The sequence below is a fragment of the Mustelus asterias genome, unplaced genomic scaffold (genome assembly GCF_964213995.1).
Source record: "Mustelus asterias unplaced genomic scaffold, sMusAst1.hap1.1 HAP1_SCAFFOLD_2381, whole genome shotgun sequence".
In the NCBI taxonomy this organism is placed as follows: Eukaryota; Metazoa; Chordata; class Chondrichthyes; order Carcharhiniformes; family Triakidae; genus Mustelus; species Mustelus asterias.
In genome coordinates this window covers 1-57,470 of record NW_027592326.1, presented here as the reverse complement: position 1 = coordinate 57,470, position 57,470 = coordinate 1, and the positions used below count along the sequence as shown (strand labels likewise).

Genomic DNA, 57,470 nt, shown 5'->3' with positions numbered 1-57,470 from the left:
CGCTGTCTGGCCTCTCGCTCTCGCTGTCTGCCTCTCGCTCTCGCTGTCCTGCCTCTCGCTCTCGCTGTCTGCCTCTCGCTCTCGCTGTCTGGCCTCTCGCTCTCGCTGTCTGGCCTCTCGATGATGCTATCTGCTGTCTGGCCTCTCGCTCTCGCTGTCTGCCTCTCGCTCTCGCTGTCTGCCTCTCGCTCTCGCTGTCTGCCTCTCGCTCTCGCTGTCTGCCTCTCGCTCTCGCTCTCTGGCTCTCGCTCTCGCTGTCTGCTCTCTGCTGTCTCGCTGTCTGGCTCTCGCTCTCGCTGTCTGCCTCTCGCTCTCGCTCTCTGCCTCTCCGCTCTCGCTCTCTGCTCTCGCTCTCGCTGCTCTGGCTCTCGCTCTCGCTCTCTGCTCTCGCTCTCGCTCTCTGGCTCTCGCTCTCGCTCTCTGGCTCTCGCTCTCGCTCTCGCTCTCGCTCTCGCTCTCTGGCTCTCGCTCTCGCTCTCGCTCTCGCTCTCTGGCTCTCGCTCTCGCTCTCTGGCTCTCGCTCTCGCTCTCTCGCTCTCGCTCTCTGGCTCTCCGCTCTCTGGCTCTCGCTCTCGCTCTCTGGCTCTCGCTCTCTCTGGCTCTCGCTCTCGCTCTCTGGCTCTCGCTCTCGCTCTCTGGCTCTCGCTCTCGCTCTCTGGCTCTCGCTCTCGCTCTCTCGCTCTCGCTCTCTGGCTCTCGCTCTCGCTCTCTGGCTCTCGCTCTCGCTCTCTGGCTCTCGCTCTCGCTCTCTGGCTCTCGCTCTCGCTCTCTGGCTCTCGCTCTCGCTCTCGCTCTCTGGCTCTCGCTCTCTGGCTCTCGCTCTCGCTCTCTGGCTCTCGCTCTCGCTCTCGCTCTCTGGCTCTCTCGGCTCTCGCTCTCTGGCTCTCGCTCTCGCTCTCTGGCTCTCGCTCTCGCTCTCTGGCTTCGCTCTTCGCTCTCGCTCTCTGGCTCTCGCTCTCGCTCTCTGGCTCTCGCTCTCGCTCTCTGGCTCTCGCTCTCGCTCTCTGGCTCTCGCTCTCGCTCTCTGGCTCTCGCTCTCGCTCTCTGGCTCTCGCTCTCGCTCTCTGGCTCCTCTCGCTCTCGCTCTCTGGCTCTCGCTCTCGCTCTCTGGCTCTCGCTCTCGCTCTCTGGCTCTTCGCTCTCTGGCTCTCGCTCTCTGGCTCTCGCTCTCGCTCTCGCTCTCTGGCTCTCGCTCTCGCTCTCTGGCTCTCGCTCTCGCTCTCTGGCTCTCGCTCTCGCTCTCTGGCTCTCGCTCTCGCTCTCTGGCTCTCGCTCTCGCTCTCTGGCTCTCGCTCTCGCTCTCTGGCTCTCGCTCTCTGGCTCTCGCTCTCTGGCTCTCGCTCTCGGCTCTCGCTCTCTCTGGCTCTCGCTCTCTCGCTCTCTGGCTCTCGCTCTCTGGCTCTCGCTCTCGCTCTCTGGCTCTGCTCTTGCTCTCGCTCTCTGGCTCTCGCTCTCTGGCTCTCGCTCTCGCTCTCTGGCTCTCGCTCTCGCTCTCTGGCTCTCGCTCTCGCTCTCTGGCTCTCGCTCTCGCTCTCTGGCTCTCGCTCTCTGGCTCTCGCTCTCGCTCTCTGGCTCTCGCTCTCGCTCTCTGGCTCTCCTCTCTGGCTCTCGCTCTCTGGCTCTCGCTCTCGCTCTCTGGCTCTCGCTCTCTGGCTCTCGCTCTCGCTCTCGCTCTCTGGCTCTCGCTCTCTCTCTGGCTCTCGCTCTCTGGCTCTCGCTCTCGCTCTCTGGCTCTCGCTCTCGCTCTCTGGCTCTCGCTCTCGCTCTCTGGCTCTCGCTCTCTGGCTCTCGCTCTCGCTCTCTGGCTCTCGCTCTCGCTCTCTGGCTCTCTCTCTGGCTCTCGCTCTCGCTCTCTGGCTCTCGCTCTCGCTCTCGGCTCTCGCCTCTGGCTCTCGCTCTCGCTCTCTGGCTCTCTCTCTGGCTCTCGCTCTCGCTCTCTGGCTCTCGCTCTCTGGCTCTCGCTCTGGCTCTCGCTCTCGCTCTCTGGCTCTCGCTCTCGCTCTCTGGCTCTCGCTCTCTGGCTCTCGCTCTCGCTCTCTGGCTCTCGCTCTCGCTCTCTGGCTCTCGCTCTCTGGCTCTCGCTCTCGCTCTCTGGCTCTCGCTCTCGCTCTCTGGCTCTCGCTCTCGCTCTCTGGCTCTCGCTCTCGCTCTCTGGCTCTCTCTCTGGCTCTCGCTCTCGCTCTCTGGCTCTCGCTCTCGCTCTCTGGCTCTCGCTCTCTGGCTCTCGCTCTCGCTCTCTGGCTCTCGCTCTCGCTCTCGCTCTCTGGCTCTCGCTCTCTGGCTCTCGCTCTCGCTCTCTGGCTCTCGCTCTCGCTCTCTGGCTCTCGCTCTCGCTCTCTGTCTCTCGCTCTCGCTCTCTGTCTCTCGCTCTCGCTCTCTGTCTCTCGCTCTCGCTCTCTGTCTCTCGCTCTCGCTGTCTGGCCTCTCGCTCTCGCTGTCTGGCTCTCGCTCTCGCTCTCTGGCTCTCGCTCTCGCTCTCTGGCTCTCGCTCTCGCTCTCTGGCTCTCGCTCTGGCTCTCGCTCTCGCTCTCTGGCTCTCGCTCTCGCTCTCTGGCTCTCGCTCTCGCTCTCTGGCTCTCGCTCTCTGGCTCTCGCTCTCTGGCTCTCGCTCTCGCTCTCTGGCTCTCGCTCTCGCTCTCTGGCTCTCTCTCTGGCTCTCGCTCTCTGGCTCTCGCTCTCTGGCTCTCGCTCTCGCTCTCTGGCTCTCGCTCTCGCTCTCTGGCTCTCTCTCTGGCTCTCGCTCTCGCTCTCTGGCTCTCGCTCTCGCTCTCTGGCTCTCGCTCTCGCTCTCTGGCTCTCGCTCTCGCTCTCTGGCTCTCGCTCTCGCTCTCTGGCTCTTGCTCTCTGGCTCTCGCTCTCGCTCTCTGGCTCTCGCTCTCGCTCTCTGGCTCTCGCTCTGGCTCTCGCTCTCTGGCTCTCGCTCTCGCTCTCTGGCTCTCGCTCTCGCTCTCTGGCTCTCTCTCTGGCTCTCGCTCTCGCTCTCTGGCTCTCGCTCTCGCTCTCTGGCTCTCGCTCTCGCTCTCTGGCTCTCGCTCTCGCTCTCTGGCTCTCGCTCTCGCTCTCTGGCTCTCTCTCTGGCTCTCGCTCTCGCTCTCTGGCTCTCGCTCTCGCTCTCTGGCTCTCGCTCTCGCTCTCTGGCTCTCGCTCTCGCTCTCTGGCTCTCGCTCTCGCTCTCTGGCTCTCGCTCTCGCTCTCTGGCTCTCGCTCTCGCTCTCGCTCTCTGGCTCTCGCTCTCTGGCTCTCGCTCTCGCTCTCTGGCTCTCGCTCTCGCTCTCTGGCTCTCGCTCTCTGTCTCTCGCTCTCGCTCTCTGTCTCTCGCTCTCGCTCTCTGGCTCTCGCTCTCTGGCTCTCGCTCTCGCTCTCTGGCTCTCGCTCTCGCTCTCTGTCTCTCGCTCTCGCTCTCTGGCTCTCGCTCTCGCTCTCGCTCTCTGGCTCTCGCTCTCGCTCTCTGGCTCTCGCTCTCGCTCTCTGGCTCTCGCTCTCGCTCTCGCTCTCTGGCTCTCGCTCTCTGGCTCTCGCTCTCGCTCTCTGGCTCTCGCTCTCGCTCTCTGGCTCTCGCTCTCGCTCTCGCTCTCTGGCTCTCGCTCTCGCTCTCTGGCTCTCGCTCTCGCTCTCTGGCTCTCGCTCTCGCTCTCGCTCTCTGGCTCTCGCTCTGGCTCTCGCTCTCGCTCTCGCTCTCGCTCTCTGGCTCTCTCTCTGGCTCTCGCTCTCTGGCTCTCGCTCTCGCTCTCTGGCTCTCGCTCTCGCTCTCTGGCTCTCGCTCTCGCTCTCTGGCTCTCGCTCTCGCTCTCTGGCTCTCGCTCTCTGGCTCTCGCTCTCGCTCTCTGGCTCTCGCTCTCGCTCTCTGGCTCTCGCTCTCGCTCTCGCTCTCTGTCTCTCGCTCTCGCTCTCTGTCTCTCGCTCTCGCTCTCTGTCTCTCGCTCTCGCTCTCTGTCTCTCGCTCTCGCTCTCTGTCTCTCGCTCTCGCTCTCTGTCTCTCGCTCTCGCTCTCTGTCTCTCGCTCTCTGTCTCTCGCTCTCGCTCTCTGTCTCTCGCTCTCGCTCTCTGTCTCTCGCTCTCGCTCTCGCTCTCTGTCTCTCGCCTCTGGCTCTCGCTCTCTGGCTCTCGCTCTCGCTCTCTGGCTCTCGCTCTCTGGCTCTCGCTCTCGCTCTCTGGCTCTCGCTCTCGCTCTCTGGCTCTCGCTCTCGCTCTCTGGCTCTCGCTCTCGCTCTCTGGCTCTCGCTCTCGCTCTCTGGCTCTCGCTCTCGCTCTCTGGCTCTCGCTCTCGCTCTCTGGCTCTCGCTCTCGCTCTCGCTCTCTGGCTCTCGCTCTCGCTCTCTGGCTCTCGCTCTGGCTCTCGCTCTCGCTCTCTGGCTCTCGCTCTCGCTCTCTGGCTCTCGCTCTCGCTCTCTGGCTCTCGCTCTCGCTCTCTGGCTCTCTCTCTGGCTCTCGCTCTCTGGCTCTCGCTCTCGCTCTCGCTCTCTGGCTCTCGCTCTCGCTCTCTGGCTCTCGCTCTCTGGCTCTCGCTCTCGCTCTCTGGCTCTCGCTCTCGCTCTCTGGCTCTCGCTCTCGCTCTCGCTCTCTGGCTCTCGCTCTCTGGCTCTCGCTCTCGCTCTCTGGCTCTCGCTCTCTGGCTCTCGCTCTCTGGCTCTCGCTCTCGCTCTCTGGCTCTCGCTCTCGCTCTCGCTCTCTGGCTCTCGCTCTCGCTCTCTGGCTCTCGCTCTCTGGCTCTCGCTCTCGCTCTCTGGCTCTCGCTCTCGCTCTCTGGCTCTCGCTCTCGCTCTCTGGCTCTCGCTCTCGCTCTCTGGCTCTCGCTCTCGCTCTCTGGCTCTCGCTCTCTGGCTCTCGCTCTCTGGCTCTCGCTCTCGCTCTCTGGCTCTCGCTCTCGCTCTCTGGCTCTGGCTCTCGCTCTCGCTCTCGCTCTCGCTCTCTGTCTCTCGCTCTCGCTCTCTGTCTCTCGCTCTCGCTCTCTGTCTCTCGCTCTCGCTCTCTGTCTCTCGCTCTCGCTCTCTGTCTCTCGCTCTCGCTCTCTGTCTCTCGCTCTCGCTCTCTGTCTCTCGCTCTCTGTCTCTCGCTCTCTGTCTCTCGCTCTCGCTCTCTGTCTCTCGCTCTCGCTCTCGCTCTCGCTCTCTGTCTCTCGCTCTCGCTCTCTGTCTCTCGCTCTCGCTCTCGCTCTCTGTCTCTGTCTCTCGCTCTCGCTCTCGCTCTCTGTCTCTCGCTCTCGCTCTCTGTCTCTCGCTCTCGCTCTCGCTCTCGCTCTCTGTCTCTCGCTCTCGCTCTCTGTCTCTCGCTCTCGCTCTCTGTCTCTCGCTCTCGCTCTCTGTCTCTCGCTCTCGCTCTCTGTCTCTCGCTCTCGCTCTCTGTCTCTCGCTCTCTGTCTCTCGCTCTCTGTCTCTCGCTCTCTGTCTCTCGCTCTCTGTCTCTCGCTCTCTGTCTCTCGCTCTCTGTCTCTCGCTCTCTGTCTCTCGCTCTCTCGCTCTCGCTCTCTGTCTCTCGCTCTCTCGCTCTCGCTCTCGCTCTCTGTCTCTCGCTCTCGCTCTCTGTCTCTCGCTCTCGCTCTCTGTCTCTCGCTCTCTGTCTCTCGCTCTCTGTCTCTCGCTCTCTCGCTCTCGCTCTCTGTCTCTCGCTCTCGCTCTCTGTCTCTCGCTCTCGCTCTCTGTCTCTCGCTCTCTGTCTCTCGCTCTCTGTCTCTCGCTCTCTGTCTCTCGCTCTCTCGCTCTCGCTCTCTGTCTCTCGCTCTCTGTCTCTCGCTCTCTCGCTCTCGCTCTCTCGCTCTCTGTCTCTCGCTCTCTCGCTCTCGCTCTCTGTCTCTCGCTCTCTCGCTCTCGCTCTCTGTCTCTCGCTCTCTGTCTCTCGCTCTCTGTCTCTCGCTCTCTGTCTCTCGCTCTCTGTCTCTCGCTCTCTCGCTCTCGCTCTCTCGCTCTCGCTCTCTCGCTCTCGCTCTCTCGCTCTCTCGCTCTCTCGCTCTCGCTCTCGCTCTCTCGCTCTCGCTCTCTCGCTCTCGCTCTCTCGCTCTCTCGCTCTCGCTCTCTCGCTCTCGCTCTCTCGCTCTCGCTCTCGCTCTCGCTCTCTCGCTCTCTCGCTCTCTCGCTCTCTCGCTCTCTCGCTCTCTCGCTCTCTCGCTCTCGCTCTCTCGCTCTCTCGCTCTCTCTCGCTCTCGCTCTCTCTGTCTCTCGCTCTCGCTCTCTGTCTCTCGCTCTCTGTCTCTCGCTCTCGCTCTCTCGCTCTCGCTCTCTCGCTCTCGCTCTCTCGCTCTCGCTCTCTCGCTCTCGCTCTCTCGCTCTCGCTCTCTCGCTCTCTCGCTCTCTCGCTCTCTCGCTCTCTCGCTCTCGCTCTCGCTCTCTCGCTCTCGCTCTCTCGCTCTCGCTCTCTCGCTCTCGCTCTCTCGCTCTCTCGCTCTCGCTCTCTCGCTCTCTCTCGCTCTCGCTCTCTCGCTCTCGCTCTCTCGCTCTCGCTCTCTCGCTCTCTCGCTCTCTCGCTCTCTGTCTCTCGCTCTCGCTCTCTGTCTCTCGCTCTCGCTCTCTCGCTCTCTCGATCTCTCGCTCTCTCTCGCTCTCGCTCTCTCGCTCTCGCTCTCTCGCTCTCTCGCTCTCTCGCTCTCTCGCTCTCTCGCTCTCTCGCTCTCTCGCTCTCTCGCTCTCGCTCTCGCTCTCTCGCTCTCGCTCTCGCTCTCTCGCTCTCGCTCTCTCGCTCTCGCTCTCTCGCTCTCTCGCTCTCGCTCTCTCGCTCTCTCTCGCTCTCGCTCTCTCGCTCTCGCTCTCTCGCTCTCGCTCTCTCGCTCTCTCGCTCTCTCGCTCTCTGTCTCTCGCTCTCGCTCTCTGTCTCTCGCTCTCGCTCTCTCGCTCTCTCGATCTCTCGCTCTCTCTCGCTCTCGCTCTCTCGCTCTCGCTCTCTCGCTCTCTCGCTCTCTCGCTCTCTCGCTCTCTCGCTCTCGCTCTCTGTCTCTCGCTCTCGCTCTTGCTCTCTGTCTCTCGCTCTCGCTCTCTGTCTCTCTCTCTCTCGCTGTCTCTCTCTCTCTCTCTCTCGCTGTCTCTCTCTCTCTCGCTGTCTCTCTCTCTCTCTCTCTCTCGCTGTCTCTCTCTCTCTCTCTCGCTGTATCACGATCACCCACCATTACGTTCTCCCCCCCCCCCCCCCCCCCACCCCCGCACTATCCGCCTACCTCTCTCTGACGATACTTTCTTCCTCCACAGGACCGTGTCCTCATCAATCGGCTGGACATTCTGTGCCAGACGGTGCTGACCGGCAGCTGGCCGACTCCGGGGCGCGCTCCGTGCGAGTCCGCCGTGGTTGTGGGGGACGCCCCGTGCCCCCCCTCACTGATGGGCAGTCCTGGGGACTCCCCAGTCCCGACCCCCGGGAGCCTGACCATCGACGAGGACCTGGCCTCGTCCCAGTTCACCAAGGTGAAGAAGCATGTTCGCGAGAAGGAGTTCACAGTCAAAATTAACAATGTACGTAAAAGCAGCGCGCGTCCGCCCGCTGTCCCCCTCCCCCCCGGCCCCTCAATCCTGAGCCTCCCCCTCCCTGCCCCCAGCACGCACACACCGGGACTCCCCGTGAACCCTTCCTCCATCCTCAGCAACCCCCGTGTCACTGGGATGTGTCGTCTCTTCCCCCCCCCCCACCCCCTGCTCCAGGGGAACCTCTGTCAACTTGTCCCTTTCCCCAGCACCCGCCCGACCAGGGATCTCTGTTCCAGCCTCCCCTCCCACCCCAACTCGCCCCAATCCCGTCAGGAATTTGCCCTCCGCCTGGGGGAATCGCTGTCTCACAACCCTCCCCTCCACCCAGGCTGGTCACTTGCAACTCACCCCCAGCCCAGGGGGAGCCCCCACTCCCACCGTCTCCCCTCACACTTTGTTTAAAAAGGGCCGCGGGGAAGAGCCTGGGAACTACAGGCCGGTGAGCCTCACATCTGTGGTGGGTAAGTTGTTGGAAGGTATTTTGAGAGACAGGATCGAGAGGCATTTAGAGACGCAGGGACTGATTAGGGACAGTCAGCATGGCTTTGTGAGTGGAATATCATGTGTCTCAAATTTTATTGAGTTCTTTGAAGGGGGAACCAAGAAGGGAGATGAGGGCAGTGCAGTTGATGTTGTCTACATGGACTTTAGCCAGGCCTTGTGAGGTAATGCATTTTGGTAGGTCGAATACAGATCGGAAATATACAGTAAATGGCAGAACCCTTAAGAGTATTGATAGGCAGAGGGATCTGGGTGTACAGGTACACAGGTCACTGAAAGTGGCAACGCAGGTGGAGAAGGTAGTCAAGAAGGCATACGGCATGCTTGCCTTCATCGGCCGGGGTATTGAGTTTAGAAATTGGCAAGTCACGTTGCAGCTTTATAGAACCTTAGTTAGGCCGCACTTGGAATATAGTGTTCAATTCTGGTCACCGCACTCCCAGAAGGATGTGGAGGCTTTGGAGAGGGTTACAGAAAAGATTTACCAGGATGTTGCCTGGTATGGAGGGCATTAGCTATGAGGAGAGGTTGGAGAAACTTGGTTTGTTCTCACTGGAACGAAGGAGGTTGAGGGGCGACCTGATAGAAGTCTACAAGATTATGAGGGGCATGGATAGTGGATAGTCAGAAGCTTTTTCCCCAGGGTGGAAGAGTCAATTACTAGGGTGCATAGGTTTAAGGTGCGAGGGGCAAGGTTTAAAGGAGATGTACGAGGCAGATTTTTTACACAGAGAGTAGTGGGTACCTGGAACTCGCTGCTGAGGGAGGGAGTGGAAGCAGATACGGTAGTGAGTTTTAAGGGGCGTCTTGACAAATACGTGAATAGGATGGGAATAGAGGGATATTGTCCCCGGAAGGGTAGGGAGTTTTAGTTCAGTCAGGGCAGCATGGTCGGTGCAGGCTTGGAGGGCCGAAGAGCCTGTTCCTGTGCTGTAATATTCTTTGTTCTTTGTTGCCTTTGACAAGGTACCGCATGGTAGGTTGTTGCGTAAGATTAAATCTCACGGGATCCAGGGTGAGATATCTAAATTGATGCAAAATTGGCTTGATGAAAGAAGCCAGAGGGTGGTTGTAGAGGGTTGTTTTTCAAACTGGAGGCCTGTGACCAGCGGTGTGCCTCGGGGATCAGTGCTGGGCCCACTGTTATTTGTCATTTATCTTCATGATTTGGATGAGAATATAGGAGGCATGGTTAGTAAGTTTGCAGATGACGAGGGATAGAATTTACGACCATTTAGAAAGATGCAGCTTAATCCGGGATAATCAACACGGATTTGTGAAGGGTAAGTCTTGCCTCACGAATTTGATAGAATTTTTTGAGGAGGTAACTAAGTGTGTCGATGAAGGAAGAGCAGTTGATGTCATATACATGGATTTTAGAAGCCGTTTGATAAGGTTCCCCATGGTCGGCTCATGAAGAAGGTAAGGAGGTGTGGGATAGAGGGAAATTTGGCCGATTGGATAAGTAACTGGCTATCTCGTAGAAGACAGAGGGTGGTGGTGGATGGAAAATTTTCACACTGGAGACTAGTTACCAGCGGTGTACCACAGGGATCAGTGTTGGGTCCTCTGCTCTTTGTGATTTTTATAAATGACTTGGAGGAGGGGGCTGAAGGGTGGATCAGTAAATTTGCCGATGACACCAAGATTGGTGGAGTAGTGGATGAGGTGGAGGGCTGTTGTAGGCTGCAAAGAGACATAGATAGGATGCAGAGCTGGGCCGAAAAACGGCAGATGGTGTTTAACCCTGATAAGTGCGAGGTGATTCATTTTGGTAGGACAAATTTAAATGTGGATTACAGGGTCAAAGGTAGAGTTCTGATGAATGTGGAGGAACAGAGAGATCTTGGGGTTCATGTCCACGGATCTCTGAAGGTTGCCACTCAAGTGGATAGAGCCGTGAAGAAGGCCTCTTGTGTGTTAGCTTTTATTAACAGGGGGTTGGAGTTTAAGAGCCGTGGGGTTATGCTGCAACTGTACAGGACCTTAGTGAGACCACATTTGGAATATTGTGTGCAGTTCTGGTCACCTCACTATAAGAAGGATGTGGAAGCGCTGGAAAGAGTGCAGAGGAGATTTACCAGGATGCTGCCTGGTTTGGAGGGTAGGTCTGATGAGGAAAGGTTGAGGGAGCTAGGGCTTTTCTCTTTAGAGCGGAGGCGGTTGAGAGGCGACTTAATAGAGGTTTATAAGATGATGAGGGGGATAGATAGAGTGGACGTTCAGAGACTATTTCCTCGGGTGGATGAAGCTGTTACTAGGGGGCATAACCAGAAGGTTCATGGTGGGAGATATGGGAGGGATGTACGAGGTGGGTTCTTTACTCAGAGAGTGGTTGGGGTGTGGAATGGACTGCCAGCTGTGATAGTGGAGTCAGACACTTTAGGAACTTTCAAGCGGTTATTGGATAGGCACATGGAGCACACCAGGATGATAGGGAGTGGGATAGCTTGATCTTGGTTTCGGAAAAGGTTCGGCCCAACATCGTGGGCCGAAGGGCCTGTGCTGTACTGTTCTATGACACCAAGATTGGTGGCATAGTGGACAGTGAAGAAGGTTATCTCGGATTGCAACGGGATCTTGATCAATTGGGCCAGTGAGCTGACGAATGGCAGATGGAGTTTAATTTAGATAAATGCGAGGTGATGCATTTTGGTAGATTGAACCAGGGCAGGACTTACTCAGTTAATGGTCGGGCGTTGGGGAGAGTTACAGAACGAAGAGATCTCGGGGTACAGGTTCATAGCTCCTTGAAAGTGGAGTCACAGGTGGACAGAGTGGTGAAGAAGGCATTCGGCATGCTTGGTTCCATTGGTCAGAACATTGAATACAGGAGTTGGGACGTCTTGTTGAAGTTGTACAAGACATTGGTAAGGCCACACTTGGAATACTGTGTACGGTTCTGCTCACCCTATTATAGAAAGGATATTATTAAACTGGAAAGAGTGCAGAAAAGATTTACTGGGATGCTACCGGGACTTGATGGTTTGAGTTATAAGGAGAGGCTGGATAGACTGGGACTTTTTTCTCTGGAGTGTAGGAGGCTGAGGGGTGATCTTATAGAGGTCTATAAAATAATGAGGGGCACAGATCAGCTAGATAGTCAATATCTTTTCCCAAAGGTAGGGGAGTCTAAAACTAGAGGGCATAGATTTAGGGTGAGAGGGGAGAGATACAAAAGTGTCCAGAGGGGCAGTTTTTCACACAGGGGGTGGTGAGTGTCTGGAACGAGCTGCCAGAGGCAGTAGTCGAGGCGGGTACAATTTTGTCTTTTAAAAAGCGTTTAGACAGTTACATGGGTACGATGGGCATAGAGGGATATGGGGCAAACGCGGGCAATTGGGACTAGCTTAGGGGTTTAAAAAAAAAAGGGCGGCATGGACAAGTTGGGCCGAAGGGCCTGTTTCCATGCTGTGAACCTCTGACACACTGCGCGGGGAGCTGTCCTAATACCCCCAACCCCCGCGCCCTCCCCATGTCTGACACCCCCTCCCATGCCCGCCTCATTCACGGGTCCCCTGTGCAAGGGAGTTGGCGCCAACTTTCCGTACATTTCACCGAAAAAGTCCAAGGCCCTGCTCTCGCCCCCCCCCCCCCTTTGGCCCGCTCTGCTCCCCCCCCCCCCTCTCGCTACTGGTTTGTGACTTGGGGGGGAAGGCGATAGAAAGGGGGAGATCGAGGCGGCTTCCTGCTGCCAATAACCCGGCTGCTGCGGCGAGGGGGCTGAGTCAGGACAGCGGGGGAGGTGGTCTCACCCCCTCCCTTCCCCCGCGCCCCCCCCCCCCCCCCTGGGGAGGGGCCAGGAGGCTGCGGGAGTGGGATGAGGGTGTGTTTGTCCTGGGGGTGTGTAGTGTGGTGTCCAGTTTATTGATGCTCCGTCTCTTTCTGCCTCTCTCTCTCTCTCTCTGTCCCCGCTCCCCGCAGGAGGACGGTCTGAAGCTGACCTTTCACAAGCAGCGCAGGAAACGGCGGAGGAAGCTGGAGATGGAGGCGGAGCGGGCCAGACTGCAGCACGACATGGGCGCCGTGCAGGACCTGCAGTCGGCCTCGGACAGCGGGCAGGAGACTGGCGCTGACCCGCTGCGGCCCACCCCCCTCACCCCCTCCGCCCTGCTGGACCGCGCCACCCCCCTCAAGCTGCCAGGGGACCACTACAGGCCCTCGGGCGAGCCGGACCCGGACACGGTGCGGTGCCAGCTGGACGCCGTGCTGAGCGCCGGCACCAACCCCCTGTGGAGGCACTCGGTCAACGGGCAGCTGGCGGGCGGTCAGGCGCTGGGCAAGAAGAAGCGAGGTCGCCGGAAGAACGTGGAGGGGCCGGAGCTGGTGTTGTCCACCCAGAGTAAAGGACTGTGCGCCGTGAGTGACCCGGGGCTGGGGGGGGGGGGGGTCTGTTACAGGCGGGGGGGGAGGGTCTGTTACAGGAACGGGGGGAGGGTCTGTTACAGGCACGGGGGGGGGTCTGTTACAGGCACGGGGGGGGGGTCTGTTACAGGCACGGGGGGGGTCTGTTACAGGCACGGGGGGGGTCTGTTACAGGCACGGGGGGGGTCTGTTACAGGCACGGGGGGGGTCTGTTACAGGCACGGGGGAGGGTCTGTTACAGGAACGGGGGGAGGGTCTGTTACAGGCACGGGGGGGGGTCTGTTACAGGCACGGGGGGAGGGTCTGTTACAGGAACGGGGGGGGGCGGGTCTGTTACGGGCACGGGGGGGGCGGGTCTGTTACGGGAACAGGGGGGGGAGGGTCTGTTACGGGCACGGGGGGGGCGGGTCTGTTACGGGCACGGGGGGAGGGTCTGTTACGGGCACGGGGGGAGGGTCTGTTACGGGCACGGGGGGGGGGGTCTGTTACGGGCACGGGGGGAGGGTCTGTTACGGGAACGGGAGGGAGGGTCTGTTACAGGAACGGGGGGAGGGTCTGTTACAGGAACGGGGGGAGGGTCTGTTACGGGCACGGGGGGAGGGTCTGTTACGGGAACGGGGGGAGGGTCTGTTACAGGAACGGGGGGAGGGTCTGTTACAGGCACGGGGGGAGGGTCTGTTACGGGCACGGGGGGAGGGTCTGTTACGGGAACGGGGGGGAGGGTCTGTTACGGGCACGGGGGGAGGGTCTGTTACAGGAACGGGGGGAGGGTCTGTTACAGGCACGGGGGGGCGGGTCTGTTACAGGCACGGGGGGGAGGGTCTGTTACAGGCACGGGGGGGCGGGTCTGTTACAGGCACGGGGGGGGAGGGTCTGTTACAGGCACGGGGGGGCGGGTCTGTTACGGGCACGGGGGGAGGGTCTGTTACAGGAACGGGGGGAGGGTCTGTTACAGGAACGGGGGGAGGGTCTGTTACAGGAACGGGGGGAGGGTCTGTTACAGGCACGGGGGGGCGGGTCTGTTACAGGCACGGGGGGGAGGGTCTGTTACAGGCACGGGGGGGCGGGTCTGTTACAGGAACGGGGGGCGGGTCTGTTACGGGCACGGGGGGAGGGTCTGTTACAGGCACGGGGGGGGGTCTGTTACAGGCACGGGGGGAGGGTCTGTTACAGGCACGGGGGGAGGGTCTGTTACAGGCACGGGGCTGAATGCCAATCCTTCAACGCCCGCCTCCCTCACCCCCGGCCACTCCCTCTGCCGTCCCTCCCCTTCCTCGCCCTCCCCCCTCCGCTCCCCTTCCTCACCCTCCGCTCCCCTTCCTCGCCCTCCCCCCTCCGCTCCCCTTCCTCGCCCTCCCCTCCTCGCCCTCCCCCTTCCGCTCCCCTTCCTCGCCCTCCCCCCTCCGCTCCCCTTCCTCGCCCTCCCCCCTCCGCTCCCCTTCCTCGCCCTCCCCCCTCCGCTCCCCTTCCTCGCCCCCCCCCCTCCGCTCCCCTTCCTCGCCCTCCCCCCTCCGCTCCCCTTCCTCGCCCTCCCCCCTCCGCTCCCCTTCCTCACCTCCGCTCCCCTTCCTCGCCCTCCCCCCTCCGCTCCCCTCCCTCGCCCTCCCCCTCCGCTCCCCTCCCTCGCCCTCCCCCCTCCGCTCCCCTCCCTCGCCCTCCCCCTCCGCTCCCCTTCCTCGCCCTCCCCCCTCCGCTCCCCTTCCTCACCCTCCGCTCCCCTTCCTCGCCCTCCCCCTCCGCTCCCCTTCCTCGCCCTCCCCCCTCCGCTCCCCTTCCTCACCCTCCGCTCCCCTTCCTCGCCCTCCCCCCTCCGCTCCCCTTCCTCGCCCTCCCCCTCCTCGCCCTCCCCCTTCCGCTCCCCTTCCTCGCCCTCCCCCCTCCGCTCCCCTTCCTCGCCCTCCCCCCTCCGCTCCCCTTCCTCGCCCTCCCCCCTCCGCTCCCCTTCCTCGCCCTCCCCCTCCCCCTCCCCCTTTCCTCGCCCTCCCCCCTCCGCTCCCCTTCCTCGCCCTCCCCCTCCGCTCCCCTTCCTCACCCTCCGCTCCCCTTCCTCGCCCTCCCCCCTCCGCTCCCCTCCCTCGCCCTCCCCCTCCGCTCCCCTCCCTCGCCCTCCCCCCTCCGCTCCCCTCCCTCGCCCTCCCCCCTCCGCTCCCCTTCCTCGCCCTCCCCCCTCCGCTCCCCTTCCTCACCCTCCGCTCCCCTTCCTCGCCCTCCCCCCTCCGCTCCCCTTCCTCGCCCTCCCCCCTCCGCTCCCCTTCCTCACCCTCCGCTCCCCTTCCTCGCCCTCCCCCCTCCGCTCCCCTCCCTCGCCCTCCCCCCTCCGCTCCCCTCCCTCGCCCTCCCCCCTCCGCTCCCCTTCCTCGCCCTCCCCCCTCCGCTCCCCTTCCTCGCCCTCCCCCCTCCGCTCCCCTTCCTCGCCCTCCCCCCTCCGCTCCCCTTCCTCGCCCTCCCCCTCCGCCCTCCGCTCCCCTTCCTCGCCCTCCCCCCTCCGCTCCCTTCCTCGCCCTCCCCCCTCCGCTCCCTTCCTCGCCCTCCCCCTCCGCTCCCCTTCCTCGCCCTCCCCCCTCCGCTCCCCTTCCTCGCCCTCCCCCCTCCGCTCCCCTTCCTCGCCCTCCCCCCTCCGCTCCCCTTCCTCGCCCTCCCCCCTCCGCTCCCCTTCCTCGCCCTCCCCCCCTCCGCTCCCCTTCCTCGCCCTCCCCCCTCCGCTCCCCTTCCTCACCTCCCCCTCCGCTCCCCTTCCTCACCCTCCGCTCCCCTTCCTCACCCTCCGCTCCCCTTCCTCGCCCTCCCCCCTCCGCTCCCCCTCCTCGCCCTCCCCCTCCGCTCCCCTTCCTCGCCCTCCCCCCTCCGCTCCCTTCCTCGCCCTCCCCCCTCCGCTCCCCTTCCTCGCCCTCCCCCCTCCGCTCCCCTTCCTCGCCCTCCCCCCTCCGCTCCCCTTCCTCGCCCTCCCCCCTCCGTTCCCCTTCCTCGCCCTCCCCCCTCCGCTCCCCTTCCTCGCTCTCCCCCCTCCGCTCCCCTTCCTCGCCCTCCCCCCTCCGCTCCCCTTCCTCGCCCTCCCCCCTCCGCTCCCCTTCCTCGCCCTCCGCTCCCCTCCCTCGCCCTCCCCCCTCCGCTCCCCTCCCTCGCCCTCCCCCCTCCGCTCCCCTCCCTCGCCCTCCCCCCTCCGCTCCCCCTCCTCGCCCTCCCCTCTCCGCTCCCCAGCCGCGCTCCCCTGCCCCGGGCCCAGCCGGGTGTGATACAGTCTCTGGCCGTCTCTTTCCAGGCCAGCGTGGAGACGGAGAAAGGCTTTGAGGAAGCGCAGCCGAGACGGCCGGAGCCAGACATGGAGACCCGGATCCCTGTCGTGAGCAAGGTGGACGGCACGGTGCTGGCCGGAGAGGAGGCGCCGCGGCGGAGAGAACTGGACACGTGGCTGAAGGAGCACCCGGACTTCAGCGTGGACCCCAGCTGTTTGGCGGTGAGCTGGACACCAGAACGCGTGGCCCAGGCCTGACCCAGGGGAGTGTGGGGGGGTAGGATCTGGAAAAGCCCAGGCTTCATCCCTGGCCCAGGCCTGCGTCAGGCCCGGGGGAGTGTGGGGGGTAGGATCTGGAAAAGCCCAGGCTTCATCCCTGGTCCAGGCCTGCGTCAGGCCCAGGAGAGTGTGGGGGGGTAGGATCTGGAAAAGCCCAGGCTTCATCCCTGGCCCAGGCCTGCGTCAGGCCCGGGGGAGTGTGGGGGGTAGGATCTGGAAAAGCCCAGGCTTCATCCCTGGCCCAGGCCTGCGTCAGGCCCAGGGGAGTGTGGGGGGGTAGGATCTGGAAAAGCCCAGGCTTCATCCCTGGCCCAGGCCTGCGTCAGCGTCAGGCCCAGGGGAGTGTGGGGGGTAGGATCTGGAAAAGGCCAGGCTTTATCCCTGGCCCAGGCCTGCGTCAGGCCCAGGGGAGTGTGGGGGGGTAGGATCTGGAAAAGCCCAGGCTCCAGGCCTGCGTCAGGCCCAGGAGAGTGTGGGGGGTAGGATCTGGAAAAGCCCAGGCTTTATCCCTGGCCCAGGCCTGGGCTTAACCTGAACTCGTGGCTGCAGCCAGCGTGCAGGCGGGGCAGCGGGTTTGAGCCGAGGGGGAGGATCAGTAAGTTTGTGGATGACACATGGAAGGGTACGGGGTTTTGGTTCAGTCGGGGCAGCTTGGAGGGCCGAAGGGCCTGTCCCTGTGCTGGAATGTTCTTTGTTCTTTGACACACAGATTGGCTGGGTGGTTAACAGTGAGACGGAGTGTCCTGGGTTACAGGAAGATGTCGACACAACGGTCAAACGGGCAGATAAGTGGCAGATGAAATTTAATCCTGAAAAGTGTGAGGTGATACACTTTGAAAGGAGTAATTTGACAAGTCATAGAGGTTTACAGCAGGGAAACATAGAAACACTACAGCACAAACAGGCCCCTCGGCCCCACAAGTTGTGCCGAACACATCCCTACCTTCTAGACCTACCTATAACCCTCCATCCTATTAAGCTCCATGTACTCATCCAGGAGTCTCTTAAAAGACCCTATTGAGTTTGCCCCACTGACGGCAGCCGATTCCACTCGCCCACCACCTTCCGTGTGAAACACTTCCCCCTAACATTTCCCCTGTACCCCCCAGCACCTTAAACCTGTGTCCTCTCATAGCAGACATTTCCACCCTGGGAAAAAGCCTCAGAGTCCACCCGATCTATGCCTCCCAACATCTTATATACCTCTATTAGGTCTCCTCTCATCCTTCGTCTCTCCAAGGAGAAAAGACCGAGCTCCCTCAGCCTATCCTCATAAGGCATGCCACTCAATCCAGGCAACATCCTTGTAAATCTCCTCTGCACCCTTTCAATCTTTTCCACATCCTTCCTATAGTGAGGCGACCAGAACTGAGCACAGTACTCCAAGTGGGGTCTGACGAGGACCCTTCGGCCCAACTTGTCCATGCCGCCCTTTTTTTTTAAACCCCGTAGTTAGTCCCAATTGCCCGCATTTGGCCCATATCCCTTTATACCCATCGTACCCATGGGTTTAAGAAATAAGGAGAGGCTGGATAGACTGGGACATTTTACTCTGGAGCGTAGGAGGCTGAGGGGTGACCTTATAGAGGTCTATAAAATAATGAGGGGCACAGATCAGCTGGATAGTCAATATCTTTTCCCAAAGGTGGGGGAGTCTAAAACTAGAGAGCATAGGTTTAAGGTGAGAGGGGAGAGATACAAAAGGGTCCAGAGGGGCAATTTTTTCACACAGAGGGTGGTGAGTGTCTGGAACAAGCTGCCAGAGGTAGTAGTAGAGGCGGGTACAATTTTGTCTTTTAAAAAGTGTTTAGACAGTTACATGGGTACGATGGGTATAGAGGGATATGGGGCAAATGTGGGCAATTGGGACTAGCTTCAGGGTTTAATAAAAATGGCGGCATGGACAAGTTGGGCCGAAGGGCCTGTTTCCATGCTATAAACCTCTATGACTAAACATATAAGATTATGAAGGGAATAGATAAGATAGAAACAGGGAAGTTCATAGAATCATAGAAACCCTACAGTGCAGAAAGAGGCCACTCGGCCCATCGAGTCTGCACCGACCACAATCCCACCCAGGCCCTACCCCCATATCCCTACAAATTTACCCGCTAATCCCTCTAACCTACGCATCTCAGGACTCTCAGGGGCAATTTAGCACGGTCAATCCACCTAACCCGCAGATCTTTGGACTGTGGGAGGAAACCGGAGCACCCGGAGGAAACCCACGCAGACACGGGGAGAATGTGCAGACTCCACACAGACAGTGACCCAAGCCGGGAATCGAACCCGGGTCCCTGGAGCTGTGAAGCAGCAGTGCTAACCACTGTGCTACCGTGCCGCCCAAGTTGTTTCCACTGGCGGGTGAAACTAGAACTCGGGGGCATAGCCTCAAAATAAGGGGGAGCAGATTTAGGACTGAGTTGAGGAGGAACTTCTTCACACAAAGGGTTGTGAATCTGGAATTCCCTGCCCAGTTGAGGCTCCCTCATTGAATGTTTTTAAGGCAACGATGGATAGATTTTTGATCAGTGAAGGAATTAAGGGTTATGGTGAGCGGGCGGGTAAGTGGAGCTGAGTCCACGAAAAGATCAGCCATGATCTTATTGAATGGCGGAGCAGGCTCGAGGGGCCAGAGCCTTAACCCTAACCCTACTCCTCCCCAGATGGCCTACTCCTGCTCCGAGTTCTTATGTTATTATGGGTGAGACGGGTAGAGAGGGATATGGGCCAAACGCGGGCAATTGGGATTAGCTGAGGGGTTTAAAAAAAAGGGCAGCATGGACAAGTTGGGCCGAAGGGCCTGTTTCCATGCTGTAAACCTCTGTGACTGTATGAGCAGAATGAGGCCACTCGGCCCATTGAATGGCGGAGCAGACTTGATCATGGCTGATCCTTTTCCCATCCCCATTCTCCTGCCTTTTCCCCATAACCCCTGATCCCCTTATTAATCAAGAACCTATCTATCTCTGTCTTAAAGACACTCAATGACCCGGCCTCCACAGCCTTCTGCGGCAAAGAGTTCCACACATTCACCACTCTCTGGCTGAAGAAATTCCTCCTCATCTCTGTTTTAAAGGATCGTCCCTTCAGCCTGAGGTTGTGCCCTCTGGTTCTAGTTTTTCCTACCGGTGGAAACATCCTCTCCGCATCCACTCTATCCAGGCCTCGCAGTATCCTGTAAGTTTCAATAAGATCCCCCCCCTCATCCTTCTAAACTCCCAACGAGTACAGACCCAGAGTCCTCAACCCGTTCCTCATACGACAAGCTCTTCATTCCAGGGATCATTCTTGAAGGTCTGGGCCTTTCACGCCTCGGTTCAGACTCGATGGCCAGAGGGGGCTTTCCTGCACTGTAGTATTCTGAGATTGTCTGAGGGAGGGAGGGAGGGAGGGCGGAGGCTGCTGTGCCCAGTCTGGGACTGGATTTTCGGCTAGTGTCCGGGGGGAGCGTGCAGCCGATGGTGGACAGGGGTGGCAGAGCTGACGGGTGATTTAAAAGCAGCGTTTGCTTTTCAGTTCATCGAGGACCGGCCAAAACAGAAGAGACACCGGTGCAGGAACCCCCACAAGCTGGACATCAACACGCTGACTGGAGATGAGAGGGTGCCAGTCATCAACAGGCGCAATGGGAAGAAGGTGAGACTTTCGCAAATGAACGAACAAAGAACAGTACAGCACAGGAAACAGGCCCTTCGGCCCTCCAAGCCTGTGTTGCTCATGTGCCCAACTAGACTATCCGTTTGTATCCCTCCATTCCCAGTCTGTTCATGTGGCTATCTAGATAAGTCTTAAACGATCCCAGCGTGTCCGCCTCAATCACCTTGCTTGGCAGCGCATTCCAGGCCCCCACCACCCTCTGTGTAAAATACGTCCCCCTGACATCTGTGTTGAACCTTGCCCCCCTCACCTTGAACCCGTGACCCCTTGTGTTTGTCACCTCCGACCTGGGAAAAAGCTTCCCACTGTTCACTATGCCCTTCATAATTTTATACACCTCTATTAGGTCACCCCTCATCCTCCGTCTTTCCAGTGAGAACAACCCCAGTTTACCCAATCTCTCCTCATAGCTAAGACCCTCCATACCAGGCAACATCCTGGTAAACCTCCTCTGCACTCTCTCTAAAGCCTCCACGTCCTTCTGGTAGTGTGGCGACCAGAACTGGACGCAGTATTCCAAATGCGGCCTAACCAACGTTCTATACAGCCGCAACATCACAGTGTCAGCGTCCTGGGGAGGGGGGGCATCGTTTCCATTGACCAGGAACTCAACTGCACTTAGCACACAAACACGGAGGCAGCAAGAGCAGGTCCGAGACTAGGAACACTGCGGACAGCAACTCACCTCCTGACTCCCCCCAGAGCCTGTCCACCATCTACAAGGACAGAGTGGGAGAGGGTACAGAAAAGATTTACCAGGATGTTGCCTGGTATGGAGGGCATTAGCTATGAGGAGAGGTTGGAGAAACTTGGTTTGTTCTCACTGGAGCGACGGAGGTTGAGGGGAGACCTGATAGAAGTCTACAAGATTATGAGGGGCATGGACAGAGTGGATAGTCAGAAGCTTTTTCCCCAGGGTGGAAGAGTCAATTACTCGGGGGCACAGGTTTAAGGTGCGAGGGGCAAGGTTGAAAGGAGATGTACGAGGCAGATTTTTTACACAGAGGGTGGTGGGTGCCTGGAACTCGCTGCCGGGGGAGGGAGTGGAAGCGGATACGATAGTGAGTTTTAAGGGGCGTCTGGACAAATCCATGAATAGGATGGGAATAGAGGGATACGGTCCCCGGAAGGGGAGGGGGGTTTAGTTCAGTCGGGGGCAGCATGGTCGGTGCAGGCTTGGAGGGGCCGAAGGGCCTGTTCCTGTGCTGTAATTTTCTTTGTTCCTTTCCTTGACACAAGTCAGTGATGGAATACTCCCCACTTGCCTGGATGGGTGACACAGTGGCTAGCGCTGCTGCCTCACGGTGCCCCGGATCCGGGTTCCATTCCCGGCTTGGGTCACTGTGTCTGTGTGGGTTCTCCCCCGTGTCTGCGTGGGGTTTCCCCCCGTGTCTGCGTGGGGTTTCCCCCCGTGTCTGCGTGGGGTTTCCCCCCGTGTCTGCGTGGGGTTTCCCCCCGTGTCTGCGTGGGGTTTCCCCCCGTGTCTGCGTGGGGTTTCCCCCCGTGTCTGCGTGGGGTTTCCCCCCGTGTCTGCGTGGGGTTTCCCCCCGTGTCTGCGTGGGGTTTCCCCCCGTGTCTGCGTGGGGTTTCCCCCCGTGTCTGCGTGGGGTTTCCCCCCGTGTCTGCGTGGGGTTTCCCCCGTGTCTGCGTGGGGTTTCCCCCCGTGTCTGCGTGGGGTTTCCCCCCCGTGTCTGTGTGGGGTTTCCCCCGTGTCTGTGTGGGGTTTCCCCCGTGTCTGTGTGGGGTTTCCCCCCGTGTCTGTGTGGGGTTTCCCCCGTGTCTGCGTGGGGTTCCCCCCGTGTCTGTGTGGGGTTTCCCCCGTGTCTGCGTGGGGTTTCCCCCGTGTCTGCGTGGGTTTTCCCCCGTGTCTGCGTGGGTTTTCCCCCGTGTCTGCGTGGGTTTTCCCCCGTGTCTGCGTGGGTTTTCCCCCGTGTCTGCGTGGGTTTTCCCCCGTGTCTGCGTGGGTTTTCCCCCGTGTCTGCGTGGGTTTTCCCCCGTGTCTGCGTGGGTTTTCCCCCGTGTCTGCGTGGGGTTTCCCCCGTGTCTGCGTGGGGTTTCCCCCGTGTCTGCGTGGGGTTTCCCCCGTGTCTGCGTGGGGTTTCCCCCGTGTCTGCGTGGGGTTTCCCCCGTGTCTGCGTGGGGTTTCCCCCGTGTCTGCGTGGGGTTTCCCCCGTGTCTGCGTGGGGTTTCCCCCGTGTCTGCGTGGGGTTTCCCCCGTGTCTGCGTGGGGTTTCCCCCGTGTCTGCGTGGGGTTTCCCCCGTGTCTGCGTGGGGTTTCCTCCGTGTCTGCGTGGGTTCTCCCCCCCGTGTCTGCGTGGGGTTTCCCCCGTGTCTGCGTGGGGATTCCCCCGTGTCTGCGTGGGGATTCCCTCCGTGTCTGCGTGGGGTTTCCCCCGTGTCTGCGTGGGGTTTCCCCCGTGTCTGCGTGGGGTTTCCCCCGTGTCTGCGTGGGGTTTCCCCCGTGTCTGCGTGGGGTTTCCCCCCGTGTCTGCGTGGGGTTTCCCCCCGTGTCTGCGTGGGGTTTCCCCCCGTGTCTGCGTGGGGTTTCCCCCCGTGTCTGCGTGGGGTTTCCCCCCGTGTCTGCGTGGGGTTTCCCCCCGTGTCTGCGTGGGGTTTCCCCCCGTGTCTGCGTGGGGTTTCCCCCGTGTCTGCGTGGGGTTTCCTCCCAGTCATGTGCAGGTTAGGTGGTTTGGCCGTGCTAATTTCTTCCCCCCCGTCCCGGGATGTGCAGGTTAGGGGGATTAGCAGGATAAATATGTGGGGTAACAGGAATAGGGCTTGGGTGGGATTGTGGACAGTGCAGACCCAATGGGCTGAATGGCCTCCTTCTGCACTGTCAGGATTCTATGACTTTGTATGAGCTCCAACAAGAGTCAAGAAGCTCGACACCATCCAGGACAAAGCAGCCCCCGCTGGATTGGCACCACATCCACAAACATCCACTCCCTCCACCACCGAGGCTCAGTAGCAGCAGTGTGTACTATCTACAAGATTCACTGCAGCAACTCACCAAAGATCCTTAGCACCTTCCAAACCCGAGACCACTTCCATCTAGAAGGACAAGGGCAGCAGATACCTGGGGAACACCACCACCTGCAAGTTCCCCTCCAAGCCACTCACCATCCTGACTTGGAACTATATCGGTCGTTCCTTCGCAGTCGCTGGATCAAAATCCCGGACTGGGTGTCAGAGAGGGGGACTGGGTGTCAGAGAGGGGGACTGGGTGTCAGAGAGGGGGACTGGGTGTCAGAGAGGGGGACTGGGTGTCAGAGAGGGGGACTGGGTGTCAGAGAGGGGGACTGGGTGTCAGAGAGGGGGACTGGGTGTCAGAGAGGGGGACTGGGTGTCAGAGAGGGGGACTGGGTGTCAGAGAGGGGGACTGGGTGTCAGAGAGGGGGACTGGGTGTCAGAGAGGGGGACTGGGTGTCAGAGAGGGGGACTGGGTGTCAGAGAGGGGGACTGGGTGTCAGAGAGGGGGACTGGGTGTCAGAGAGGGGGACTGGGTGTCAGAGAGGGGGACTGGGTGTCAGAGAGGGGGACTGGGTGTCAGAGAGGGGGACTGGGTGTCAGAGAGGGGGACTGGGTGTCAGAGAGGGGGACTGGGTGTCAGAGAGGGGGACTGGGTGTCAGAGAGGGGGACTGGGTGTCAGAGAGGGGGACTGGGTGTCAGAGAGGGGGACTGGGTGTCAGAGAGGGGGACTGGGTGTCAGAGAGGGGGACTGGGTGTCAGAGAGGGGGACTGGGTGTCAGAGAGGGGGACTGGGTGTCAGAGAGGGGGACTGGGTGTCAGAGAGGGGGACTGGGTGTCAGAGAGGGGGACTGGGTGTCAGAGAGGGGGACTGGGTGTCAGAGAGGGGGACTGGGTGTCAGAGAGGGGGACTGGGTGTCAGAGAGGGGGACTGGGTGTCAGAGAGGGGGACTGGGTGTCAGAGAGGGGGACTGGGCGCTGTGATTTGCCGTGTCTGAGAGGCAGACTGGGTGATATGAAGGAACTCTGAATTAATATGTCTGATTACAGCTCGGTGGTGGCTTTGCTCCTCCTATCAAAAATCTCCAGAAATGGCTGCGGGAAAACGCGGAGTACGGAATTGCGCAGGAATGGGCTGAGGTCATTAAGCAGTCGGTAAGTACTGACTGGATCTTTCAGCGTCTAATCTAACCCCGTGCTGTCCCTGTCCCGCAGTGTTTGATGGGGACAGTGTAGAGGGAGCTTTACTCTGTATCTAACCCCGTGCTGTACCTGTCCTGGGAGTGTTTGATGGGGGACAGTGTAGAGGGAGCTTTACTCTGTATCTAACCCCGTGCTGTACCTGTCCTGGGAGTGTTTGATGGGGACAGTGTAGAGGGAGCTTTACTCTGTATCTAACCCCGTGCTGTACCTGTCCCGCAGTGTTTGATGGGGGGACAGTGCAGAGGGAGCTTTACTCTGTATCTAACCCCGTGCTGTACCTGTCCTGGGAGTGTTTGATGGGGACAGTGTAGAGGGAGCTTTACTCTGTATCTAACCCCGTGCTGTACCTGTCCCGCAGTGTTTGATGGGGACAGTGTAGAGGGAGCTTTACTCTGTATCTAACCCCGTGCTGTCCCTGTCCTGGGAGTGTTTGATGGGGACAGTGTAGAGGGAGCTTTACTCTGTATCTAACCCCGTGCTGTCCCTGTCCTGGGAGTGTTTGATGGGGACAGTGTAGAGGGAGCTTTACTCTGTATCTAACCCCGTGCTGTACCTGTCCTGGGAGTGTTTGATGGGGGACAGTGTAGAGGGAGCTTTACTCTGTATCTAACCCCGTGCTGTACCTGTCCCGGGAGTGTTTGATGGGGACAGTGTAGAGGGAGCTTTACTCTGTATCTAACCCCGTGCTGTACCTGTCCTGGGAGTGCTTGATGGGGGACAGTGTGGAGGGAGCTTTACTCTGTATCTAACCCCGTGCTGTACCTGTCCTGGGAGTGTTTGATGGGGGACAGTGTAGAGGGAGCTTTACTCTGTATCTAACCCCGTGCTTTACCTGTCCTGGGAGTGTTTGATGGGGACAGTGTAGAGGGAGCTTTACTCTGTATCTAACCCCGTGCTGTACCTGTCCTGGGAGTGTTTGATGGGGACAGTGTAGAGGGAGCTTTACTCTGTATCTAACCCCGTGCTGTACCTGTCCCGCAGTGTTTGATGGGGGGACAGTGCAGAGGGAGCTTTACTCTGTATCTAACCCCGTGCTGTACCTGTCCTGGGAGTGTTTGATGGGGACAGTGTAGAGGGAGCTTTACTCTGTATCTAACCCCGTGCTGTACCTGTCCTGGGAGTGTTTGATGGGGACAGTGTAGAGGGAGCTTTACTCTGTATCTAACCCCGTGCTGTCCCTGTCCTGGGAGTGTTTGATGGGGACAGTGTAGAGGGAGCTTTACTCTGTATCTAACCCCGTGCTGTACCTGTCCTGGGAGTGTTTGATGGGGGACAGTGTAGAGGGAGCTTTACTCTGTATCTAACCCCGTGCTGTACCTGTCCCGGGAGTGTTTGATGGGGACAGTGCAGAGGGAGCTTTACTCTGTATCTAACCCCGTGCTGTACCTGTCCTGGGAGTGCTTGATGGGGGACAGTGTGGAGGGAGCTTTACTCTGTATCTAACCCCGTGCTGTACCTGTCCTGGGAGTGTTTGATGGGGGACAGTGTAGAGGGAGCTTTACTCTGTATCTAACCCCGTGCTGTACCTGTCCTGGGAGTGTTTGATGGGGACAGTGTAGAGGGAGCTTTACTCTGTATCTAACCCCGTGCTGTACCTGTCCTGGGAGTGTTTGATGGGGACAGTGTCGAGGGAGCTTTACTCTGTATCTAACCCCGTGCTGTACCTGTCCCGCAGTGTTTGATGGGGGGACAGTGTAGAGGGAGCTTTACTCTGTATCTAACCCCATGTTGTACCTGTCCCGCAGTGTTTGATGGGGACAGTGTAGAGGGAGCTTTACTCTGTATCTAACCCCGTGCTGTACCTGTTCTGGGAATGTTTGATGGGGACAGTGTAGAGGGAGCTTTACTCTGTATCTAACCCCGTGCTGTACCTGTTCTGGGAGTGTTTGATGGGGGACAGTGTAGAGGGAGCTTTACTCTGTATCTAACCCCGTGCTGTACCTGTCCTGGGAGTGTTTGATGGCGACAGTGTAGAGGGAGCTTTACTCTGTATCTTACCCCATGCTGTACCTGTCCCGCAGTGTTTGATGGGGGGACAGTGTAGAGGGAGCTTTACTCTGTATCTAACCCCATGTTGTCCCTGTCCCGCAGTGTTTGATGGGGACAGTGTTGAGGGAGCTTTACTCTGTATCTAACCCCGTGCTGTACCTGTTCTGGGAATGTTTGATGGGGACAGTGTAGAGGGAGCTTTACTCTGTATCTAACCCTGTGCTGTACCTGTCCTGGGAGTGTTTGATGGGGGACAGTGTAGAGGGAGCTTTACTCTGTATCTAACCCCGTGCTGTACCTGTCCTGGGAGTGTTTGATGGGGGACAGTGTAGAGGAGCTTTACTCTGTATCTAACCCCGTGCTGTACCTGTCCTGGGAGTGTTTGATGGGGGACAGTGTAGAGGGAGCTTTACTCTGTATCTAACCCCGTGCTGTACCTGTCCTGGGAGTGTTTGATGGGGGACAGTGTAGAGGGAGCTTTACTCTGTATCTAACCCCGTGCTGTACCTGTCCTGGGAGTGTTTGATGGGGACAGTGTAGAGGGAGCTTTACTCTGTATCTAACCCCGTGCTGTACCTGTCCTGGGAGTGTTTGATGGGGGACAGTGTAGAGGGAGCATCTAACCATGAAGATTGGAGAGTGGCAAATGTTGTGCCTTTGTTTAAAAAGGGCTGCAGGGAAAAGCCTGGGAACTACAGGCCAGTGAGCCTCACATCTGTGGTGGGTAAATTGTTGGAACGTATTTTGAGAGACAGGATCTACAGGTATTTAGAGATGCAGGGACTGATTAGGGACAGTCAGCATGGCTTTGTGAGTGGAAAATCATGTCTCACAAATTTGATTGAGTTTTTTGAAGGGGGAACCAAGAAGGTAGGTGAGGGCAGTGCAGTTGATGTTGTCGACATGGACTTTAGCAAGGCCTTTCACAAGGTACCGCATGGTAGGTTGTTGCATAAGGTTAAATCTCACGGGATCCAGGGTGAGGTATCGAAATGGATACAAAATTGGCTTCTTGACAGAAGCCAGAGGGTGGTTGTAGAGGGTTGTTTTTCAAACTGGAGGCCTGTGACCAGCGGTGTGCCTCAGGGATCAGTGCTGGGTCCACTGTTATTTGTCATTTATATTCATGATTTGGATGAGAATATAGGGGGCATGATTAGTAAGTTTGCAGATGACACCAAGATTGGTGGCGTAGTGGGCAGTGAAGAAGGTTATCTCCGATTGCAACGGGATCTTGATCAATTGGGCCAGTGGGCTGACGAATGGCAGCTGGAGTTTAATTTAGACAAATGCGAGGTGATGCATTTTGGTCGATTGAACCAGGGCAGGACTTACTCAGTTAATGGTAGGGTGTTGGGGAGAGTTACAGAACAAAGAGATCTAGGGGTACAGGTTCATAGCTCCTTGAAAGTGGGGTCACAGGTGGACAGAGTGGTGAAGAAGGCATTCGACATGCTTGGTTTCATTGGTCAGAACATTGAATACAGGAGTTGGGACGTCTTGTTGAAGTTGTACAAGACATTGGTAAGGCCACACTTGGAATACTGTGTACAGTTCTGGTCACCCTATTATAGAAAGGATATCATTGAACTAGAAAGAGTGCAGAAAAGATTTACTAGGATGCTACCGGGACTTGATGGTTTGAGTTATAAGGAGAGGCTGGATAGACTGGGACTTTTTTCTCTGGAGCGTAGGAGGCTGAGGGGTGATCTTATAGAGGTCTATACAATAATGAGGGGCACAGATCAGCTAGATAGTCAATATCTTTTCCCAAAGGTAGGGGAGTCTAAAACTAGAGGACATAGGTTTCAGGTGAGAGGGGAGAGATACAAAAGGGTCCAGAGGGGCAATTTTGTTCACACAGAGGGTGGTGAGTGTCTGGAACGAGCTGCCAGAGGCAGTAGTAGAGGCGGGTACAATTTTGTCTTTTAAAAAGTGTTTAGACAGTTACATGGGTACGATGGGTATAGAGGGATATGGGCCAAACGCAGGCAATTGGGATTAGCTTCGAGGTTTTTTTAAAAAAAGGGCGGCATGGACAAGTTGGGCCAAAGGGCCTGTTTCCATGCTGTAAAACCTCTGAGACTCTATCACCCTGTCCTGGGAGTGTTTGATGGGGGGACAGTGCAGAGGGAGCTTTACTCTGTATCTAACCCCGTGCTGTACCTGTCCTGGGAGTGTTTGATGGGGGACAGTGTAGAGGGAGCTTTACTCTGTATCTAACCCCGTGCTGTACCTGTCCTGGGAGTGTTTGATGTGGGGACAGTGTAGAGGGAGCTTTACTCTGTATCTAACCCCGTGCTGTCCCTGTCCTGGGAGTGTTTGATGGGGACAGTGTAGAGGGAGCTTTACTCTGTATCTAACCCCGTGCTGTACCTGTCCTGGGAGTGTTTGATGGGGGACAGTGTAGAGGGAGCTTTACTCTGTATCTAACCCCGTGCTGTACCTGTCCTGGGAGTGTTTGATGGGGGGCAGTGTAGAGGGAGCTTTACTCTGTATCTAACCCCGTGCTGTACCTGTCCTGGGAGTGTTTGATGGGGACAGTGTAGAGGGAGCTTTACTCTGTATCTAACCCCGTGCTGTACCTGTCCTGGGATTGTTTGATGGGGACAGTGTAGAGGGAGCTTTACTCTGTATATCTAACCCCATGCTGTACCTGTCCTGGGAGTGTTTGATGGGGACAGTGTAGAGGGAGCTTTACTCTGTATCTAACCCCGTGCTGTACCTGTCCTGGGAGTGTTTGATGTGGGGACAGTGTAGAGGGAGCTTTACTCTGTATCTAACCCCGTGCTGTCCCTGTCCTGGGAGTGTTTGATGGGGGCAGTGTAGAGGGAGCTTTACTCTGTATCTAACCCCGTGCTGTACCTGTCCTGGGAGTGTTTGATGGGGGGCAGTGTAGAGGGAGCTTTACTCTGTATCTAACCCCGTGCTGTACCTGTCCTGGGAGTGTTTGATGGGGACAGTGTAGAGGGAGCTTTACTCTGTATCTAACCCCGTGCTGTCCCTGTCCTGGGAGTGTTTGATGGGGGCAGTGTAGAGGGAGCTTTACTCTGTATCTCACCCCGTGCTGTACCTGTCCTGGGAGTGTTTGATGGGGGACAGTGTAGAGGGAGCTTTACTCTGTATCTAACCCCGTGCTGTACCTGTCCTGGGAGTGTTTGATGGGGGGCAGTGTAGAGGGAGCTTTACTCTGTATCTAACCCCGTGCTGTACCTGTCCTGGGAGTGTTTGATGGGGACAGTGTAGAGGGAGCTTTACTCTGTATCTAACCCCGTGCTGTACCTGTCCTGGGATTGTTTGATGGGGACAGTGTAGAGTGAGCTTTACTCTGTATCTAACCCCATGCTGTACCTGTCCTGGGAGTGTTTGATGGGGACAGTGTAGAGGGAGCTTTACTCTGTATCTAACCCCGTGCTGTACCTGTCCTGGGAGTGTTTGATGGGGACAGTGTAGAGGGAGCTTTACTCTGTATCTAACCCCGTGCTGTACCTGTCCTGGGAGTGTTTGATGGGGGACAGTGTAGAGGGAGCTTTACTCTGTATCTAACCCCGTGCTGTACCTGTCCTGGGATTGTTTGATGGGGACAGTGTAGAGTGAGCTTTACTCTGTATCTAACCCCATGCTGTACCTGTCCTGGGAGTGTTTGATGGGGACAGTGTAGAGGGAGCTTTACTCTGTATCTAACCCCGTGCTGTACCTGTCCTGGGAGTGTTTGATGGGGACAGTGTAGAGGGAGCTTTACTCTGTATCTTACCCCGTGCTGTACCTGTCCTGGGAGTGTTTGATGGGGACAGTGTAGCGGGAGCTTTACTCTGTATCTAACCCCGTGCTGTACCTGTCCTGGGAGTGTTTGATGGGGGACAGTGTAGAGGGAGCTTTACTCTGTATCCAACCCCGTGCTGTACCTGTCCTGGGAGTGTTTGATGGGGACAGTGTAGAGGGAGCTTTACTCTGTATCTAACCCCGTGCTGTACCTGTCCTGGGAGTGTTTGATGGGGACAGTGTAGAGGGAGCTTTACTCTGTATCTAACCCCGTGCTGTCCCTGTCCTGGGAGTGTTTGATGGGGACAGTGTAGAGGGAGCTTTACTCTGTATCTAACCCCGTGCTGTCCCTGTCCTGGGAGTGTTTGATGGGGACAGTGTAGAGGGACCTTCACTCTGTATCTAACCCGTGTCCTGATGGGGGGGGCAGTGCAGTGAGTTGTTGGGACGGTGATTTTGAGATGGTGATCTCTCTGTCTGGTGTTTGTGGTTCCTTCCCGCTGCAGGGCTACCTTCCGGAGGAGATGTTTGATCGGATTCTCACCGGCCCGGTGGTTCCAGAGGAAGGCAGGAAGAGGGGACGGAGACCCAAGCACTTGGCGGCGGCCATGCAGGTGAACTCGCTCTTGGCCAGCGGAGTTTTGGATGTGAACAGCCTGCAGTCCTTCCAGAAGAACCTTCAATCGCTGCAGCTGGCCAGCCTGATGGCTTACCCGCCCGGAGTGGATGCCAAGGACAGGGCAGGGGGCGCCCCTGTGACGGCGGGAGCCTGCGGAGAGAGCGGCCGCCCCCCCATCCCCGAGGCCGTGCAGGACCGGCCGGCGGGCCGACCCCCCGAGTCCGCCCCCAGCACCGCCTTGACCCTCAACTCCCTGGTGCTGTCCAACATGTACGGGGGCATGTTCCTGCCCCAGGGCTTCGGCCTGGGGGTCCCGCCGCTGCCCCTGCCCGCCCTCGGACACCCGTCAGCGGGCAAGGCCCACGAGGCCAGGCCGGGGCCCTTCGACATGGCGGGGCGGGCACCGGAGATGGAGGACAGTCTTTCTCAGGGCTACGATAGCACGGACGAGAAGGGGGACTACTCGCACTCGCTCATCGACGACCCCATGATGCCAACCAACTCTGACCTCAGCGGTGAAGACTGACCTTTCCCCTCTGCTTCCCACCACCACCACCCGCCACCAACTTGTGCCTCCTTGAGACGAGGCAGCGAATTCCTTGACTGAGGAGGGGGGGTGAGGGGGGGGCGAATCCGGGGTCGTGTGGGTGGGAGGGAGAGGGTGGCATCGCGACACACGGGTGGCAACAAGTGGGGAGGGGGGGGTGTCTGGTGGGTGCTGGGGCTTTACCACTTTCTAATGGGCCCTCCCGCTCCCCGCCCCCTCTCTCCCTTCTCCACCTGGAACCACCCTCCCCCTTACCTTCCTCCAGCCCCAAAGCGAGTGGGGATCTCCCCACGGGAATCCCAAGGCGTTGGCAGCACTGCCAGAGGGGAGGGGGGTAAAATAGCAGGGAAAGGGGGCAGGCGTTTGGGCCACGCAGGGGGGGGAGAGCGGCAGACACCGGTTTCCCCGGGGCTGTTGGACTCCGTACTCGGGGGGGGGGGGGTGGGGCAGGGGGGGCGGGGGGGGAGGTGACCCTAGCTTCACCTGGGTTTTGCAGAGTTGTCGGGGGGAGGATTTTAACGAAGCAATGCGGCCTTAAATGCCATTTCGTCTGACTGGGTTGGGGGTGGGGGGCGTGCCCACGAGCTGGAGGGGGCTCTAATGTCCTGCGCGATGCCACAGTCTGGGGGCGGAGCTGGCTGGGAGAGAGGGAGGGAGGTCGCCATGCCACCCCCTGCCAGTGACCGCTGCCTCCACACGCACGGTACATTCTGCTGTTGGTGCACAGACAGGACTGAACCTCCCCCCCCCCAGACAAATGTCTGCTGCATCATGTCAGCCTCAGCACTGGTCTGCCTTGCCTTGCACCGTACACTGGCTTGTGTGTGTGTGTGTGTGTGTGTGTGTGTCTCTCTGAAATGGCCTGTCACTGCCTGGTGTCTCTCAGTCCCCCCACTCCCCCTCTCTCTCAGGGAGATATCTGTACCCTGACTGGTGTCTCTCTGTCCCCCCTCTCTCTCTCTCTCTCAGGGAGATATCTGTACACTGACTGGTGTCTTCTCTGTCCCCCCTCTCTCTCTCTCTCTCTCAGGGAGATATCTGTACACTGACTGGTGTCTCTCTGTCCCCCCTCTCTCTCTCTCTTCTCAGGGAGATATCTGTACACTGACTGGTGTCTCTCAGTCCCCCCCTCTCTCTTTCTCAGGGAGATATCTGTCCACTGACTGGTGTCTCTCAGTCCCCTCTCTCTCTCTCTCTCTCAGGGAGATATCTGTACACTGACTGGTGTCTCTCAGTCCCTCTCTCTCTCTCTCAGGGAGATATCTGTACACTGACTGGTGTCTCTCAGTCCCCTCTCTCTCTCAGGGAGATATCTATACACTGACTGGTGTCTCTCAGTCCCCTCTCTCTCTCAGGGAGATATCTATACACTGACTGGTGTCTCTCAGTCCCCTCTCTCTCTCAGGGAGATATCTATACACTGACTGGTGCCTCTCAGTCCCCTCTCTCTCTCAGGGAGATATCTGTACACTGACTGGTGTCTCTCAGTCCTCTCTCTCTCTCTCAGGGAGATATCTGTACCCTGACTGGTGTCTCTCAGTCCCCCCTCTCTCTCTCAGGGAGATATCTGTACACTGACTGGTGTCTCTCACTCCCCTCTCTCTCAGGGAGATATCTGTACCCTGACTGGTGTCTCTCAGCCCCCCCTCTCTCTCTCTCAGGGAGATATCTGTACACTGACTGGTGTCTCTCAGTACCCCCTCTCTCTCTCAGGGAGATATCTGTACCCTGACTGGTGTCTCTCAGTCCCCTCTCTCTCTCTCTCTCAGGGAGATATCTGTACACTGACTGGTGTCTCTCAGTACCCCCTCTCTCTCTCAGGGAGATATCTGTACACTGACTGGTGTCTCTCAGTCCCCTCTCTCTCTCAGGGGAGATATCTGTACCCTGACTGTGTCTCTCAGTCCCCACGTCCGCCGCCTCTGTTGCGCTTTCGGGGGAGATACCTGTGCATCGCTGTTCCCAGTGCCCTCGGAGATATCACAACTCCGACTGATGAATTTGGGTCCTTCGGAGCAGGGTAGTTCCCTCTTCCCCCCCCCCCCCCCCCCCCCCCCCCCTCCTTCTTTCTCTACTTTTAGACCCAGGGAATGTCAGCTCTTCCGAGAGGCAGATCCCGGTGCCCGTGTGTGAGTGAACATGCAGCACACCCCTCTCCAAACTCTGCCACCCTCCCTCCCCTGGGGGGTGGGGGTGTGTGACCTTGCTGCCAGGCTTGAGGGTTGGAGAAGGACAGAGTGTGGGGTGGGGGTGGGGGGGGGGGGGGGGGGGGGGGTGAATCCATTAGTCCCGCAGCAACTGGTTTGGCCGTGGTGATCGAGCTACAGTTGGGTCCCTGTTCTGTTTGTTCCCCCAAATTACTGGGGTGTGCTGAGCCGCTATGTGTGTGAGAAGCGCCCCACCTCCTCCAGGGAACCCCCGACAGCCCCTCCCTTCCCTACCTGTCCCCGCAGTGCCTGGCAGTCCGTGCCAACTTCTCCTTCTTTGTCTGTCGCGGAGGTGGTCCGTGAGAGAGAGAGCGAGTGTGTGTGGGGGAGGAGGGGGGTCTCTCTTCTGGAAAGACCCCATGCCATTTGATACCATAACCTTAACCCACCTGACGTGATGTGGGAGGGAGGGGGGGAGGGGGTGGGGGATTGGAGAGAGCAGGAGCTGGATATGAATAACTAAGGTGCAAGAGGCAGCCAAGTTTTCCCCCCCCCCCTCCTCCCCTCTCTTCCCTCCCCCTCCTCCCCCCCCTCCAAATCCAAAGCGGAGCAGAGAGAGAGAGACGGTGGGGTTGGGGCTGGGGTTTCAGTGGTCCTGGTGTAATCCTCGACAGAGTAAGAAGTCTCACAACACCAGGTGAAAGTCCAACAGGTTTATTTGGTAGCAAAAAGCCACGAGCTTTCGGAACAGGCTGTTCCTTCATCAGGTGAGTGAGGGGCAGCGCTCCGAAAGCTAGTGTGGCTTTTGCTACCAAATAGACCTGTTGGACTTTCACTGGTGTTGTGAGACTTCTTACTGTGTTTACCCCAGTCCAACACCGGTGCATCTCCTCATCAATCCTCGACACCGGGGAGGGGGCGGGGCGGTGGGGTGCGGTGCGAGCGGGGGCTTGGTGTGATGTTTAGATTTGGTGGAAATTCAGACATGGGGGTGGGAAGAGTGAGCGTTGCAAAATTGGCGAAGTTGGCAGGGGGGTGTTTGGGGGAGCAATGAAACTTGAGCGAGAGAGAAAGAACCCTTTAATAATAAACAAAAAGCCAAAAAATAAAGGGGGTTGGCGGGTGGGGGGAAGGGGGGGGGACGGGGGGGAGGGGGTGTGGATGGGGTTTGAGGAGAACTTTTTTTTAAGGATAATGTCATTTGTGTCGGGGCTTCAAATGCCGCACGCACGCACGCACGCACCTCACACCCACACACACACCCCACACATACACACACACACACACACACACACAGTAAGGAGACGAAGGTTTAAATTATTTCATGGAATTCAGACAGGAAAAGGTGTATATTTAACTGCTGGTTGATGTGAGCACAATTAGGCGGATTCCAGTGTACCTAACAGAATCATATCATCCGACTGGAAAAGTGTAAATAAAACCAAGAGGAAAAAAAATCCAGTTTTTTTTTTCTTCCTTTGGTAAACTGCTGTGTGTGTCACACTCGTCTTTCTTGACCTCGGGGGCGGTGGGGGGGGGGGGGGGGGGGGCGGGCTGTGCCCAAAGACCATAAAGGCACATGGGCAGAATTAGGCCACTCGGTCCATCGGAGCAAGGGCCTGTTCCTGCGCTGTAATTTTCTTTGTTCTTTGAGTCTGCTCCACCATTCAGTCAAAGAAGATTCCAGCACAGGAACAGGTCCTTCAGCCCTCCAAGCCTGCACCGACCATGCTGCCCCCGACTGAACTAAAACCCCCTCCCCTTCCGGGGACCGTATCCCTCTATTCCCATCCTATTCATGTACTTGTCAAGACGCCCCTTAAAACTCACTACCGTATCCGCTTCCACTCCCTCCCCCGGCAGCGAGTTCCAGGCACCCACCACCCTCTGTGTAAAAAATCTGCCTCGTACATCTCCTTTAAACCTTGCCCCCTCGCACCTTAAACCTGTGCCCCCCAGTAATTGACTCTTCCACCCTGGGGAAAAAGCTTCTGTCTATCCCCTCTATGCCCCTCATAATCTTGTAGACTTCTATTAGGTCGCTCCTCAACCTCCTTCGTTCCAGTGAGAACAAACCAAGTTTCCCCCACCTCTCCTCATAGCTAATGCCCTCCATACTAGGCAACATCCTGGTAAATCTTTTCTGTACCCTCTCCAAAGCCTCCACATCCTTCTGGTAGGGTGGCGACCAGAATTGAACACTACATTCCAAGTGCGGCCTAACTAAGGTTCTATAAAGCTGCAACATGACTTGCCAATTATTAAACTCAATGCCCCGGCCGATGAAGGCAAGCATGCCGTATGCCTTCTTGACTACCTTCTCCACCTGCATTGCCACTTTCAGTGACCTGTGTACCTGTACACCCAGATCCCTCTGCCTATCAATACTCTTAAGGGTTCTGCCATTTACTGTATATTTCTGATCTGTATTAGACCTTCCAAAATGCATTACCTCACATTTGTCTGGATAAGATAGATTAGTCAAGAGGATCGAGTGTTATCCGGATTTGATGGGAATGTGGGACTCGACATGTACAGCCATGATCTTGTTGAATGGTTTGCAGAGACAGATGCAACGAAGGCAGAATCCATGGATCTCAAGAACCCACCTCGTCGGTGATCGCCAAGAGAAGTAATCTCGTCGGAACTGTCTCACAGGGGATTGCACTGTAAGAAGTCTCACAACACCAGGTTCAAGTCCAACAAGTTTATTTGGTAGCACGAGCTTTTGTAGTCTCAAAAGTTGTGTTCACAAACAGGGCATAGATAGACACAGACTCAATTTACAAGATAATGGTTGGAATGTGAGTCTTTACAGGTTTGCGGATGACACAAAATTGGCAGGACTTGCAGATAGTGAGGAGCATTGTCAGAGGCTACAGAAGGATATAGATAGGCTGGAAATTTGGGCAAAGAAATGGCAGATGGAGTTCAATCCTGATCATTGCGAAGTGATGCATTTTGGTAGAAATAATGTAGGGAGGAGCTATACGATAAATGGCAGAACCATAAAGGGTGTAGATACGCAGAGGGACCTGGGTGTGCAAGTCCACAGATCCTTGAAGGTGACGTCACAGGTGGAGAAGGTGGTGAAGAAGGCATATGGCATGCTTGCCTTTATAGGACGGGGCATAGAGTATAAAAGTTGGGGTCTGATGTTGCAGATGTGTAGAACGTTGGTTCGGCCGCATTTGGAATACTGCGCCCAGTTCTGGTCGCCACACTACCAGAAGGACGTGGAGGCTTTGGAGAGAGGACAGAGGAGGTTTACCAGGATGTTGCCTGGTATGGAGGGGCTTAGTTATGAGGAGAGATTGGGTAAACTGGGGTTGTTCTCCCTGGAAAGACGGAGGATGAGGAGTGACCTAATAGAGGTGTATAAAATTATGAAAGGCATAGATAGGGTGAACGGTGGGAAGCTTTTCCCCAGGTCGGTGGTGACGTTCACGAGGGGTCATAGGTTCAAGGTGAAGGGGGGGAGGTTTAACACGGATATCAGAAGGACGTATTTTACACAGAGGGTGGTGGGGGCCTGGAATGTGCTGCCGGGCAAGGTGATGGAGGCGGACACACTGGGAACGTTTAAGACTTATCTAGATAGCCACATGAATGGAGGGATACAAAAGAATGGTCTAGTTTGGACCAGGGAGCGGCACGGGCTTGGAGGGCCGAAGGGCCTGTTCCTGTGCTGTATTGTTCTTTGTACAGGTACTCAAGTCTTAAAGGTACAGACAGTGTGAGTGGAGAGAGGGTTAAGCACAGGTTAAAGAGATTTGTATTGTCTCCAGTCAGGACAGTGAGTGAGATTTTGCAAGGCCAGGCAAGCTGTGGGGGTTACAGATAGTGTGACATGAACCCAACATCCCGGTTTAGGCTGTCCTCATGTGTGCGGAACTTGGCTATCAGTTTCTGCTCAGCGACTCTGCGCTGTCGTGTGACGTGAAGGCTGCCTTGGAGAACGCTTACACGAAGATCGCAGGCTGAATGCCCGTGACCGCTGAAGTGCTTCCCAACAGGAAGAGAACTGTCTTGCTGGTGATTGTCGAGCGGTGTTCATTCAGCCGTTGTAGCGTCTGCATGGTTTCCCCAATGTACCATGCCTCGGGACATCCTTTCTTGCAGCGTATCAGGTAGACAACGTTGGCCGAGTTGCAAGAGTAGGTACCGTGTACCTGGTGGGATGGTGTTCTCACGTGAGATGATGGCATCTGTGTCGATGATACTGTCTTGCAGAGGTTGCTGTGGCAGGGTTGTGTGGTGTCTTGGTCACTGTTCTCCTGAAGGCTGGGTAGTTTGCTGCGAACAATGGTCTGTTTGAGGTTGCGCGGTTGTTTGAAGGCAAGAAGTGGGGGTGTGGGGATGGCCTTGGCGAGATGTTCGTCTTCACCAATGACATGTTGAAGGCTCCGGAGGAGATGCCGTAGCTTCTCCGCTCCGGGGAAGTACTGGACGACGAAGGGTACTCTGTCCACTGTGTCCCGTGTTTGTCTTCTGAGGAGGTTGGTGCGGTTTTTCGCTGTGGCGCGTCGGAACTGTCGATCGATGAGTCGAGCGCCATATCCTGTTCTTATGAGGGCATCTTTCAGCGTCTGGAGGTGTCTGTTGCGATCCTCCTCATCCGAGCAGATCCTGTGTATTCGGAGGGCTTGTCCGTAGGGGATGGCTTCTTTAACGTGTTTAGTGTGGAAGCTGGAGAAGTCGAGCATCGTGAGGTTATCCGTGGGCTTGCGGTACAGTGAGGTGCTGAGGTGACCGTCCTTAATGGAGATGCGTGTGTCCAAGAATGCAACCGATTCCGGAGAGTAGTCCATGGTGAGTCTGATGGAACTTGTTGATGTCGTCATAGAGTTGTTTCAGTGATTGTTCACCATGAGTCCAAAGGAAGAAAATGTCATCGATGTATCTAGTGTATAGCATCGGTTGAAGGTCCCGTGCGGTGAAGAAGTCTTGTTCGAACCTGTGCATGAAGATGTTGGCATATTGAGGTGCGGATTTGGTCCCCATGGCTGTTCCGTGTGTCTGGATGAAGAACTGGCTGTTGAAGGTGAAGACATTGTGGTCCAGGATGAAGCGGGTGAGTTGTAAAATTGCATCTGGAAACTGGCAGTTGTCGGCGTTGAGTACTGAGGCCGTTGCAGCAATGCCATCGTCGTGGGGGATGCTGGTGTAGAGTGCCGAGACATCCATTGTGACGAGGAGTGCACCCTTATAATATAATACACACTCGGAGATTAAAATAAACCCTCAGTTCTCTGCGTGTGTCTGATAAACACAATCAGTTTGCAGTCTGTCTGAGGATGTGGTGGCCACACCCAGGTGTTCGCATTTGAGTTGGGGACAATGATTACAAGCAGACTACTGTGATATTCTCACAGAGAGAGGGGAGGAGAATGGGATTGAGGAGTAGAAGGGGCAGCTTCAGTCTTCATTACTGTGTGTGTGTCCCTCCCCTATTGCAAATTGGCAGCAGTGGGGGGGATTATTGCAAAGTCAGGGGGAAAGATTGAAGCTCAGAATATATCTCCTTGCAATCCTGCACTGGTCGGTGGGATAAGCAAGTTCGAAGACACGAAAGCTACAGACAGACACACATACAAACTGGTTTGACACTGGTTCCCCAATCTCTGCAGTTTCCCATGTGGCCCAAGGTTTGAATTGAAATTTTAAAACCACGTGGAGAGACAGTAGGATTTTGAGTTGAGTTTCTTCCCCCCCCCCCCCCCCCGCCCTCACCCTGTAAAATATAAAATAGAAATTCCTGGATTTAAAACATTCCCTTGGACAGAGCAGAGGGAATGTGTGAGTGGTGTCTGAGTGCCAGACTGGATTTGGGAATGCCTGCCGAACAGGGTCAGTGAAACCATCCCGGATAAATATCTCATCCCTAAAGAGTCACAGAGAGAGAGAGAGAGAGCTGGGAAATAAATGTGTTACTGAACCCACTCCGGATACTCCCTCTATCTCCCTCTCTGTCTCTCTCTCTTTCTCTGTTAATGTAGGCCTTACTTGCGACAGTAATAAATAAACTTTAAACTCTCCCTCTACACTTTCCCTGTATCTCTGTCTCAGTAACTTCATTGTAGTGTTAATGTAAGCCTTACTTGTTACACTAATAAATGAAGTTTAAAACGTTAAACTTTAAATACCCCCTCTGTCTCTCCCTGTCTCTGTCTCTGTCAGTGCCCCAGGTTTGAATTGAAATTTTAAAAAGCCACATGGAAAAGCTGCAGAATTTTGAATCCAGTATCTCTCTCTTTCCACCCCCCTCTCTTTTTGTCTCTGCCTCTCTCTCTCTATCTCTCTAACTTCATTACAGTGTTAATATAAGCCTTACTTCTGACAAACTTTAAAAACACTCTAATTCTCTCTCTCTATCTCTCTCTCAATTCAGTGCCCGATTGAGAGAGGGTCAGTATTGGAGAATGGGCAGGCAGTTTGATACAAAGTTGGAATACATTACAGGGAGTGTTTGTAAACATCTTGGGGTTGTGGAAAGGTCAGTGTGTAACAAGCTGGGGAAAAGGGGTTTCCAGTTCACATGTTGCTGCTTTTGGGCAATGGCAATTCCCTTTGCATTTACAGAAAGCTCTGAAGAAGCCTCAGACCTTTCTGCCTGTCCCTGTTTCAACAGTTTAATATGTTTACACACTGAGATCTCTTGCTCTTGTTGGGAATATCAGGTGCGGTTTATAAATTCCCAAACACTGACCCCAAACTAAACTGTCCCTTAAAACAGGACTGTCTCTCTGTCTCTCTCTCTTTGCCTCTCTATCAAAAATCACCAAATTAAAGGACACTCAATATCTCTATCATACACAATTATCAAATACCCCTCTCACCTAACCTGCACATCTTTGGACACTAAGCGACAAGTTAGCATAGCCAATCCACCTAACCTACACATCTTTGGACACTAAGGGACAATTTAGCATGGCCAATCCACCTAACCTACACATCTTTGGACACTAAGGGACAATTTAGCATGGCCAATCCACCTAACCTACACATCTTTGGACACTAAGGGACAATTTAGCATGGCCAATCCACCTAACCAGCACATCTTTGGACACTAAGGGACAATTTAGCATAGCCAATCCACCTAACCTACACATCTTTGGACACTAAGGGACAATTTAGCATGGCCAATCCACCTAACCTACACATCTTTGGACACTAAGGGACAATTTAGCATAGCCAATCCACCTAACCTACACATCTTTGGACACTAAGGGACAATTTAGCATAGCCAATCCACCTAACCTACACATCTTTGGACACTAAGGGACAATTTAGCATAGCCAATCCACCTAACCTACACATCTTTGGACACTAAGGGACAATTTAGCATGGCCAATCCACCTAACCAGCACATCTTTGGACACTAAGGGACAATTTAGCATGGCCAATCCACCTAACCTACACATCTTTGGACACTAAGGGACAATTTAGCATGGCCAATCCACCTAACCAGCACATCTTTGGACACTAAGGGACAATTTAGCATGGCCAATCCACCTAACCAGCACATCTTTGGACACTAAGGGACAATTTAGCATGGCCAATCCACCTAACCTACACATCTTTGGACACTAAGGGACAATTTAGCATGGCCAATCCACCTAACCAGCACATCTTTGGACACTAAGGGACAATTTAGCATGGCCAATCCACCTAACCTACACATCTTTGGACACTAAGGGACAATTTAGCATGGCCAATCCACCTAACCTACACATCTTTGGACACTAAGGGACAATTTAGCATGGCCAATCCACCTAACCCACACATCTTTGGACACTAAGGGACAATTTAGCATGGCCAATCCACCTAACCAGCACATCTTTGGACACTAAGGGACAATTTAGCATGGCCAATCCACCTAACCTACACATCTTTGGACACTAAGGGACAATTTAGCATGGCCAATCCACCTAACCTACACATCTTTGGACACTAAGGGGCAATTTAGCATGGCCAGTCCACCCTAACCTACACATCTTTGGACACTAAGGGACAATTTAGCATGGCCAATCCACCTAACCTACACATCTTTGGACACTAAGGGACAATTTAGCATGGCCAATCCACCTAACCTACACATCTTTGGACACTAAGGGACAATTTAGCATGGCCAATCCACCTAACCTACACATCTTTGGACACTAAGGGACAATTTAGCATGGCCAATCCACCCTAACCTACACATCTTTGGACACTAAGGGACAATTTAGCATGGCCAATCCACCTAACCTACACATCTTTGGACACTAAGGGACAATTTAGCATGGCCAATCCACCTAACCTGCGCAGCTTTGGACACTAAGGGACAATTTAGCATAGCCAATCCACCTAACCTGCACATCTTTGGACACTAAGGGACAATTTAGCATGGCCAATCCACCCTAACCTACACATCTTTGGACACTAAGGGACAATTTAGCATGGCCAATCCACCTAACCTGCACATCTTTGGACACTAAGGGACAATTTAGCATGGCCAATCCACCTAACCTACACATCTTTGGACACTAAGGGGCAATTTAGCATGGCCAATCCACCCTAACCTACACATCTTTGAACACTAAGGGACAATTTAGCATGGCCAATCCACCCTAACCTACACATCTTTGGACACTTGGGACAATTTAGCATGGCCAATCCACCCTAACCTACACATCTTTGGACACTAAGGGACAATTTAGCATGGCCAATCCACCTAACCTGCACATCTTTGGACACTAAGGGACAATTTAGCATGGCCAATCCACCTAACCTACACATCTTTGGACACTAAGGGGCAATTTAGCATGGCCAATCCACCCTAACCTACACATCTTTGGACACTAAGGGACAATTTAGCATGGCCAATCCACCCTAACCTACACATCTTTGAACACTAAGGGACAATTTAGCATGGCCAATCCACCCTAACCTACACATCTTTGGACACTTGGGACAATTTAGCATGGCCAATCCACCCTAACCTACACATCTTTGGACACTAAGGGACAATTTAGCATGGCCAATCCACCTAACCTACACATCTTTGGACACTTGGGACAATTTAGCATAGCCAATCCACCCTAACCTACACATCTTTGGACACTTGGGACAATTTAGCATGGCCAATCCACCCTAACCTACACATCTTTGAACACTAAGGGACAATTTAGCATGGCCAATCCACCCTAACCTACACATCTTTGGACACTTGGGACAATTTAGCATGGCCAATCCACCTAACCTACACATCTTTGGACACTTGGGACAATTTAGCATGGCCAATCCACCTAAGCTGCACAGGTCGGCCACCCTGTCCGTCCACTCCCACATCGGCCGGCCAGCCAGCCAGCAGTGTGTGAGAGAAATCTGAAAGTGTGGCCGCCAGGAGGAGCGCCTTGGTCGGCGTGGAGAGTCGGTTTCGAGTGCTTGGGTTCATGGTGGGTGGAGCAAGGGGGAGAATTTGCCTGGACTGGCCGGGTTGGAGGTGCCTTCCCCGGGCATGAGATTTCAGATTGGGGTCGGTGATGGGGTTAGGGCTCGGGGGTTAAATTTGCGGTGCCTGGCCGGGTTGGAGGTGCCTTCGCTGGGCTTGATCATTCAGATTCGGGTCGGTGATAATGTTAGGCTCGGGGGGTTAAATCTGCAGCCGGTGGCCGGTAACCAGGTGTCTTCCCCGGGCGTGGGGTTTCAGATTGGGGTCGGTGATAATGTTCGGCTCGGGGGTTAAATTTGCAGCCGGTGGCCGGGTTGGAGGTGCCTTCCCCGGGCGTGGGGTTTCAGATTGGGGTCGGTGAGGGTGTTGGGAGCCGAGTTGCCCAGCGGTGCCCGGGAGCTCCAGCTCCAAACGTCCCATTCACTGCCGGAGCGCAGTGCAGCCGATGGGCGCTAGATGGCGGACGAGCGCTGCGGCTGGTGGCCGATGCGTGGAGTGGACGGACAATGCGGCCGAGCAGTGGAGTGGCAGGAACGCTGCAGCAGCACCAATGCAGCAACCCTGTGCCAGTCACTGGTCGGAATACCAATGCAGCGTCAGGAACGCGACAACAATGCAGCGGTCCTGTGCCAGTGACTACGTGCATCCGCACCAATGCAGCGGCCCTGTGCCAATAATGGCATGCAGCAGCACCAGTGCAGCGATCCTCTGTCCGTCACTGGGAACCGCAGCACCAATGCGCCAGCACTGCAGCAGCAACAATGCAGCAGCCCTGTGCCACTAACCTGGAGCGGTGGTAACAATGCAGCAGTCCTGTCTGTCACTGGGAAAAGCACCAATGCAGACGGAATGCAGCAGCACCAATGCAGAAACCACTTGCGATGCGGCAGGAATGCAACAGCCATGTTTCAGTCCCTGGAAGCTGCAGCCATAATGCAGCAGCACGAACGCAGCAACGCAGTAACAATGCAGCATCCGCAACACATCAGTAACAATGCAGCAAAACTTTGCAATGCAGCAGGGTAATCAGCAACCCCAATGCAGCAGCTCTATGCCAGTCAGTGGGAGCAGCACCACCAATGCAGCATAACCACTATAGTGTGACTCAGCAGAAACACGGCATCAATGCAGCAGCTGTAATGCAGCAGTGCCAATGCCACTGGGGAATGTAGCGAGACCAATGCAGCCGCCCTTGTCAGTCACTGGGAGCACCACAACTAATGTAGTTGCAATGCAGCAGCAATACAGTAGCAACAATGCAGCAGCCCTCTCAGTCACTTGCAGCAACACCAATGCAGCACTGACGCAGCAGTAACAATGCAGCAGCCCTGTGCCTGTCACTGGGTGTAGCAGCACCAATTCCGCAACTGTCTGTGATCCCGCACCAATGCAGCGGCAGGAATGCAGCAACACCAATGCATTTGGAATGATGCAGTAATGCAGGAGTACCAATGCAGCAAACCCCAGCGACAATGCAGCAGCACCAATGCAGCAGCCCTGTGCCAGTCACTGGGAGCAGCATAACCAGTGCAGTTGGAATGTAGCACCAACAATGCAGCAACAATGCGGCAGCCCTGTACCAGTCACTGGTTCCAGCAGCACCAATGCAGCTGCAGTGCCGCATTCCTGTTTCAGTCACGAGGTGTAGCAGTACCAATGCAGAACACCTTTGTGATTCAGCACCAATGCAGCAGGGGGAACGCAGCAGCACCAATGTATCAAAACGCAGCGGCAATGCAGCAGTCCGGCAGCAGTGCCAATGCAGCAAAATATTGCGATGCAGCCGCACCAATGCAGCAGGGGAAGCAGCAGCACCAATGCGGCTGCCCTGTGCAAGTCTTTGGGAGCAGCACAACCAATGCAATTTGAATGCAGCAGCACCAATGTAGCGTTAACGAAGCAGCAATTCAGCAGCCCTGTAGCAGTCACTGGTTTCAGCAGCACCAATGGGGCTGCAACACAGTGGCACCAATGCAGCTAAACTCGTCAAGTGCAGCAGCACCAATGCAGCCAGGGAAAGCAGCAGCACTAATGAATAAGCCCTTTTCTCGGTTCATTGGGAGCAGCACCAATGATGCAGTTGGAATGCAGCAGCAACAATAACGCAGCACCAATGCAGCACCAATGAAGCACCCCTTTGTGATCCCGTACCAATGCAACAGGAGGAATGCGGCAACACCAATGCAGCAGCACCAATGCGGCACCCTCAGCAGCAAAACAGCACCAAAGCAGCCACTGCAATGCAGCGACACCAATGCAGCAAAAACTAGCAACGCAGCAGTGTGCAGCAGTAGCACTGATTCAGCAGCAGTGCAGCAGAAATGCCGCATTCCCGTGCCAGTCACTGAGTGCAGCAGCACCAATGCAGTACCCCTTTGTGATCCAGCACCAAAGCAGCAGGAGGAATGCAGCAGCAGCAATGTAGCATGGACATGCAGAAGCACCAATGCAGTAGGGAAATCAGCAGCACCAATGCAGCCCCCTGTGCCAGTCATTTGGAGCAGCAACACCAATGCAGTTGGAATGCAGCAGCGCCACTGCAGCAAAATTAGCGATGCAGCAGCACCAATGCAGCAAGGGAAGCAGCAGCACCAATGTAGCAGCCGTTTTCCAGAAAGCAGCACAGCCAATGCAGCAATACGGAGCTGCTAAATGGCTGCTGCATTGGTGCACGTGCATTGGTGGTGGTGCTCTAAGTGACTGGCACAGGGCTGCTGCATTGGTGCTGCTGCTGTCCCCCCGCGGCATTGCTGCTGCTGAATTGCTACGTTTGCTGCATTGGTGCTGCGGGTGGCTGCATTGGTGGTGGTGCTGCATTGTTGCTACATTGATGCTGTGTTTTGTGGCATTGGTGCTGCTGCATTCCTCCTGCATTGGTGCTGTCTCCCAAAGGGCTGCTGCATTGGTGCTGCTCCGCCCAGTGATTGGCACCGGAATGCGGCATTGCTGCTGGAATGCGGCATTGCTGCTATTCTGTTGCTGCATTGGTACTGTTGAAACCAGAGACTGTTACAGGGCTACTGCATTGCTGCTGTGTTGACGCTGCATTGGTGCTGCTGCATTGCTGTTGCATTCCAACTGCATTGGGGGTGCTGCACCCGGTGACTGTGACATGGCACTTGTGCTGCTGCATTGCTGCTGCAACCACTGACTGGTACAAGGCTGCTGCCTTGGTACTGCCTTGGTGTTGCCGCACTGGTGCTGATGCATTCCACCTGCATTGGTTGCGCTATTCCCAGTGACTGGCACATGGTTGCTGCATTGGAGCTGCGGCTTCCCCTTCTGCATTGGTGTTTCTGCATTGCAAGATTTTGCTGCGGCATCGCGGCGGCTGCATTGCTGCTGTTTGCTGCATTTGTGCTGCTGCATTGCTGTTGCATTCCAACTGCATTCGTAGTGCTCCCCCCACTGACTAGCACAGAGCTGCTTATTGGTGATGATGCTCTTCACTGCTGCATTGGTGCTACTGCATTAGGAGATTTTAATTCCATTGGCGCTGCTATACTGCGGTTGCATTGGTGCTGCATTTTCCGGCATTGGTCTTGCGGCATCCCTCCTGCTGCATTGGTGCTGGATCACAAAGGCATGCTGCTGCAGCCAGAGACTGGTGAAGGGTTACTGCCTTGGTGCTGCTGCATTGCTGCTGGACATCAAATGCATTGTAGGTGCTGCTCCAAGTGAATGGCACAGGCCACTGCTTTGGTGCTGCTGCTTCCCCTGCTGCATTGGTGCTGCAGCATTTGGCGAGTTTGGCAGCATTGGTACCGCTGCACTGCGGCTGCATTGCTGCTGCATTTTGCTGCATCTGTGCTGCTGCATTCCTCCAACTGCATTGGTGCTGGATCGCAAAGGGTGCTGCATTGGTGCTGCAGCACCCAGTGACTGGCGCACGGATGCTGCATTGATACCGCATTGTTGCTGCATTGATGCTGCTGCAGCCCGTGACTGGTACATGGATGTTGCATTGGTGCCGCTGCATTGGTGCTGCTGCATTGGTGCTGCATCCCAACTGCATTGGTGGTGGTTCTCCCGGTGACTGGCACGTGGCTACTGCATTGGTGCTGCTGCTTTCAGTGACTGTCACGTGGCTGCTGGATTGCGGCTGCTGCATTGGTGCTGCTGCTTTCCACTGCTGTATTGGTGCTGCTGCATTGGGCAATGTTAGCTGCATTCGTGCTGCTGTGCTGTGGCTGCATTGGTGCTGCTGCATTCCTCCTGCTGCTTTGGTGCTGCTGCTTTCCACTGCTGTATTGGTGCTGCTGCATTGGGCAATGTTAGCTGCATTCGTGCTGCTGTGCTGTGGCTGCATTGGTGCTGCTGCATTCCTCCTGCTGCTTTGGTGCTGGATCAGAAAGGTGTGCTGCATTGGTACTGCTGCACCCAGTGACTCAAACAGGAATGCCGCATTACTACTGGAATGCTGCATTGCTGCTGTACTGCTGCTCCATTGGTGCTCCTGCAACAAGTGACTGGTACAGGCCTGCTGCATTGCTGCTGCATTGCTGTTGCATTGGAGCGGCTGCATTGGAGGTGCTGCTCACAGTGACCGGCGTAGGGCTGCTCCATTGATGCTGCTGCTCTCCACTGCTGCATTTGTGCTGCTGCATTGGTGGTGGTTTGCTGCATTGGTGCTGCTGCGCTGCGGTTGCATTGGTGCTACATTGGTACTGTGTGTTGCTTCATTTGTGCTGCTGCACTCTTCCTGCATTGGTGCTTGATCACACGGGTGCTGCATTGGTGCTGCTGCATTCCAACTGCATTAGTGCTGCTCCCAGTAACGGAGGGTGGTGGGTTACTGCATTGGTCCTGCTGTTTCCCCTGCTGCATTGGTGCTGCTGCATTGCCGCTACATTCCAAATGCATTGGTGGTGGTGCTCCAAGTGACTGGCACAGGGCTGCTGCATTGGTGCTGCTGCTTCCCCTGCTGCATGGCACGACAGCATTTTGCTAGTTTAGGTGCACTGGTGCCACCGTGGCTGCATTGGTGCTGCATTTTGCCGCATTGGTGCTGCTATGTTTCTCCTGCTGCATTGGTGCTGGATCACAAAGGGGTGCTGCCGCACTCAGCAACTGGCACATGAGTGCTGCACAGCTGCTGCATTGATGTTGCTGCAGCCAGTGAAAGGTACAGGGCTTTGCATTGCTGCTGCGTTGCCTCTGCATTGATGCTGTTCTATTGGTTCTCCTGCATTGCTGCTGCCTTCCAACTGCATTGATGGTGCTGCTCCCGGTGTCTGGCACGTGGCATTTGCGCTGCTGCATTGCTGCTGCATTGGTGCTGCTGCTTTCAATAACTGGCACAGGGCTGCTGCGTTGCTGCCGCAGCATTGTTGCCACTTGATTGGTGCTCCTGCTGCATTCCAACTGCATTGGTGGTGGTGCGCCCAATGACCAGCACAGGGCTGCTGCATTTGGTGCTGTTGCATTTGGAGAGTGTAGCTGCATTGCTGCCGCTGAGCTGCGGCTGCATGGTTGCTGCTGCAATCAGTGACTGGTACATGGCTGCTGCATTGGTGGTGCTGCATTGCTGCCACAATCCAACTGCATATGTTGTGCTGTTCCCAGTGACTTGCACAGGGCTGCTGCATTAGTGCTGCTGCATCGCAAGGTTTTGCTGCATTGCTGCTGCTGATTGCTGCATTTGTGTATCATTCCAATTGAATTGGTGGTGCTGCTCCCAGTGACCGGCACAGGGCTGCTGCTTTGGTGCTGATGTTTTCCACTTATGCATTGGTGGTGCTGCATTTGGGGATTTCAACTGCATAGGTGGTGGTGCTCCTAGTGACCGGCACAAGGCTGCTGCATTGGTGCTGCTGCTTGCCAGGGATGCATTGGTGCGGCTGCATGTTTTAGCTGCATTGGTGCTGCTATTTGATGCATTGGTGCTGCTGCATTCCTCCTGCTGCATTGGTGCTCGGTCACAAAGAGGTGCTGCGTTGGTTTTTCTGCACACACTGACTGGCGCAGGAGTGATGCATTGATGCTGCACTGGTGCCGCTGCTCCCAGTGACCGGCCCAGTGCTACTGTATTGGTGCTGCTCCTTTCCTGTGATGCATTTGGTTCGGCTGCATTTAGAGAGTTTAGCTGCATTGGTGCTGCTGTGCTGCGGCTGCATTGCTGCTGCGTTTTGCTGCATTGGTGCTGCTGCATGTGTCATGCTGCATTAGTGCGTGTTCACAAAGGGCTGCCGCATTGGTGCTGCTGCATTCCATTGGCATTGGTGGTGCTGCCAGTGACCGGTACATGGCTGCCGCATTGGTGCTGCTGATTCCCCCTACTGCATTGCAAGTGTTACTGCATTGCTGCTGCTGCATTGCTGCTGCAACCTTACTGCATTTCTGCTGCTTCTCCTAGTGACCGGTGCAATCCTGCTGCATTGGTGCTGCTGCTTTCCCCTACTGCATTGATACCACTGCATTAGGCGTTTAGCAGCATTGGCGCTGCTCGGGAGCCGCTACATTAGCACTGCATTGCTGCTGCGTTTTGTGGCATTGGTGCTGCGGCATTCCTCCTGCTGCATTTGTGCTGGATCACATAGGGGTGCTGCATTGGTAGTGCTGCACACAGTAAATGGCACAGGAATGCTGCATTGCTGATGCACTGCTGCTGCACTGATGCTGCTGCAGCCAGTGACTGCTGCCGGGCTGCTGCTTTGGTGCTGCGTTGGTGCTGCTGCATTAGTGCTGCATTCCAAATGCATCCGTGTTGCTGCTCCAAGTGACTGGCACAGGGCTGCTGCTTCCCCTGCTACATTGGTGCGGCTGCACTCCATGTCTTTTTGCTGCGTTGCTGCTGCATTGGCGCTGCAATATTGGTGCTGCTGCATTGGTGCTGCTGCATTCTGACTACATTGGTGGTCCTCCCAGTGACGGGAACATGGCTGCTGCATTGGTGCTGCTGCATCTGGGGAGTTTAGCTGCATTGGTGCTGATGCACTGCATTTCGTTGCATTGGTGCTGCTGCATTTCTCATGCTGCATTTGGTTCTGGATCACAAATGAGTGCTGCATTGGTGCTGCTGCACCCAGTGACTGGCGCAGGAATGCAGCAATTCTCCGGCATTGATGCTGCTGCAGCCAGTGCCTGGTACGGGGCTGCTGCATTGCTCCTGCGTTGGCGCTGCATTGGTACGGCTGCATTGGTGGTGCTGAATTCCAACTCTATTGGTGGTGCTGCTCCCGGTGACTGGCACATAGCATTTGTGCTGCTGCATTGGTGGTGGTGCTTTCAGTGATTGGCACAGGGCTGCTGCATTGCTGCTGCAGCACTGTTGCTACTGCATTTCAACTGCATTGGTGGTGCTGCTCCCAATAACAGACACAGGGCTGCTGCATTGGTGATGCTGCTTTCCCCAACTGCATTGGTGCTGCTGCATTTGGAGCATTTAACTGCATTTGGTGCTGCTGCACCGAATTACAGCTGCATTGGTGCTGCTGCAACCAGTGACTGGTACAGGGCTGCTGCATTGTTTCTGCTGCATTATTACTGATGCATTCCAACTGTATTGGTTGTGCTGCTCCTCGTGACTGGCACAGGGATGCTGCATTGGTGCTGCTGAATTGAAGGAGTTTGCTGCATTGGTTGCTGTGGGGCAGCTGTGGTTTGCTGCATTGCTGCGACATTCCAACTGCATTGGTGGTGGTGCTCCAAGTGACTGGCGCGGGGCTACTGCATTGGTGCTGCTGCATTGGTGGTCCTACTACCGGTGACCGGTAGAGGGCTGCTGCATTGGTGCTGTTGATTTCCCCCAACTGCTCAAGATCCCGTTGTAATCTTGAACTGCAAATTTAACCTCCAGCCTAAACCCATCACCGACCCTAATCTGAAAGCTCATGCCCGGGGAAGGCACCTCTAACCCGGCCAAGTCCCCCCCTTGCTCCACCCGCCATGAACCCAGGGACTCGAAACTGAATATTGACGCCGACCAAGGCACTCCTCCCGGCCGCCACACTTTCAAATTTCACCGCCAGCCGCCAGGACAACTCATTAACCTATTTATATTTGGTATGGAAATCATTAACCAATTGTTCCTTATCCTCTGCCCGGAACACTCTGTGCTGAGCTCTGCTGGTCGAGTACTGGAGTCATGATGTGGAGATGCCGGCGTTGGACTGGGGTGAACACAGTAAGAAGTCTCACAACACCAGGTTAAAGTCCAACAGGTTTATTTGGTAGCAAATGCCATAAGCTTTCGGAGCGCTGCTCCTTCGTCAGATGGAGTGGTCTCTGTTCTCAAACAGGGCACAGACACAGAAATCAAGTGTCTGGGTAACCTCACTGGGTAACAGTGAGGAAGGAGAAAGCTCGGTTGATGGTGAGCACCCCGGTGGATGTGCCCCTTAATAATAAGTACTCCTGTCTGAGTACTACTGGGGTGGACAGCCCACCTGGGGGAAGCAGCGGTGGCCGTGTCTCTGGAGCTGAGCCTGGCCCAGTAGTGCAAAGGGGTAAGGAAAGGAGGGTAGTGCTAATTGGGGACTCTACGGTGAGGGGGTCAGATAGGCGTTTTTGCGGACACAGACGGGACTCTCGGATGGTGGTTTGCCTCCCTGGTGCAGGGGTCCGGGATGTCTCTGGTCGAGTCCCAGAAATCCTGAAGGGGGAGGGAGAGGAGCCGAAGGTCGTGATGCATATAGGTACTGCTGACATAGGTAGGAAGAGGGAAGGGGTCATGAAAAGAGAATATAGGGAGTTAGGTAGACAGCTGAGAAAGAGGAATGCAAAGGTAGTAATCTCGGGATTGCTGCCTGTGCCGCGGGAGAGTGAGAACAGGAATCGGTGGAGAATGAATGCGTGGCTGAGGGACTGGAGCAAGGGACAAGGATTTGGGTACTTGGATCATTGGGACCTCTTTAGGGGCAGGTGTGACCTGTTTAAAAAAGACGGGTGGCACTTGAATCCCAGGGGGACCAATATCCTGGCGGGAAGGTTGGCTAAGGCTACTGGAGAGACTTTAAACTAGAAAGGTTGGGGGGAGGGAATCGAAATGAGGGGACTGAGAGCGAGGAGGTTAGCTCGCAAATAGATAAGGAATGTAAACAGGGTAAGAGGGAGGTTAGACGAGTGATGGAGAAGGGAAGTGCTCAGGCTGAAGGTCTGAGATGTGTCTATTTTAATGCCAGGAGTGTAGTGAATAAAGTGGATGAGCTTAGAGCGTGGATTGCTGCTTCGAATTGTGATGTGGTGGCCATTACGGAGACTTGGATGTCTCAGGGACAGGACTGGGTGCTTCAGGTGCCGGGTTTTAGATGTTTCAGGAAGGACAGGGAGGGAGGCAAGAGAGGGGGGGGAGTGGCACTGTTGATCAGGGATAGTGTCACGGCTGTAGAGAAGGTGGACGCCGTGGAGGGATTGACTACGGAGTCTCTGTGGGTGGAGGTTAGGAACAGGAAGGGGTCGGTAACGTTGCTGGGTGTTTTCTATAGGCCGCCCAATAGTAACAGAGATGTTGAGGAGCAGATGGGGAAACAGATCCTGGAGAGATGTAGGAATAACAGAGTTGTCGTGATGGGAGATTTTAATTTCCCAAACATAGATTGGAATATCCCTAGGGCTAGGGGTTTGGATGGAGAGGAGTTTGTTAGGTGTGTCCAGGAGAGTTTCCTGACACAGTATGTGGATAAGCCTACTAGAGGAGAGGCTGTACTTGATCTGGTGCTGGCTAATGAACCTGGACAGGTGGAGGATCTCTCGGTGGGTGAGCATCTTGGGGATAGCGATCATAATTCTATCTCCTTCACGATAGCATTGGAAAGAGATAGGATCAGGCAGGCTAGGAAAGTGTTTCTCTGGAGTAAAGGGAAATACAGTGTCATCAGGGAGGAAATTAGACGGGTAAATTGGAAGGAGGCATTCTTGGGGAAAAGTACCGAAGGAAAGTGGAGGATTTTCAAGGAATGTTTGTCTGGAGCTCTGCATGACAACGTTCCGATGAGACAGGGGGGTGTTGGTAGGGTACGGGAACCGTGGTGCACGAAGGTTGTGATGAACCTGGTGAATAAGAAAAGAGAGGCGTACAGAAGGTTCAGAGAGCTAGGAGGTGTTAAGGATTTAGAGGAGTATACGGGATGTAGGAAGGAGCTTAAGAAGGAAATTAGGAGAGCGAGAAGGGGTCATGAGAAGGCCTTGGCGGGTAAGATTAAGGAGAATCCCAAGGCTTTCTACAAATATGTCAAGAGTAAAAGGATGAGATGTGAAGGCATAGGACCCTTAAAAGGTGAAGGGGGAAAAGTTTGTGCGGAACCGTTAGAAATGGCGGAGCTGCTTAATGAATACTTTACCTCGGTATTCACGGTGGAAAGGGATCTGGGTGGTTGTACTGCTGGTTTGCGGTGGACAGAAAGGATCGAGCATGTGGACATAAAGAAAGAGGATGTGTTGGAACTATTGAATGGCATCAAGGTTGGTAAGTCGCCGGGACCGGATGGGATGTACCCCAGGTTACTGTGGGAGGCGAGGGAGGAGATTGCGGAGCCTTTGGCGATGATCTTTGCATCGTCGATGGAGACGGGAGAGGTTCCGGAGGATTGGAGGATTGCAGATGTGGTCCCTATATTCAAGAAAGGGAACAGGGACAGCCCGGGAAATTACCGACCGGTGAGTCTAACCTCAGTGGTTGGTAAGTTGATGGAGAGGATCCTGAGAGACAGGATTTATGATCATCTAGAGAAGTTTAGTATGATCAAAAGTAGTCAGCACGGCTTTGTCAAGGGCAGGTCGTGCCTTACGAGCCTGGTTGAGTTCTTTGAAAATGTGACCAAACACATTGACGAAGGAAGAGCGGTGGATGTGGTCTATATGGACTTCAGCAAGGCGTTCGATAAGGTCCCCCATGCAAGACTTCTTGAGAAAGTGAGAGGGCATGGGATCCAAGGGGCTGTTGCCTTGTGGATCCAGAACTGGCTTGCCTGCAGAAGGCAGAGAGTGGCTGTGGAGGGGTCTTTCTCTGCATGGAGGTCAGTGACCAGTGGAGTGCCCCAGGGATCTGTTCTGGGACCCTTGCTGTTTGTCATTTTCATAAATGACCTGGATGAGGAAGTGGAGGGATGGGTTGGTAAGTTTGCTGACGACACCAAGGTAGGTGGTGTTGTGGATAGTCTGGAGGGATGTCAGAAGTTGCAGCGAGACATAGATAGAATGCAAGACTGGGCGGAGAAGTGGCAGATGGACTTCAACCCGGATAAGTGTGTAGTGATCCATTTTGGCAGATCCAATGGGATGAAGCAGCAGTATAATATGAAGGGTACCATTCTTAGCAGTGTAGAGGATCAGAAGGACCTTGGGGTCCGGGTCCATAGGACTCTTAAATCAGCCTCGCAAGTGGAGGATGCGGTCAAGAAGGCGTATGGCGTACTGGCCTTCATTAATCGAGGGATTGAGTTTAGGAGTCGGGAGATAATGCTGCAGCTTTATAGGACCCTGGTTAGACCCCACTTGGAGTACTGCGCGCAGTTCTGGTCACCTCATTACAGGAAAGATGTTGAAGCCATTGAAAGGGTGCAGAGGAGATTTACAAGGATGTTGCCTGGATTGGGGGGCATGCCTTATGAGGATAGGTTGAGGGAGCTTGGTCTCTTCTCCCTGGAGAGACGAAGGATGAGAGGTGACCTGATAGAGGTTTACAAGATGTTGAGAGGTCTGGATAGGGTGGACTCTCAGAGGCTATTTCCAAGGGCTGAAATGGTTGCTACGAGAGGGCACAGGTTTAAGGTGCTGGGGGGTAGGTACAGAGGAGATGTCAGGGGTAAGTTTTTCACTCAGAGGGTGGTGGGTGAGTGGAATCGGCTGACGTCGGTGGTGGTGGTGGAGGCAAACTCGTTGGGGTCTTTTAAGAGACTTCTGGATGAGTACATGGGATTTAATGGGATTGAGGGCTATAGATAGGCCTAGAGGTGGGGATGTGATCGGCGCAACTTGTGGGCCGAAGGGCCTGTTTGTGCTGTGGCTTTCTATGTTCTATGTAATACTAATTAAAATGCAAATCTCTACAGCCAGCCAGGTCTTAAAAGGTACAGACAATGTGGGTGGAGGGAACATTCAACACAGGTTAAAGAGATGTGTATTGTCTCCAGACAGAACAGCTAGTGAGATTCTGCAAGATCAGGGGGAAAGCTGTGGGGGTTACTGATAATGTGACATAAATCCAACATCCCGGTTTAGGCCGTCCTCATGTGTGCGGAACTTGGCTATCAGTTTCTGCTCAGCGACTCTGCGCTGTTGTGTGTGGTGAAGGCCACCTTGGAGAACGCTTACCCGAAGATCAGAGGCTGAATGCCCGTGACTGCTGAAGTGCTCCCCCACAGGAAGAGAACAGTTTTGCCTGGTGATTGTCGCGCGGTGTTCATTCATCCGTTGTCCTAGCGTCTGCATGGTTTCCCCAATGTACCATGCCTCGGGACATCCTTTCCTGCAGCGTATCAGGTAGACAACGTTGGCCGAGTTGCAAGAGTATGTACCGTGTACCTGGTAGATGGTGTTCTCACGTGAGATGATGGCATCCGTGTCGATGATCCAGCACGTCTTGCAGAGGTTGCTGTGGCAGGGTTGTGTGGTGTCGTGGTCACTGTTCTCCTGAAGGCTGGGTAGTTTGCTGCGGACAATGGTCTGTTTGAGGTTGTGCGGTTGTTTGAAGGCAAGAAGTGGGGGTGTGGGGATGGCCTTGGCGAGATGTTCGTCTTCATCAATGACATGTTGAAGGCTCCGGAGGAGATGCCGTAGCTTCTCCACTCCGGGGAAGTACTGGACGACGAAGGGTACTCTGTCCACTGTGCCCCGTGTTTGTCTTCTGAGGAGGTCGGTGCAGGTTTTCGCTGTGGCGCGTCGGAACTGTCGATCGATGAGTCGAGCACCATATCCTGTTCTTATGAGGGCATCGTTCAGCGTCTGGAGGTGTCTGTTGCGATCCTCCTCATCCGAGCAGATCCTGTGTATTCGGAGGGCTTGTCCGTAGGGGATGGCTTCTTTAACGTGTTTAGGGTGGAAGCTGGAGAAGTGGAGTATCGTGAGGTTATCCGTGGGCTTGCGGTACAGTGAGGTGCTGAGGGGACCGTCCTTAATGGAGATGCGTGTGTCCAAGAATGCAACCGATTCCGGAGAGTAGTCCATGGTGAGTCTGATGGTGGGATGGAACTTGTTGATGTCATCATCGAGTTGTTTCAGTGATTGTTCACCATGAGTCCAAAGGAAGAAAATGTCATCGATGTATCTAGTGTATAGCATCGGTTGAAGGTCCTGTGCGGTGAAGAAATCTTGTTCAAACCTGTGCATGAAGATGTTGGCATATTGAGGTGCGAATTTTGTCCCCATGGCTGTTCCGTGTGTCTGGATGAAGAACTGGCTGTTGAAGGTGAAGATATTGTACCGACAACTGAACAACGAGGAACACTACAGACAGTTACCCGCAGATCCGACCAAAGAACACACCCGTCAACTCAGCACTCTGATCAAAACCTTTGATCCGGACCTTCAGAACACCCTCCATGCTCTCATCCCACGTACTCCCCACGTTGGGGATCTCTACTGCCTCCCGAAGATACACAAGGCAAACACACCCGGCTGTCCCATCGTTTCAGGCAATGGAACCCTGTGCGAGAACCTCTCCGGCTATGTCGAGGGCATCTTGAAACCCATTGTACAAAGAACCCCCAGCTTTTGTCACGACACTACGGACTTCCTACAGAAACTCAGCACACATGGAGCAGTTGAACCAGGAGCACTCCTCGTCACAATGGATGTCTCGGCACTCTACACCAGCATCCCCCATGACGATGGCATTGCTGCAACGGCCTCAGTACTCAACGCCGTCAACTGCCAGTTTCCAGATGCAATTTTACAACTCATCTGCTTCATCCTGGACCACAATGTCTTCACCTTCAACAACCAGTTCTTCATCCAGACACACGGAACAGCCATGGGGACCAAATCCGCACCTCAATATGCCAACATCTTCATGCACAGGTCCGAACAAGACTTCTTCACCGCACGGGACCTTCAACCGATGCTATACACTAGATACATCGATGACATATTCTTCCTTTGGAGTCATGGTGAACAATCACTGAAACAACTCTATGATGACATCAACAAGTTCCATCCCACCATCAGACTCACCATGGACTACTCTCCGGAATCGGTTGCATTCTTGGACACACGCATCTCCATTAAGGACGGTCACCTCAGCACCTCACTGTACCGCAAGCCCACAGATAACCTCACGATGCTCCACTTCTCCAGCTTCCACCCTAAACACGTTAAAGAAGCCATCCCCTACGGACAAGCCCTCCAAATACACAGGATCTGCTCGGATGAGGAGGATCGCAACAGACACCTCCAGACGCTGAAAGATGCCCTCATAAGAACAGGATATGGCGCTCGACTCATCGATCAACAGTTCCGACGCGCCACAGCGAAGACCGCACCGACCTCCTCAGAAGACAAACACGGGACACAGTGGACAGAGTACCCTTCGTCGTCCAGTACTTCCCCGGAGCGGAGAAGCTACGGCATCTCCTCCGGAGCCTTCAACATGTCATTGATGAAGACGAACATCTCGCCAAGGCCATCCCCACACCCCCACTTCTTGCCTTCAAACAACCGCAGAACCTCAAACAGGACCATTGTCCGCAGCAAACTACCCAGCCTTCAGGAGAACAGTGACCATGACACCACACAACCCTGCCACAGCAACCTCTGCAAGACGTGCCGGATCATCGACACGGATGCCATCATCTCACGTGAGAACACCATCCACCAGGTACACGGTACCTACTCTTGCAACTCGGCCAACGTTGTCTACCTGATACGCTGCAGGAAAGGATGTCCCGAGGCATGGTACATTGGGGAAACCATGCAGACGCTACGACAACGGATGAATGAACACCGCTCGACAATCACCAGGCAAGACTGTTCTCTTCCTGTGGGGGAGCACTTCAGCAGTCACGGGCATTCAGCCTTGGATCTTCAGGTAAGCGTTCTCCAAGGCGGCCTTCACGACACACGATAGCGCAGAGTCACTGAGCAGAAACTGATAGCCAGGTTCCGCACACATGAGGACGGCCTAAACCGGGATGTTGGATTTATGTCACATTATCAGTAACCCCCACAGCTTGCCCCTGGTCTTGCATAATCTCACTGGCTGTTCTGTCTGGAGACAATACACATCTCTTTAACCTGTGTTGAATGCTCCCTCCACCCACATTGTCTGTACCTTTAAGATCTGGCTGGCTGTAGAGATTTGCATTCTAATCAGTATTCTGTAACTTGATTTCTGTGTCTGTTGCACTGAGAGCAGATTTCCACTCCCATCTGACGAAGGGGCA

General features: G+C 55.6%; 1 protein-coding gene and 1 long non-coding RNA gene across 2 annotated transcripts; both read left to right on the top strand.

Annotated features, from left to right (window-relative positions):
* Nucleotides 1-7,172: 7,172 nt before the first annotated feature.
* LOC144489640 (chromodomain-helicase-DNA-binding protein 9-like) lies at nt 7,173-30,633 on the top strand (the record flags this gene model as incomplete). The annotated part of the gene is made up of 6 exons (XM_078207495.1): nt 7,173-7,433; nt 11,871-12,305; nt 15,571-15,765; nt 19,342-19,461; nt 23,501-23,605; nt 29,911-30,633. Coding segments are annotated over 6 exons (1,755 nt in total), but the record flags the coding sequence as incomplete, so codon positions are not given.
* A 1,021-nt stretch (nt 30,634-31,654) lies between these two features.
* On the top strand, nt 31,655-34,205 carry LOC144489639 (uncharacterized). Its single transcript, XR_013497008.1, has 2 exons — nt 31,655-31,746; nt 31,806-34,205. It is a non-coding gene; the product is annotated as an uncharacterized LOC144489639 (long non-coding RNA).
* Nucleotides 34,206-57,470: the final 23,265 nt, after the last annotated feature.